The sequence below is a fragment of the Zingiber officinale genome, chromosome 11A (assembly GCF_018446385.1).
Source record: "Zingiber officinale cultivar Zhangliang chromosome 11A, Zo_v1.1, whole genome shotgun sequence".
In the NCBI taxonomy this organism is placed as follows: Eukaryota; Viridiplantae; Streptophyta; class Magnoliopsida; order Zingiberales; family Zingiberaceae; genus Zingiber; species Zingiber officinale.
The window spans coordinates 97,482,639-97,554,727 of record NC_056006.1 but is presented as its reverse complement, the minus strand read 5'-3'; the positions used below and the strand labels follow the sequence as shown (position 1 = coordinate 97,554,727).

The following is a 72,089-nucleotide window of genomic DNA, read 5'->3' as shown; positions in this document are numbered from 1 at the left end:
TACAATATATTGCCTATATTACGGAATGACTTCTTGATCTCCAGTAATACGGCACCTAAACCAGGAAAAAGTGGTGGATTGGAGAGTATAGTTAAAAATGGTTCCATATTAATAATTATAAGTTATTGATCCTTATGATCAGCAGTGAAAATATTAAAATATGGTTCCACTAGAACGCATGACCATTAATTTAAAAAACAAATAAAGCTACTCTTTTAATAAGCTAACCATATTGCGATCACATAGCTACTAAAAGATCCACGTAGTTGGGCTGTAGCTGAAATCTTTCTTGAATAACCAAAATTGGAGGACACGTTGGATAGTGTAGTGCACTTGAACGAAAACTGAGAGGAAAACAAAGGAGTAAAAGAAAAAAAAACAACAACAAAAACTTTAAACGAGTGTGTTTTAACTGGACAGGATAGTGTTCATAGATTCGTGAGTATATATAATATATTATTCATTGAGAGAATAAAATCTTGTACCGCACACTGAAAAGACCTAGCAAAGCAAGAAAATCTGGCGTCAAATGGAGATAAATTTGCAGAGCTAGGTAAGCTAAACCACTAACAAAGTAGTTGAATAGAAATAGACATGCGGAAGTTTTAAGTCTTTAGGAGACGCCATTAAAGAAAAACGATCCCAACCAATATAAAGAATCATAGTTGGATCAAACAAAAGGAGATAAGAAATTACAGGACCAGAAAGTGTACTTCCATCCCGATAAAATATTAAGAGAAGTAATGTGTGCCTCGAACAGATTATAGGAATAGAATAATAAGCTGAAGATCCGAGAGGCAGTCCTTAATATCCCCCATTTATTCTCTCGGGACACAACAAATAAACAAAAAAAAAAATCCAAACTTTGGCTGGATTCATGGCTCACCGTCGCTTGCTTCCCCGGGTACGGAGCTCAAACCCCCGAGCAGGACCAAGACAGCGAGCCCGCCCCACCGCACAGCCATTGCCGGAAGGCGCTAGGAGGCGGGGATCCAAGATCCGATCTTTCGTGCCGAACGGAGTCGTCCACAGTGGAAAGGAGGCAATGGGAGCGAGGGAGGGAGAGGAACAACGCCGTCTTCTTCCTTCCGCTGCCGCAGCTGCAATCCTACTTACTGCCGCAGCTGCTGCAGTACCAAGGAGGATTGGGCGAACGAAAAGGAGGGAGATTTCATAGATGAGAGAGGGAGAGAGAGAGAGAGCAAGAGCGAGACGGGGATCACATCACGATGAGGTTGTTCGATGGGTCACATCACACTCTGCAGCCCCTCTGCATACAGTTCATCGCTCATTCACCCTCTTTTACTTCTCCTCTGCGCTGCCTGTCTGGGAGAGAGAGAAAGAGAGAGGAGCTAGAGGTTGGTGCAGGCAGGTTATGGCATCGGCATTAGCAGCCGGGGTGGCAGAAATTCGTACTTTTTCTTCCTCCATTTTTTTTCGGAGTTTTTCCATTGACCTTTTTAAATAAATTGGTAACTAGTAACCAATTAACCATTACTGATTACTCCATAACAGAGGAGCGACGAGTGATCCCTCCCCTCTCTCCCGCTGTGTGTGTGGTAGCGCAGCAGTAGAGTACAGTGCAGTGGAGTTGAGCGTTCCTGTGTGGTGCCTTTTAGCCTCAACTAAGCTTCATGCAGACCGACAGGGGTGTCATGTGAGGTGTGTAATGGGATTGGGTCGCTGACAGGATATGGAAAATCACATGGCATCGAAAGCTCTTTGTTTCCTTCCCCTCTCCTCCACTCCACTCATGGGCTTTTGGCTTGTTGGTACTATTTCGATTGTTTGGTTGAATTTTTTTTTAAGAGAAAGTACCGTAATATTGGAGTAAAAAAATAATAAAAAGATAAAATAATCATGGCCCTATAATTTTAAAAAAAATAAATTCTAAATACATTGCTATTTAACCTAGAGATAGATATTTAGTAATATTTTATCAGTTAAGGATTTGTTATCATATAAATAAGAGTTTGAATCTTAGATAAGTTAGAAGAAAAAAGTTTTATAATTTTGTGATTTATCTTTTCATGTAGGATTAAGAAGATGATCATGTGGTTCTTGGGATTATAATGTCACAGTAATACATTCAAATTATCATCTAAGTATTCATGATTTAATCCCTAACTATGATATATTTATAGGAATTTTTCTTTTAAATATGGGGTACAATCAAAATATGTTGGACTTCTAAGTTGATCATCGCATACATTTAGGGGGCGTTTGGTTCTTTCCTAGGAATAGGAATCGGAATGGGAATCATTGTATTGTGGAATGGGAATGGGTATGAGCATGGATATCACTCTTAAAAGCAATGTTTGGTTAGTTGTATATCTTCTATCGGAATAAATCAAAGTTTCCTTTTTTACCCTTAAAGGAAAATAAGAGAAAAAATTAGATGTGAGAGAAGATGAATGTGAGAGAAAAATATGATGAAAGATAATGATGAGAGATAAAGTATTATGAGAGAGAAAGTGTGATAAGAAAGAATGAAGATAGAGAAAGTGTGATGAGAGAAAATGAAAAGAGAGTGTGTGATTGGAGAGTGTGTGATTGGAGAGAGCATGATGAGAGAAAATATGATGTGAGAGAAAGTATGATAGGAGAGGATGAAGAGAGAGAAAATATAGTGAGAAAAAAATGAGGAGAGAGAGTGTCATGAGAGAGATTTGAGGAGAGAGAAAATATGGTGAGAGAAAAAGAGAACAGTGAATATGATGGGAGAGATTGAGGAGAGAGAAAGTGTGTTGAGGAAAAAAGAAGTAAGTGTGATAAGAGAGATTGAGGAGAGAGAAAGTATGATGAGAGAGAAAGTGTGTTGAGGAAAAAAGGAGGAAGTGTGATAAGAGAGATTGAGGAGAGAGAAAGTATGATGAGAGAGAAAGTGTGTTGAGAAAAAAAGGAGGAAGTGTGATAAGAGAGATTGAGGAGAGAGAAAGTGTGATGAGAAAAAAGAGGGTGTGATGGGAGAGATTGAGAAGAGAGAAAGTGTGATGAGAAAAAAAAGAAGGAAGAGAGTGAGATGGAAGAGATTGAGGAGAGAGAAAGTATGATGAGAGGGAAAGTGTAATAAGAAAAAAGAGGAAAGAGAGTGTGATAGGAGAGATTAAGGAGAGAGAAAGTGTGTGATAAAATGATGAGAGAGGAACTATAATGAGAGAGAATAAGGAGGGATAAGTGATATGAAAGAAAAAATAAATAAATATATTTTGATATTTGATATTAATGGAGAAAATTTTAGTTTTAAGTCAAGGGTATTTTTGGAATAAGGAAATATTTTGATTGATGAAAATAGGATAATGGCTCATTGAAGGGGAGGTACATGGGAATGAGTTATTACCCAATTTCAAGGATTCATTCCCTTATTTGTATTCCTATTCCTATAATCCAAACATTAACAATGGGAATCAATGATTCCCATTCCCATTCCCCACTCCTATTACCCTAAACCAAACGCCCCCTTACTGATTTATCCTGATGCCAATGGAAAATTTTCTTGAGATGAGTCGGTCACTTCAAAAATAATCAATGAGATTCACTGAGATTATCATAAAGCTAACTATGTAGAACCGCTCTGTGTCACCAAAAACATAATAATATTGGTCTTGGTGTTGATTTATGATTATAAATGGTCAATTGGTTCATTAAGTTGGTAATTAGAGTGATCCATCTCGAATTTAGGTCAAGTTCGGCTCATTCTAATCTAATATTATGTTGGATGATGTAGTGTTAGGCTCAGCCTAATTAGTAAGTGTATGATTAATCACAAGTCAAGCGCAGGCTATGGGTCTAATTCACAAATAAATAAATATTAAAAGTTTGAAAGTATAATTATATATTTTTTATTCTTATTGAATTAATAAATAAATTTAAATTTACTATTACTTGGAAATTGCATTATAAAAATTAAAAATTGTTGAAGTTTTAACAATGTTATAAAAAAACAACAAAAATGTAAATATTTTAGGTAGAAAATAAGAATGTCATAGGAAATTTTTTTAAAAAAAGTTATCCACTATAATACTAATACTTCGATTTACTTAGTTTGTTTCCATCTCCTTTAAGGGACTAATTCAATAGTTCACTTTTAACTCAATTTTCACTATGAATACCCTCATTATCGAAAACTTTTTGAATACGAAGAAACCTTATACAACACATTCTTGTAAGATCACAATAAGAAACAAGAAAACAAACACAAATACAATCAAAAACAATTTACAATTAAAATCATACTTGCTTGATCTCTTGTTGCTAGTGTTGGTACAATTTCTCATGGGTCAAAGTTGACCAGGTTAACTAAGCTTGAGTTGACTCAAGCTTGAGTCTTGATATTTGAGTTTTGGTATTTGACAATATTTAAATATTATAGATGCAATTGTTTATCTAGGAGATTAACGGTCAAAGGTTGACCATAAGAGTCAAGTAGGTCCAGGTTGATCAGATACTTGACTAGGATGTCCTAACTGGAGGTTAGGTAAAGATAAGACCAACAGGAAGGTTGACAGAAAAAAAAATCTAAGTGAATTAGTGCCCAGACACTTAATGTGGAAAAGTCCTAGTGAGTGAAATCAGGTGAAAAGTCCTAGTAAGTGAAACTAAACAGTGGTGAAAAGTCCTCATGAGTTAAGTCGGATAGAAAAGTCCTAATGAGTGAAATTAAGTAGCGAAAATTCATAGTAAGTGAAACTAGATAATGAGAAAGTCTTAGTGAGTGAAGTCAAACAGTAGAACTTTAGATGGGTCAATGTTAACTAAACATCTATCTGGTGTTCGGAAGTCCGAGTGGGTCATGAAGGACCGGCCACTTGACACAAGTAGAAATCCAGATAGGTCAAAGGATTAATTGTACATTTGATGAGTGGATGTCCAAGTGGGTCATGGAGGACTAGACACTTAGCACGAGATGACAAGTCCAAATGAGTCAAGGGTGACCGGACACTTTGTGTGAGGAGATAAAGTCTAAGTGGGTAAAAGGATCGACCAGACACTTGTTAACGAAATCCTAGCAGATCAAGTTTAATAGGATGTTGAGCAAGTGAAGGGAACCTTAAACTTGATTAAGTAAGTCGAGATTGGTCAATCAGTTAGGAAATCGATTGAGCTAGAGTCTTAATTGATTGATTAGGGAAGTGTCGGTTATGTCAATCGATCAGTTGATCAATTAGAGGCTTTTCTCACAAGTGCACAGAATATGGCTGGATCAATTAGTTGATCGATTGAGGCTGGTTTCTTGCGATGATGTGGAAGAGAGACTAAATTGATTAGGAAGAAGCCAAATTGATTCTGAAGTTTTCCGTAACAGCATAGAGGCGTTCTGAATTGATCATTTGATCGATTAAACCTCTCCAATTGATTGATTAATCGATTGAGATATGACCATTATGCATGTTTGAATGGGAATCCGATATGGTAATCAATTGGAATCATGCCCAATCGATTGAGAACCCTAAAGCGCACGGATAAAGGGTGTTTTTGCCATAGCTTGAAGGGAACTTTTCTTAGTGATCTTCTCCGCTATTGTCGCCAGTTGAAGCTTCTTAGATACCAGTGTTGTTGCACTTCCAAGGTTCAAGAGGTGTTTACAAGATTCAAGAGATCAAACAAGAATAGGTTTTCCTTTTGTATTATTGTATTTACTTCTTATTTGAATTGTATTATTGTTAAAAGTTTATATGAGGTTTCTCTACCTCCGGAGTGTTTCTGAGGAGTTATTTTATAGTGGATGTATAAAAGAGAGCCGAATCCTTAGATTAGTCACCTAGTTGAGGTGGATACTAAGTAAATCAAAGCGTTTGCATTTACTTCAAGTTTCCAATGTAAATCATCATTGACGAAGCGAACGGAGCTAATCACCCCCTCTAGCTCATGGAGTGTCCCAACCACTAGAAAATATCCCTTATGACTCAAAAATGTAGCAACACATCGCTTTATAATCTCCAAGAATCGTTGTTGCGAAATCTTCACAAAATCCCATTCTCAAGGGTTGCTTTCAGGCTGGAAAATGTCTCTCAATCGATTAACCTTATTCTTAATCGATTGGTAAGTAAGATTCGACCATTCAAATATGCAGAATGACTCTTTTTCGCGTAATCAATTGATTGGTGAGGTAATCATACTAATCGATTAAGTCAATCGATTCTAAAGCCTTTTGTTCTCCCAATAAAACACTTAATTAATTGACTATGCTGAATCGATTAGGTTGTTCCCTTATGGGAACCTTGCCAATCGACGGTACTCGATAAATTATGTCAATTAATTCAACAACTTTCTATTTTCTTGTGAAACTGTTCTCAGTTGATTGCCTCGGTCGATTATTTTGGGTTAATTTATTATCTCAATCGATTGACCAACCCTAAAGTAATCCATGACTTGTTGGGGTTTCCTGTTATCTAACATTTGATCAATCTTTACTTGCCATGTCTTTACCAATTATCCGATATCCTTTTGACCCACTTATACTTTTTATCTCATGCTAAGTGTCTGGTCTTCCATGACCTAATTGGATTTATCGTCCCGTGTCATGTGGTCGATTCTACTTGACCCAATTAGATTTTTCTATTGTCAACTAACAGTTAGGACTTTTCCTTATCTAACCTTCGGTTAGAACTTTCCTCTATCTAACCTTTAGTTAGAATTTTCCGCTGCATAACTGATCCGGCTGTAAGAATGGGGGGCCCACCCTCTGAAGGGTCCCAGCCTAAGGACGGATGGAAGGCTGGTCAAGCGGGCAATGGTCCGAGCGGAGCTAGAAATAACCCATCCATGGGCTTGGGTTTCCGACGCCAAGGTAGAAGGATCGAAGGGCCGAGCGGGAATCCGCTCGGCTGGGACCAAAGAGCCGAGTGGGTTGTCCGTTCGGCCAAGATAAGGGCGAGGGTACAAAGGTGGCCGAGCGGCCTATGCGCTCGGCTCGGGATATGGGATATCAGCATAAGCATATCTGATGATTAGGCCGTACACAAGATCGCACGATGGAGGATCTTGCCGTCACATCATGGAAAGGTTGATACAGTAGCAGTATGGCCTCATGGACGTCTTCCTGACAGATCCATATCTGGGCATGACCCTTCTGACAGACCCATACCTGGGCATGGTCAAAAGTAGGTGGTTGCTTTGATTGGTGCGCCCAGGCTTCTTTGCGAGGTCTATATAAGGTCTCCATTTATTCACCGGAGGTACACGAGTCTTCTACTTAAAAGCCACTTCTTTGCTATTTCCTCGCCTGACTTGAGCGTCGGAGGGCCGTCGCCGGGACACCCCTCTCGGCTCGGTTTTGTTGCAGGTTCGCCGGAGCACCTGAGGATCTAGTAGGGAGCGCCACGCCCCCAGCGTTCGTTGACCCCTGGTTCGGACAGGATCAATTTGGCGCCGTCTGTGGGAACGCTCCTGCATCTGAACAGAGACAATGGACGAGGCTGGAAGAATACACAATGTGGCACTCTCACAAGAAGAGTTGGACGCTCTGGTCGAGATGAGGGCCGCCAAACTTGTGGAGCAAAAACAAAAAGCATCAGTCGAACGGCCGGAGCAACAAGCAACATCTGCGTCTGGTGGCCGAGCGGAAGCACCTCAAGCCACCGTCGCGTTCCATCGGGCCTTATTTCGCACCCCTGAAGCCGCACCAGCTCGAAGAGATAGAGGCTCTTCTTCAGACGAAATGCCAAGGCGGGATGACAGAAAAGGGAAAGCTCCCCGGGCGGACTCATCTCCCGAGCGGATCAATCGCCAATTCTCGGAGGCTATTCTACGAGACCCTTTACCCAAGCACTACGTGCCTCCGACGATCGGCGAGTACAATGGAACAACGGACCCGGATGATCATCTGGGTAAGTTTGATAACACAGCTACACTCCATCAATATACAGATGGAGTAAAGTGCCGCGTCTTCCTTACAACTCTCTCGGGATTGGCTCAACGGTGGTTTCGGAGGCTGCCGGACGGGTCCATCACTAGCTTCAAGGACTTCCGAGCGGCCTTCCTCCACCACTTCGCTAGCAGTCGGCGTTATCAGAAGACAAGTGTCAGCTTGTTTGCCATCAAGCAAGAGTCGAGAGAATCGCTTCGAGCCTACATCCAGCGATTCAACCAAGTGGCGATGGATATCCCAACGGCCACATCGGAGACGATGATGAATGCCTTCACTCAGGGCCTTGTGGATGGGGACTTCTTCCGGTCGCTCATCCGAAAGCCGCCCCGAGATTATGATCATATGCTACATCGGGCCAACGAATACATAAACGTGGAAGAAGCACAAGCCGCCCGGAAAAAGGAAACTCCTACCGAGCGGAAACAGCACGCCGCTCAGCAGCCACCTAAAGGACCGAGAGCCGAAGCGATCCGATCCCCCCACGCCAGGTCGCACGTACAAGAAGTGGCTGCCGCTCGGCCCAAGCCAAAGAAGAGGTGGACCCCTATGTTCTGCTCCTTCCACCAGACGAATACGCACAACACGAAGGATTGTCGAAGTCTTCCCTTCGTGGCCAATCCCGTTCCCAGGAATGCCGAACGACGGTCTCCTCCCATCGACAGGAGACAAAGGACCCATGAAGCTGACCGGACCCGCACCGAAAGGCGACATCAACAGACACCCGATCGGCACCGATCTCCGAGACAGGAGAATCGATGGGCGTCCAGAGAACGGTCACGACCGTCCGCTCGGGAAGAGGAAAACAGGAGCAATACTTCCGGGGGCGAGATCAACGTTATTGCTGGCGGGCCGACCGGAGGAGACTCCAATCGAGCCAGAAAGGCGGGCGTCCGGCAGCTGCAGATCCACGCAGTCGGCTGTAGCCAAGAGCGGGCAAGTGGACCGGAAATCACTTTCGGGCCCGGAGACTTAGAAGGAGTAGAAGTGCCCCACGACGACGCTCTGCTCATTAAAGCGGTAATAGCAAATTACACTATTCACCGAATATTTGTTGACACAGGGAGCTCGGTCAACATCATATTCAAGAAGGCGTTCGATCAGCTGCAAATTGATCGAGCCGAGCTGCTACCCATGACGACCCCGCTCTACGGGTTTACGGGCAACGAAGTGCAGCCGGTCGGACAAATACGGCTGGCTATCTCATTGGGAGAAGAGCCGCTCAGGAGGACGTGAACAGCAAACTTCGTGGTGGTGGACTCTCCCTCATCATACAACGTCATTTTGGGACGACCGGCGCTCAGCGAGTTCCGGGCGGTCGTCTCCACCTTCCATCAGAAGATGAAGTTCCCCGTCGAAAACAAAGTGGGAGAAGTACGGGGAGATCAGTTAGCAGCTCGGCGATGCTATATCGAGATGGTCCGAGCATAAACCAACTCTGCTCGGAAGGCACCCTGAATCGAGGTAAATGCCATCACTGAGAAGCCGCCCTCTTTAATTTATGAAGAAAAAGAGGAAGTACAGATTCACCCGACCCGATCGGAGGCTACAACTTTTATCACCTCTGATCTGGAGGAGGAGCAGAAGAAGGAACTGATCCAATGTCTCCAACGAAATCATGATGTCTTCGTCTGGTCGACACATGAGTTGCCCGGAATTTCGTCAAGCCTGGCGCAGCATGAATTGCATGTCCGACCGGACGCTCGGCCAGTGAAGCAGAGAAAAAGGGATTTCAGTGCCGAGCAGAATGCCATCATCCGGACGGAAGTAGAGAAACTTCTGGAGGCCGGCCACATACGAGAAGTGCAGTTCCCGAGCTGGCTGGCCAACGTGGTATTGGTCTCCAAGCCAGGCGGCAAGTGGAGAGTCTGCATCGACTTTCGGGACTTAAACAAAGCATGCCCCAAGGATTTTTATCCCCTACCCCGGATAGATCAGCTAGTGGACTCTACGGCCGGCTGCGAATTAATTTACATGCTTGACGCCTATCAAGGATATTATCAAGTGCCGCTCGCCCGGGAAGATCAAGAAAAAGTAAGCTTCGTAACGGCCGACGGCACATATTGCTATAATGTGATGCCGTTCGGGTTGAAGAATGTCGGGGCCACCTATCAACGCTTGATGAACAAGGTGTTCAAGGAGCAGATCGGGCGTAATCTGGAAGTCTATATGGATGACATTCTTATCAAATCCGTCCGAGCGGCCGATCTCTTCAAGGACATGGAAGAAACCTTCCGAACGCTTCGCAAATATGGAGTCAAGCTAAATCCCCAAAAGTGGCTCTTCGGAGCAAAAGGAGGGCGTTTCTTGGGGTACATAGTGACCGAGCGGGGAATCGAAGCCAATCCCAACAAGGTGAAAGCTCTGCAAGACATGCTGCCTCCAAGAAATACAAGGGAAGTGCAGCGATTGACCGGTCGGATAACTGCTTTGTCCAGATTCATCTCCAAAACCGCCGACCGGAGCCTTCCATTCTTCAAGATCCTGCGCAGGGCTACTAAGTTCCAGTGGGATGAAGACTGTGACCGAGCTTTCGGAGAATTGAAGACATATCTTAATTCTCTGCCAGTGCTAGCCAAGCCGATCGGGGGTGAGTCACTTTATATTTATTTGTCGTCAACTGAGCATGCTGTAGGCTCAGCACTTGTGAGGGCAAGCGGCGAAGAGCAGCCGGTGTATTTTCTAAGCCACATTTTAAAAGATGCTGAATCTCGCTACACCGGGCTCGAAAAGTTGGCCTTTGCTTTAGTTCTAGCCGCTCGGCGCCTTCGACCGTATTTCTTGGCTCACACCATCATTGTCCGGACGAACAGTCCACTCAGAAGAGTACTGTTGAATCCAGAAGCGTCCGGACGGCTCATCAAGTGGACGACCGAATTAAGTAAATTTGACATCCAATATCAACCCCGCTCGGCGATCAAAGCCCAATCCTTGGCTGATTTTGTGACCGAAGTGCAAAGGCCAGAGCCGGAAGCTATGTGGAGAATATATGTGGATGGGTCCTCCACTCAGCTCGGAAGTGGGATTGGAATATTGTTGCTCTCACCTCAAGAAGAAAAGATGCACCTATCCGTCCGGCTAGATTACAAAGCTACCAACAACGAAGCAGAGTATCAGGCCCTCATAGCCGGATTGCAGGCGGCCCGGCATGTGGGTGCCGGTCGGGTGACTCTCTATTCGGATTCACAGTTGGCCGCTCAACAACTTTCTAGCACCTTTGAAATCAACAGTGTTCGGCTTAAACTCTACGTTGAGGCTTTTGAAAAACTCAAAGCTACTTTCTGAGAGGTTCTTATACAGAAGATCCCCCGAACGGAGAATCAGGCAGCAGACGAGTTAGCCAAACTCGCGAGTTCAATAACACCAGTTGCCATTCAGCAACCAATTGAAAAAGTACTGCTGGTGGCGCACGTCGATCGGATGCAAGGCCTCACGTTTCCGAGCGACTGGAGGACACCTATTATAGAATTTCTCCGTTCGGGCACCACACCCTCCGATGAATATGCAGCCCGACTCCTCAGGAGAAGAGTCGGTCGGTTTACACTCATTGGAGATCAGCTTTACAAGAAAGCTTTCTCGCGCCCGTTGCTGAAATGTGTAAGCTCGGAAGACTCAGCTTACATCCTCCAGGAAGTACATCAAGGATCATGCGGGGGTCATCCGGGCGGGCGCTCATTGGTCAAGAAGATCCTCTTGGCCGGATACTTTTGGCCAACTTTACAAATAGATGCCGCTCGGACAGTATCTACCTGCCTTTCATGCCAGAAGTATCACAACTTCTCTCACCGACCGGCCGAAGAAATGAAGGCTTCGAGCGTTTCATGCCCGTTCGACCAATGGGGAATGGATATTGTCGGTCCATTTCCGATGGCGTCCGGACAGAGGAATTTTTTACTAGTGGCGGTCGACTATTTCTCCAAATGGGTGGAGGCCGAGCTGCTGGCAAAGATCACTGAACAGATGGTTAAAAAATTCATCTGGCAACACATCATTTGTCGTTTCGGCATCCCTCGTCGACTAGTGTCCGACAACGGGCGGCAGTTCACAGGGAAGATGTTAGAGGATTGGTGCAAGAGCTACGGCATTGAGCAACATTTCACATCCGTGGCCTATCCTCAGAGCAACGGTCAAGCTGAAGTGGTCAACCGGGAAATTCTCCGTATTCTGCGCGCTCGGCTCGACCACTTGGGAGGAAATTGGCCGGATGAAGTGCTGAGCGTTTTATGGGCCATCCGAACAACTCCTAAGGAAGGAACGGGCGTTACACCTTTTCATCTGGTGTACGACGGTGAAGCGGTCATTCCGGTTGAGGTCGGCGTTGAGTCCATCCGGGTCCAGTGTTATGATGAAGGCAACGCCGAGCGGAGGAATATGGAGCTGGATTTGGTCGACGAAGAGCGTGCCAAGGCATCCGTTCGGCTGATGGCGTACCGTCAACGGATGAAGCAAAACTACAACCGGCGCGTCATCCCCCGATCGTTCCAGGTCGGCGACCTTGTCTGGAAGAAAGTCAAGCCGGTCGGCGACGTCGGCAAGCTTGAAGCTCTGTGGGCAGGTCCCTTCAAAATCATCGAAAAGCTCCGCTCGGGCGCGTATTATTTGGAGGATGAGTACGGTCGGCAGTTAGATAGGCCATGGAGCGCGAACCACCTCCAGCCTTACCGGGCGGGATGAAAGGTGTACCACTGTAAATCATCCTGTGTACTTTTTTCGACTAATATTGGAAATGCAGAAATGAAGAATCAAGAGAACAAATATTAGGCATTAGCAAGAAACGAAGGTCCCGCGCTGTTTAGCCGGAGGTAAATGGGTCGCCAAGCGCTCGAGGATCGAAGACCCAGTACCTTCCGGACGGAGATAAATTATCCGAGCCAAAATGCTCGAAGCAGACCCTAAGCCGTTCGGCCAGGAGTACGTTCTCCAAGCTGGGTAAAAGGGGCATATGGATTATCCGAGCCAAGCACCCGAATAGTGAAGGCCTCCCAGCCGATCAGATTAGCAAGCGAATGACCCGTGCTGTTCGGCCGGGCATAAATATTGTTCAAGCGCGGGATATGAAGGCCAAGGCCGCTCGACCTGGTAAGGAGTTAGCCTCGAAGGCCGTCTAGCCCAGACGTTAAACCGTAGAGCCGCGCCGACCGGCTATAAAAACCGAGCGGATAACCGACGAGCACCGTCGTTAAAGATCGAGAGCCGCGCCGATCGGCTATAAACATCTGCGCCGACGAGCACCGTCGTTAAGATCGAGAGCCGCGCCGACGAGCACCGTCGTTAAAGATCGAGAGCCGCGCCGATCGGCTATAAACATTCGCGCCGACGAGCACCGTCGTTAAAGATCGAGAGCCGCGCCGATCGGTTATAAACATCCGCGCCGACGAGCACCGTCGTTAAAGATCGAGAGCCGCGTCGATCGGCTATAAACATCCGCGCCGACGAGCCCCGTCGTTAAAGATCGAGAGCCGCGCTGATCGGCTATAAACATCCGCGCCGACGAGCCCCGTCGTTAAAGATCGAGAGCCGCGCCGACGAGCCCCGTCGTTAAAGATCGAGAGCCGCGCCGATCGGCTATAAACATCCGCGCCGACGAGTCCCGTCGTTAAAGATCGAGAGCCGCGCCGATCGGCTATAAACATCAGCGCCGACGAGCCCCGTCGTTAAAGATCGAGAGCCGCGCCGATCGGCTATAAACATCCGCGCCGACGAGCACCGTCGTTAAAGATCGAGAGCCGCGCTGATCGGCTATAAACATCCACGCCGACGAGCACCGTCGTTAAAGATCGAGAGCCGCGCCGACGAGCTCATGATCGTTCACAAGTACCAGATTGATTAATGCCGGTCGGCTAACGGTTTGCCAATACTTCGCGTGCACTGAATGCAAACAGTATGGTTAAGCGCTAAGTGATTTTGAGGAAACGAGTCAATTGATTAACCCGATCGGTCGTTTAGTAGGAAACCCGGGGAGCCCAACAGATTATATGAATAAGCAGCAACGCATTAAAAAGGGGCAATGAAAGGCAAATAAAAAATACAAGGAACATAAGGGGGCCGAACGGCACGTACAATAAAGTTTTTTGCATCCGCCGAGCGGATGAAATACAAAAAGCACTTGAAAGAACTCGCCTCACTCCGAGTCTTCAAAGTTAAAAAAGGCGTCCGGGATGTCATCAATCATGGCCGCCAGGTCGGAGGCGGGAATATGCATTCCCTCGGGAAGGTGGCCACCCTTCTTCAGGTACGCCATGGTGACCTTGACCGCTTCGGCGAAAGTAGAAGAGACATTGTCGCCGAATTTTGCGCCGAACCGCTCCGAGTGGAGATATTCTTGGTGCGCTGCTGCTAAGCGACTCGGCTCTCCCTCCTTATACCTTTTAAGCACCGCCCGGGAGGCAATTAGGGAATCTTGGACTGCCCTCAAGTCCATCTCAGCTTTTGTGCGTTCAGCCGAATGGATCTCCCGCTCGGCATTCAGCTCGGCCTCAGCTTTTTAGATTGCTGATCTAGGGCCCGGACTTCAACTTTCATTTTATCCAGATCAGCAATCGCCCGTCTCTTCCGGCCACTGGCTCGCTTCACGTCCCCGTCCCGCTTCTTCACCAAGTCTTCGAGTCGGGCCACCTCTGCAGCCAGATCAGCAGCCTTCTTCTGTTCGGCCTCGAGGGTTTGTTTCTCCCGCTCGGCCGATGGACCCCCTGATACTTGGAGTTTTTCCAGGAGATCCTCCAGCTCGGCCAGCCGGTGGCTGGTGGCGATTTGCTCAGCCCAACGCTGTAAGGAAATAATAAAATCAGGAATCAAACAATAGCATGACACATGAAGAAAGATGAATTTACCTGTGTGGCCTGCTGCATGTTGTTATCGCCGAGCTGCTTGGGTGTCATGAGGGCCACCTGAATCTGGGCGTCCTCGAAGAGCTTGGCGAGCGGACCAGTCAGGGTTATTTCGTGAACGGGGCTCGAAGGCCGATCGGCGGACAGTAAATATTCCTCCGATGGGAATCGGAGGGTAGTCTTGATGGAAGGGTGGCCGGCCGGCGCTTCTTCAGTCGCGGCCGCCTGATGTGAGGACTCCCCTATGGTGGACGTCTCGCCCAACCGACGTAAGCGGCGACGAGTCCGGGGAGAAGAGCCGGAAGGCTGTGCGGTAGGCGAGGCCGCTGGAGTCCCGATCTGTGATGGCGTGCGAGCAGGCGAAGTTACGCCGATCGGCGCCTGTGGTGCTCCCTCTTGGGTCGGCGGAAGGCTGGATTCTCTTCGACGTTTCCGCCGAACCTCCAATGGTGGATCTCCGACCTGGGGGACGCCCAGCTCGGCGGGGGCTGAGGAAACAGGATCCGCCTCAACCTCCGTTGAAGCGGATGGGGCAGCTTCTGTTTCAGGGGCGGACTGCGCCCCCCCTTCTCCTGCATCCGCCGGGCGGCTGGGGATGAGACCCCGCTCGGCGAGCTCTCTCTTGGTGGCCGCTTCAATTTCCACGGCCTTCAACTTCAGATGAGCGGTAGCCTTGGAGCGCCACATGACTTCAGCTGCAGTAAAAGAAATTAAAATCAATTAGACAAAAAAGACTAAGAGAGTAAAGAATCCTTACTCATGCGGAAGGGGAGATTTGCCCGAACGGGAGACAATCCGAAAATATACAACACCCCCTTGAGAAGCAACTGGTCAATCTTGTATCGCTGACCGGACAACCAGTTCGCCGCATGAAGATATGCTGGGTTGCTTCTGAATTTGCCGAGATCCGGCTGGGTCGGCACGGCGGTTTGCCATTTGGTTCGAAATGCTGGCCGCTCGGGGAGTCGGATGTAGAAGAAAAATTCTTTCCAGTGCTTGTTGGAGGTCGGCATATTGTCAAAAAATTTAAAGCCTATTCTACTTTGGAAAATAAAAGTCCCCAGCTCGGATTGTTTAGGGTAGAAAAAGAAGTGGAATATTTTGGGGTCAAGAGGGATACTGTGCAGCTTAAAGAGGACGACCACCCCGCTCAGCAGTCTAAAGGAATTCGGCACAAGTTGGCCGAGCGGGATGCGGAAATAATTACAAACCTCCAAAATGAATGGATGGGTAGGAAATCTAAGGCCGCCCTGGAATTGGTCTAAAAAGAAACAAACGGTGCCGATCGGCGGGTCATGGGGCCGGTCAGACGGGTCGGCTACAACTATTTCATAGTTATCGGGAATCCCATACGTCCGAACAAGGCGCCGAGCGCCCTCCTCATCAAATCGGCTCTCCATAGTCAGGTACCAAGGGTCATGAACTCCAACAGCGGGTTCAGAGGAGCTTGTCATCTCGAAGGAGCAAAAAGACAGCGAGAAATCGAAGGAATGGGAACAAAGGAGGCAGAACAAGTTGGGAAGGCCTTGTAAGGGAAGGGAGAAGCTTACTGAGGGAAGGTAGACAGAAAGGATCACCAAAGAGCCGAAGACCACCAAGAGGCGAGAGCTGGGACGGCCAGAATGATGCAGCAGCAGCGGGCACCTTCGACGGAGAATACGCGATGAAACAGAGAATGCGGCATAAAAGGCGAAGACGAGGGCTTTATACGAACGAGGCTGGTCGGCCTCGTCCGTCGGATGCAGGTCACGGAAGACAAGGTCATCATCTAACCGTCCATTTCAAAGCAATCGGCGTCCCATCGTACGGATCATCACCGCCACGCAAGAGGAGCCACGTGGCGCTCTGTCACCAAGCGCAATTAATGCGCCCATACCGCGCACGCTTCGCCTTAATGAAGAGGATTTGCGTGATTTTCGAGAAGATTTAGACAAGCAAGCATCCACGTTGAGCGACAAGACAACCATAACTAAGAGCCGAGCGGCTGAATTTGGCAGAAGGGCCGAACGACCCCAGGGATATTATAAGCGACTCGAAGGCGACGACCAGTCAGTCGGACTCACTGCCTCCTTCGACTAGACTTGAAGGGAAGGCAAGTGATCCGGCTGTAAGAATGGGGGGCCCACCCTCTGAAGGGTCCCAGCCTAAGGACGGATGGAAGGCTGGTCAAGCGGGCAATGGTCCGAGCGGAGCTAGAAATAACCCATCCATGGACTTGGGTTTCCGACGCCAAGGTAGGAGGATCGAAGGGCCGAGCGGGAATCCGCTCGGCTGGGACCAAAGAGCCGAGTGGGTTGTCCGTTCGGCCAAGATAAGGGCGAGGGTACAAAGGTGGCCGAGCGGCCTATGCGCTCGGCTCGGGATATGGGATATCAGCAGAAGCATGTCTGATGATTAGGCCGTACACAAGATCGCACGATGGAGGATCTTGCCGTCACATCATGGAAAGGTTGATACAGTAGTAGTATGGCCTCATGGACGTCTTTCTGACAGATCCATATCTGGGCATGGACCTTCTGACAGACCCATACCTGGGCATGGTCAAAAGCAGGTGGTTGCTTTGATTGGTGCGCCCAGGCTTCTTTGCGAGGTCTATATAAGGTCTCCATTTCTTCACCGGAGGTACACGAGTCTTCTACTTAAAAGCTACTTCTTTGCTATTTCCTCGCCTGACTTGAGCGTCGGAGGGTCGTCGCCGGGACACCCCTCCCCGCTCGGTTTTGTTGCAGGTTCGCCGGAGCACCTGAGGATCTAGTAGGGAGCGCCACGTCCCCAGCGTTCGTTGACCCCTGGTTCGGACAGGATCAATAACCTTTAGTTAGGACTTTCTCTTGTCTAACCTCCCATTAGAATTTTCAATTACCTAACCTCCAGTTAAGACTTTATGTTACCTAATTTTCAATTAGGACATTCCTTTATCTAACCTCCCATTAGGACTCTTCGTTATTTAACTTCTTGTTAGGACTTTCTATTTTTTAAATTTTAATCTCCCGTTAAAATTTTTCATTATCTAACCTCCGATTAAAATTTTTTATTGTCTAACATCAAGTTAGACTTTTCTCCACCTAACCTCAATTAAAATTTTCAAATTAAATATATGACTTTAATTAACTTCTCTTTCACATGTGTCAAATCCGAAATTTAAATTCAAGTCAATCCTCAATCCGAACTTACTACCTTGATTGCATTGACATATATTACTCATTTTCAATTACATATTACTTTACTTATATTATTTTAATGATTATCTTATGTAATTACGTTGACAATGTCCAACTATTCTCCAGTCGGTCAAAGTTTCTACTTGTTTTAATAGTATTAAATAATTTCTCATAGAGTAAGAAAAAAATAAAAATAGATAGAATAATAAAATCTTTGTGGAAATTTATTAAGCGCAAAAAATAGTCCTTTTAATTTTTTGTTTACAAGGACTTACTGCATATAGAAATACAATTCCAACACACTTGAGTTGAGTTGATACTACTTTTCTAGCTCGAGGTAGGTAGGTCCCGTGCTGATAATTATACAAATTATACAATTTTCTAATTCGTTATTTTTAAAAGACAAAAATGCGGAGGAAAACCGATTGTGATTTCATCATCATCATCATCATGTGCGATCAAAATCGATCAGTACAAGGGAAAAAAAATCCTCGGTCAAATAAATATTATTATTTAATATGACAAAAAGAATAGGGATCATATATTTCTTTAATCCCTGACGTACAGAGCTTAAAGATCAATATTATTATTTAAAAAATGTCACAGACCTGTAGACCATTGAACGACGGTCAATGATTGTGTGTGCAACCGTTGAATGCATCTTGCCGTATAATGCCCTCCAAGCTCTCCGAGCCCCAACACTCGTTTCTCCGAGATGTCGAGCCCAAGCCAACTCAGCTGCGTTGAGTCAACGAGTCGTGAATTGTCAAATTTGTACGTTCTGCCCAACAAAATCAAGCCACTTGGGAGCATCAGTTTTTTAACACCACTCCCTCTGGTTTTTTCTTTCGACAATGAATTTAACAAAATTTAAAATGATATAAATTAGATCTGATATATTTATTTAATTTTTTAGATTATATTTATCTTTTCAAATATTAATCATTATATTGAGAATACTAATTTTTAAATATAAATATATTTAAAAAATATGATTTGTGTTGAAAGATTATTATTTTAGATTAATTAATGTTATAATAAAGAGAATTAGATGAAGATATAGAATATGATTTTATATCATTTTGATTTCTTTAAGTCTAGTTTCGCTAGTTTTATCCAAAATCGACTAATAAATCTAAAGAATTCATAATGACGTAAAATTATATTTTTAAGTATTCATTTAATTTTTCTGATTATATCGATATTCTCAAATATCAATTTGACTTACTATATAGAATATAGAGAGCGATACAATTTTTAACATAAATATGTAAAAAAAATAAATTTGTATTAAAAAGATTACTATTTTAATATGATATGTCAAATTTATATTTAAGGGTATGAATATAATCAGAAGAGTTAGATGAACACATATGATATGATTCTATATCATTTTGAGCTCACTAAATTCATCAATCGATTTTGATCGAAATTAACTGATGTTCCTAAAGATCTTAAAAGGATAAAAAATTAGATCATATATATATTTGTTTGGTTCTTTTAACCATATATATCTGTACTCCCAAATATTAATTTGACATATGCAATTAAGAATAATATTTTTGTGAACTCAAATTAAATTTTTTAATTAATTATTATAATATAACAATCAATTGAAGACTTTTCTATGCTATCAATCGGCTATGATAAATATAAAAGAGTAAATTGAGAATGTAATCAGCTATTGGATAATTTTAAAACTTAAATACGTGGTTTTGAATATTCAGAAGCTTCGTCTACTTGGTTGATTCCATAGTTTACAGTATACTTTTCGCCAAATAAAATCATGTGACAAAAGATGATTCGTTCTTCCTCAGCGCTTCCATCAACCCGTCCTTAGATCAACACGGAGGAGGTAAATCACGGGTGACTATTAGTCATTAGTGCAAATGACCAAGACATGAGGGATATTATACTCGGTCACGCCGAGTTTTAACCCAAAGACCTCATGTGACAATACTTTATGTTTTAACCATCGCATCACCCGAAAAGACTTTCGCCAAACAAAATCAGACCACTTGGGAACTGGTCTGCATGAAAGTACTAATTAAAACTCACTCAGTGTGTCCGCGGGTTGGCATGATAAAAACCTGCACTAGGACTAGACAGGGACCTCAAACTGGATTGACATAACATTTATCTTTTTGAATTAACTAACATGTTCGAAGCCACTACATTTGTCTTGTATTTTTGTGATCTAATCATGCATTAAACCCTAAAACAATGACCAGACGGTGTCAATAGAGTATTACTAGCACCTAGTCTCGCAATGGCTCAATGGTCGAATAAGGCCCGTGTAGCTAGACTAGAGCTAGAGATAAAAGTCACATTTTACTCGATTATTCTAAATTCGTCCATAAATCTTATTTATCGGCCACCACCCTATTATTTTAAGTCGAGATATTTTAGTTGGACGCCTTGCAACTCACTGGATTTTTCGTCGCGTGTTCACCTAAATGCGATCCCAATTTCCGACTAAAACATTCAACCGTATAATTGTATATTAAAAGAGGAAATGGTAATGGAAATGAAATGAAATGAAAAGGGAGACACCCACCGCGGAAAGTTGGGCAAGCTGCAAGGGAAGACCGTCGTAGTGTTTCGGAGGAAAAGGAAAGAGCAAGGAGCAGGAAAGGAAAGATCGTCTCTCTCTCTCTCTCCAAAGTCCAATCCGTCCTGGCTCCTGCCGAGTGAAGTGATCAGCAGCTAATTAGCGACTCATATTTCACTCGTCACCTCTTCCGGTAAGTGATCCGCTTTTACTCCTCCCCGAAACCCTCGTTCGGGAGGAGCGATCGGGGAAATTGAGGAGGAGGAGGCGGAGGAGGAGGAGGCGGAGAGAGGGGATCCATTGCCATGAGGGTGCCCTGCTGCTCCCTGTGCCATTCGCGCTACGACGAGGAGGAGCGCGCCCCTCTGCTCCTCCACTGCGGCCATGGCTTCTGCAAGGCCTGCCTCTCCAAGATGTTCGCCGCCTCCGCCGGCACCTCCCTTTGCTGCCCGCGCTGCCGCCTCCCGACCCACGTCGGCAACAGCGTCCATGCGCTCCGCAAGAACTTCCCTATCCTCTCCCTCCTTGCCTCCTCGACCTCCTCCCCTTCCTTCGACTACGACTTCACCGACGATGACGAAGAGGGGAATGGTCAGGGGGAGGAAGATTATGACCTCGACGAAGACGATTACATTTCCCACGGGGGCGGCCGCCGCGGGAGGGCTGGATTGCCCTCTCACGCCGGTTGCTGCGCCGCTGCCAGCACTAGCGCGGCCTCCACTACGGCTATTGACCTTGGCCTCCACCACGAACTCAAGCTGCTAAGGAGGCTCGGAGAAGGGCGGCGAGTAGGGCAGGAGGTGTGGTCTGCTGTGCTGTCTAAGGGTTCCCCTTCCTCTAGTCAAAATGGCGGGAGTTGTCGACACCTGGTGGCGGTGAAGCGCATTGCGCTCACGGAGGACACCGACGGGGTGTGGTTGAAGAGTCGGCTGGAGAACCTGCGCCAAGCTTCCATGTGGTGCAGGAACATTTGTACCTTTCACGGGGTGAGACAGACGGATGGATACTTGTGCCTCGTTATGGACAGGTTCACTAGCTCCATCCAGTCAGAAATGCAGCAGAACAAAGGCCGTCTTACATTGGAGCAGATACTCAGGTTCTTGTCTTCTTAATATACCATGCTTCGAATGAATCAGTAAGATTGATTAATTAGTTTGTAAGTAATGGGTACCATTTACTAGGACATTTGCTCTAGATAAGAAATGCATGGTTATTGAATGTGTAAAAAGACATGGTTTGTGTAGCTAGGAGCCTAGGATATTTGCCTGTTTGTCCTGTTTTTAGTCTTCCATTCGTGAATTGCTCTCTAGCCTAGGCAACAAGACAACAAGTGTACTTTGGTAGAAAATGACCAATCTTTTGTCTACAAATCAGCCCAGCGCATCTATGCTCAAAGAGTTAAAATTTTCTTCACATAACAAAATTTCCCCAAGTTGTTCAAAATGTCTTGTCGATCAGTCTATAAACTTTCCGAATTAGTAGGGACAAAGGCGGTGCAATGATTTTAAAATTTTACATTTATTACAAATTTTAAAACACTAAGTAGGAGGAAATATTATGTATGGCGAATGATTAATTGAGAGAACTTTTCATGATTCAAAGCAATAAAGTTCAATCGATTGCATACAAGAGCTTTGAAGACTAAGTGGTTTAAACACAGTAGAATTAAATGTATGAAATATAGCTTTAATAATAAGAAAACTCTCTTTAACTAAACTAAAAAAGGTATTTTTAAGAACTGAATATTTCTAGCAAATAACAATATATCGTTTAATAGAAGGAAAAGATATATTTAGCCTACCACAGATAGTTAGGACTCATGGCTTCTTGTTGTTATTTCACCATGCTAAATTTCACATTGCCTGTAGCTCCACGCATGTCTTGCAAAAAGGATATAACATCCATGTAGTCAAATGTAGTCATTTCTTGATCAAGTTAAGACTTGGGCCAGTAATTCTACTTTGTAGGCCATCAAAATCTGAAGGTGTATCATGGTCACCACCATCCTTGGTCACAACCAAGGTGTCAGTAAAGTCTTGAGTTCCTTTAAGTTAGTATGGAGTTGACATACAATGTTATAGATTTCTCTGAGTGAAGGAAGTTAAAACAGTCTTATCCCTGGTCCATTGGGAGTTAACCCATTTAACCCACTAATCTATCCAAAGTCAAACACAATTTGATTAGGAAGTAATTTGGGATGATACAACAACAACCGAGCCTTATCCCACTAGGTGGGGTCAGCTAATTTGGGATGATGAGATTAAAAATTGTTGCGGGTGCTAAAGGTGCATTTTTCAGTGTTTCAGTTACATCTTTCCTTGTCGCCCTACTCGTTAGGAACATCCACCATATAATATATAACATCTTGGGCTGAGTTTGCAAAGTAGTTTTCATGATTTGCCTGAATTCAATTAAGAAAGGGCAGGGATTCAATCCCTTATTTGAAGCATACTTTGGCTTTCTTCAATTTTTTATAATAATGCAATAACTTTGTTGTAATGTCTTGATTTTGTTACCCATCCTGCAATAATAAGATAAGGAAAGAAATATGATGATTAGGTCCAGTGAAAAAAGATAAGATACATCTAGGAACCATTTGATTGTGCCATAATATGCCAAAGTATCACAAGCAATTTACTAAATTGATTTTTTTTTTTGAAATTTATTAACTTAAGCTTCATATGCTCATGCAGTACATTGCATCCACTTATGATCACATAGAGATTATGTTAACTAAATCAGCCTTCGGCTTGTTAAAGTCCTTGCTAATTCCAAGTTGCGACGATTCAATTAGACCAATTTCTACCTAGTAAACAAACAAGAGTATATTCTGTGGACTGCTGAGGTCAATGTGATATTAGCTGATGTTCTTAATATAATCAATGCCATTTTTCTAAAAGCATATGGGCCATATACCATCTATATTATGCAATGGTTCGACTGCATACATATTTATATACTTTATTTTTTTTTGGGTTAGAATCTGCATATTCTTTTTAAACCTTCACGTGATATTTTCTTAAGATAAATCTAATCCAAGGGATGATTAACTGATAACATATATTTATTTAATCCATCTATTTATTCTGAACAAGTGTCATCATAATTTTGAACATACTAGTTGAAGAACCAATGTTAATATGGTTAATCCCTACTTCAACTCTTAATCATGAAAACAAAAGTTCCTCTATAGAAATGTTAGTAGGATATAGATCAAAGTAGGGCCAACTTCCTACTAAGAACACTCAAAAAGAAAGGTGTCAGGGGAAAAAAGTTCTCCCAAGGTGGGAAGAAAGAAGCTCACTCAGCTTCTTCACAAATTGTTTAAGTTTGATTTGGACAAAAGCAATAATGATGACAACTTTGACCAGTGATTCTAGTCAAAATAAGACCTACCCAGTTTTTTCTTGGACACTATTGTGTTAATCATTTGTTTAATGTTTGTAAACAAACAGCTTTATAAATTAAAATTTCCCTTCCTCTTTCCTTCCTTGGAAAGAAAGACAAACCAGGGAAAACTTTTCCTTATCTGTTTTTCCCACCTAAATTTCTTTGGGTACCTATTTACTTTCTCTAACTGCTTTCCTTCCATATAGGTAATTGGCCCCTGAAGCCATCAATCTAAGATAGGGTAGAACCTTTGTTTAGGTTGGTCATCCACCAGTTTGATTAGTCACCATTTAACTTCAGGAACTCTAATTTTCCATTTAGACCCAAGAGGGTTTTTGACCTTTTAAATGTTCTCTACATGCTAACAGATAAGAGTAGAAATGTGGGGAATGCAATTCCACCCATCTTACCTTGTGGATGTCCTTGCTAGATCATTGGTTCTCTGATTCAAAGAAGGGTAAAAGAGGTTCCCTAGAGCAAGATCATTAATAATGTAAAAGACAGGAACAGTTGATCTAATTAAAAAAAGAGATGAAAATCATGCTGAGGACACTTGTAATATTCTAATTGCAACAGACTGATTCAGGAAAGAGACTGCAATGCTCTGGAATGATGCAAATGATGAACACCTGTTTAGGTGTTCAGAACTACTTTTTGGGGATCCATTCGTGCCTTTCTAGCTATTAATGGGATTTGCAGGAGGCAAGATTAATATATGACAACGATAAATCCTTAGAACCACTTGAAATTCAAACTCTGTTTAACAGCCTCTCTAATATATACTAGAGGGCAGTATCCTTATGATTTTCTGGCCACCATTTTATCCTTTTGCTAAAACTTATAGCAAGTGAAGGTGTACCTTTTCTGTTTCCATTTTCACATTGATCTGGGCAACATTTGATCTTTCTCTTAAGCTTCTCCTAAGCCATCCATGGAAATTGCTTACAAGGTCCTCTTCATTTGATAAATACACTGGGACTAGTGCTCCATATCCTCATGACCTGAATCATCTCTATTGAACCCCCTCGAAGCACGCATTCACGAATGGCATGAAATGTACCCAGCTGAATCAAACACTACAAGCTGCATTTAACCTTTAGGGTGACCTGTAGTACCTATCTAAGGGATCTTGGAAGCCTTTTAACTGTAGGAGAGTCATTGGTGGGACCACACTAGAATGCATGTATTGAGAGAAGCGAGTAGTATGGGCATAGTTTTACTTCTCTGAGAAAATTAGCAAGATATATTACACAATAGGTATATAACCTTGCTAGCAACTACTTATTATGTTGCATTCTGCCTCTTGGAAAAGGTAGCAATGACTAAAAAAAACATATGCGCGCTATTAGCTTGATGCATCCGTCAAGTGCAATTCCAACTTCTTCCTGTGGCACCTATGTAATATTTGTTTGCTTAGTTGGAATGATCATTAACTTGATGTCTCTTGTACCCTATAGATAAGCTTTGTTTGTGAATCTCTCTTCTGTGGCAACTTCTTTAGTATGTTAAGCTTGATATGCTGTATGGTATTTGTCGCAGGTATGGGGCGGATATTGCTCGTGGTGTGGCAGAGCTCCATGCTGCTGGTATTGTTTGCATGAGTTTGAAACCATCAAACCTTCTTTTGGATTCAAATTACCGTGCGGTGGTCTCAGATTATGGGCTTCCAGCTATTCTAAAAAGACCTATGTGCCGAAAAGCCCAATCAGTTGCAGAGGGATGCCCTTCAAGTTTGCATTCATGCATGGATTGCACAATGCTAAGCCCTCATTACACAGCTCCTGAGGCATGGGAGCCAGTCAAGAAATCACTAAATTTATTTTGGGATGATGCAATTGGTATATCTTCTGAGTCTGATGCTTGGAGTTTTGGCTGTACTCTTGTGGAAATGTGTACTGGATCTGCCCCGTAGGTCATCTAAACACTTCACTTACTTGAATGTTTTGTTATAGTACATTTATAAGTTTCTATGCAGATGGTCTGGACAAAGTACCGAAGAGATTTATCGGTCTGTTGTCAAGGCACGGAAATTACCCCCTCAATATGCAAGCATAGTCGGTGTTGGAATTCCTAGAGATCTATGGAAGATGATTGGTGATTGTCTGCAATTCAAACCTTCAAAGAGGCCAACTTTTCATTCAATGCTAGCAATCTTTCTTCGACATCTACAAGAAATTCCTCGGAGTCCTCCTGCTAGTCCAGAAAAGTAAACTGTTGTGTGCTTATGATGTTAGTTAAATGAGCTCATACACATAACTTATTTTGTTGTTTTGATGCCAAAATCCTTCTTGAAAATTAGTAGCAAGCAAGGAGAAGGTTTTATTAGAATATCAGTAGGCAGTATAGGACATGTAATATGTTTGCCAATTGACCTTTTTAATCTGTCTTCTCCCTTTTATTCATATCCAAATCAAGAAATTATGGTTTTTGTACTCATGGTTCTTAAGCTGGAAGCATCAGGATTGATTTTTTTACTTGCAAAGAATTGAATACCTAATGCTAGTTTCCCTTTTTCTGTCTGCCTAATCGAGAATCTATTTAGCTCCAAAACTAATAATTGCTTATCTGTTCAAGTCTTTGCTGTATGGTTGTTATGTGTTGTTTTATATATTACAAAAGATTTTCACAAGGGATTTGCTACCACTGAATGTAGTCCGGAGAATTCTTTTATGTGTTTCTTTTGTGCTATGTTACCTGTCTCGATGGTTTCACTGTCCTCCTTAAGGGTTTGTTACCCTTGTTATCTTTATTATGCACGAATTCTTTATTATACATTAAAATTTTCTTTTTTATTTGCCTGCCACAGTGAGTTTCCAAGAGCTACTACAACCAATAATACCTCAGACCCTTCTCCTGTATCTGTGTTAGAGGATTTTCAGTGTAACCCAAATATTTTACATCAACTTATATCTGAAGGAAATTTTTGTGGGGTGAGGTATGTCGGAGGAAATGAGAATGCATTACCACATGCCAATTCTTCTAAGTCAATAGGTTCATCATGGATTACTTCTTTCTTGTGTTTGGCAGTGATCTGCTTGCAAAGGCAGCTTCAAACAGTAAGAGCTCAATTGGTTCTCTTCTAGAAGCACAAAATGCAGAGGGACATACTGCTCTGCATTTAGCTTGTAGGCGAGGTTCAGTGGAGCTTGTGAAGACTATTTTGTCTTTCAAAGAAGCTGATGTGGATATTTTAGACAGAGACGGTGATCCTCCAATTGTGTTTGCTGTGGTTGCTGGTTCTCCAGAGTGTGTTCGTGCTTTGATTAGTAGATCTGCTAACGTTAGTTCCAGGCTGAGAGATGGCCTTGGCCCTTCTTTAACACATATATGTGCTTTGCATGGCCAACCAGAGTGCATGAAAGTAGGCATCCATGTTATTATTTTTTTTCAGAACATTGCCTTTTGGTTGTGTTCATTTTCCTAAACTCGTCCATTTGAATTTTCACAGGAATTACTGTTGGCTGGAGCTGATCCAAATGCAGTCGATGATGAGGGCGAATCAGTTTTGCATATAGCCATTTCAAAACGATACTCTGATTGTGCTATTGTTATTCTGGAAAATGGAGGATGTAGATCAATGAGAATACTGAATTCACAGAGAAAAACGTAAGACTATGTAACTGCATTTATTAGTAAACATGTGAATTCAAGGCTGATTTTTTTGTCCATATCTCTGAACATGCTCAACAATTACCTTATTTTTGTACTGAGTCCTTTCTGTTCAGGTTTGTTTGCATCAAGCCATCTGTAGGTTTACTTATTTATCTAGTTAAAATGTATTCTGTTAGCTACATGAACCTAAATTTTACTACCCTTATTATAAAGGATGGTATTTTGCTACATAATAAAGTATGAATGTTACCTAAAATATGTCGCTAAGGCCTTTACATGTTCTGCTTGGTCATGAAATTATGATAATTGTATTTTTTTAATTATAAAAATAATAGTTCAAGATGAAAATATGATAAGGACTTGGTCTATATGACCATATTACTTCTAGTCATTTCACTTGCAGTTATTTACCTACTGTTTCGGATTATTTATGTGATTGATCATGAAAGTAATACCTATGACAACAATTTATTATTGTTAGTGCTGATTATAGTTACACAAACTTGATTATATGTGATGTTAAGCAGTCCCTTGCCTCTAGTATGGAGCTGGAGTTTAAAGTTGGTACATTTAAGCGAATATATCACTGCTTGATACCTACTCTCCTGTTTGGCCTCCTCATTGCATATTCAATGCAGTCCCATGTCTAAAATGCATAATCGACTACATGTGGAGCACACTTTAGTACATTGCATAATTGTCCAGTAAGTTCAAATTGCCTTTTCTAGTTGCATGAATATCTACATTCTCCTCCTTGGATACTATGCGACCAACTAATATACCATCTTTGTCAAACTATATTTGTTCTAACTATTTGGGGCCAGCTATATAACTCTTACCCTCCATTGACGTGCCAAACTATATTTGTTCTAACTGTTTGGGGCCGTCTATATCTCTTACCCTCCATTGAGCTATGCAAGTCTATAACATTCCCATACAGAAGCTACAGACAAACTACCATTTGGTTAACCCCTTTTCTTTAGGATGTGCTTGGTTTTAGAAGGCAATCATGGGTAGTTTCAATTTAATTGCATTATTGTAGTTGGAATGATTACCTAAAATCTAGTTCCCATCCCTTGCTAAAGAATCAATTTCACATTCCACATTGATTGGTAAGTTCTTCAGAAAAATGACAAGTTTACATACGATGTAGATCTAGCATAGACGAAAAAACTACAAAATGCCACCGCTTAAAGAATTTGAATAAATTATAATTATTAGCTAATTTCATTTTAAACAATTGATTAGAATTTTTCTTGACGTACTTAGATTATTCTAAACAAATAATTAAATTGTGTGTACAAAACTATGTGGTCCTAACTCCACTTGTCACAAATCAAATAATACTCGAAATTTGTCTAGCAAAATTCTTTGATATTGCTGCAGAACTATTAGATGTAACATATATTCGGAAAAACATGGAGTGTGGTTACACAGAACTTTTAAGCACATTTTCCCATGTTTTATGAGCTATCATGCATGCTGCATTGGTTCCATGAAGCCTTACTTCCATAATAAGATAGTTGAAAGTTTTTGTATTGCACTGCACCACAAAAGAAGATTTGGAATAAGGCACAAGAAGAATAAAATGAAATAGTGAGATTACTAATTCATTAAAGTTTTTTGGCATCATTAACTTTTACTTATTGCATGAGTTGCTCCTTAGATATTTTGATTCTGTTATGATTAACATAAAATGACTTTTTCTTTGAAATTTATTTATCCTTATCATTATCATGATTTTTTTTTAAAAAACTTTTTGATAACCATTTTGATGAAAGGCCCTTGCATTTATGCATTGAGACATGGAATGTTGAAGTGGTGAAGAAGTGGGTTGAGTTGGCATCACAGGAGGATATTGATGAAGCCATAGACATTCCAAGTTCAAATGGAACAGCATTGTGCATGGCTTCTTCTCTCAAGAAAACTCGTGAAATTGGTAGTTTTCCCTTTATGCAAATGTAACACTATGTTTTTCTTACCTTTCTACTGCTATTTAATCTATTTACGATAGAAACATAAACATTTCCATCAGCTCTCAACAATACACAGAAGCTTCAAGGTATAAATGAAGGGATCACACTGATAATGCTATGATCATGAGATAAATTTAACCTTAACATTGAAGCAACCACCCATGCAGGTATCAACTGCGTCAACCCGTGGAGGCAAATTTAACCTTAGCATGCTCTGTAATTTTATCTTAGTTGTTATTATGTGATGGTTGATCACAGTCAACTTTTTCAAAATGACATGGTTGACTTGCTAGATTTTTTGTACCAACCATATATTTAAAATTCTGTTTAGTGCTAGCCAACATGGGTGATTTGCAGCGTTTCACTCATGTTCCAAAATGAATGACAGTTGGCATGAGAAAAAGAGATAGTGAACTAGTTGACACGGCTGAACATTATCTGTTTTGCTCGTGTGATTTATGTATTGCCCCATGTATTGCCTGTACCAAATCACACAATTCTTGTTTTTTGGTGTGGACGGAGTTAACTAAAACCTACTCGAGAGTCATCTAAATCTAAATGAAACCTCATTTAGATTAATTATCAATAGTTATTCATCGTACATACAATGCAGTTTAATTATTGGTTTAGATGTGACAGATACTATATACTATGAAGTATTATTATATAATATATATAACTACATATGTAATATATTAAGTAATTAATAAGCCCATGAAAGCTCATTTTAACCATAATTGATATCCATCATAACAACTTCCCTAACACTATATTTTTGAAGCATCATATGATCACTAATCAAATCATAGCTTCAGCACCTATTTGTACCTATGTCTGATCTAATTCCATTTATGCTAGTCTAGCTTCTAATTGTTAATCAAGTAGATTGCTTAAATACCAAATTTTCTAAGAGAAATATTTAATCTTGGTGCTGGAAAATTACGGTGTTAATCTCTTTATACCCTACAAGAATCAATGCTTCTGTCTGCATGATACCCATTCTGGTAGTAGTACTTAGTAGAGGCTCCTACTAATGAGCCATTAGTAGTGATACTTTTACTATTACTAATAAGGTATGGCATAAGTTCATTATTTTGTTATATTTTTTTAGTTGTTTCTATGAAAATTTAAAATGTTATTATCTAGTTTTTGGTAGTGAACAAATAAAATTGGCAGTGTTCAAAGGGTGGGCTAGTCTAAAACCATGATGGCATGGTCCAAACCAAGCATGTCCATGCCAGTGTTGGCACCACCTTGACATTAAAACCAAAACTGATAATGGAATAAACCTTATTTGGCAGTCCCACATCCTTTGGAACATTCTCTTTGCTTTCCACCTTGTGAGCAGATCTGCCTCTCATGCCATGTGGAGGCCAACAACTACTTCAATCCAAAATTCCTAGGCATTTGGGTGATGGGTCCCCTTGGTGCTTAAACATGTCAATTCTGAAGGCTGTAAAGGACCATTGGTGCTTGACCAGATAATATATTATTGTTAGATCCAAAATCTAATGATGTGCTTGTTTCCTGGAGGTATTGACCAGATAATGTATTATTATTAAATGCAAGATCTTGTAAATGAAACAATATGATGTTTGATCATGTTATTGTTAGAGAACCTTTTGATTTGGAAATGATCTTTAACTTCAATACATTTAAGATAATGCCATGGACTTTGTGTTATTTTGTAGGTGTTGATGAGCTTTTCATTTAGTTACAATTTGTATTATTCTTCTTTTATCATAATTTCTTGTTAGTTTGAAGTGTTTTATAGTATTGAAATTGATTGGCTTGAAACTCATTGATAGAGGGCCGGGAATTGGTTAGGGTGTTGTTAGCTGCTGGTGCAGATCCCACAGCCCAAGATGAACTGCACTACCGCACGGCATTGCATACTGCAGCAATGATCAATGATGCAGATTTAGTTAAGGTAGCATCGAAGTATCTATTTTTTTTCTCTCAACTGCACCCGTGTTTTTTCCCATTTATTAGATTTCTCTTCACATGGAAATTCTTTTTGATATTTATGACTAGATCATTCTGGAAGCTGGGGTTGATGTGAACATAAGGAATGCTCAAAATACAATACCTCTCCATGTTGCATTGAATAGAGGTTCAAATTCATGTGTTGGTTTGCTTTTATCTGCTGGAGCAAACTGTAATTTGCAGGTAATATGATAACTTGTTTTTGTATTTTGAGATGAAAAGTTCTTCTAAGCGAGTTTAAGTGGGGAGTTAATATCTGTGTGATTATCCTAATCTACTACTCAATCTACTTCAGAACTGTTAACCGCTTTCAGTACATGGAGGTTTCTTATGGCCTTGTTTGGATACAGGGCTGTCTATTGTCCTCTAGATAACATGCAAGAAAAAATTGTTTAGCATCCAAATTTAATAATTTTGAGACTTGAGAACTACAAATGTTTAATAAAAAAATTGCATTTTTTCTACTTTAATCTTTGATAGGAATTCTAGTTGAAGATCTTGCCATTGAACTTTTTCAATTGCAGTAGCAACACAACAAAGAAATGTGGTGTCATTTTCCATTAAATTGAGGACAGGAAATTGTAAATACCTGGCTAGCTAAGCTTGCTAGTGTTTGAGAGGAAAGGGCAATTTAATTCATTAGAAAAGTCAATAGCTAAGCCAAACATAATACTCTTTCATAGTAATGATCAAATGAGCATTGGGGAGGTAGTAAAATGAGTCTCATCGAAAGGTTTGATGAAGACATCAGTAAGCAATCAATTCTTTGGATGAGAATAATAGTGTCTTGGTTTTCTTGGATGTTACATGTCTGTTGAAGGCATAATCAGCTTCGATATGTTTTTTTTTTTTTTTTGCATTTTTTCTCTTAATACCTCCTTAAACTATAGAAATACAGGAATGCAAAGTTTTCAACTGTAAAAGGGAAAATGTGAAAAATTATTGATGAAGGAGAGATTATGGCTACTATAACTACAAAAGAAGAAAAGAGGCAAAAGAGAGAAAGGAGAAAATGCTGAGCAAAGAAAGAGTAAATCCAAACATTTCATTGATTAAATGGGAGAGAAAATGTCAGAATAGAATTTATCCAGTAACCATCCTAAAAAGCAGCCTTGGAGGTCACAGATAAGGGATGACATGTCGCATATGTGATATGCAGGTTCGAATAGGTAGCCCTGATGCCTAGGTAAGCAAAATAGGTGCTTAGGCAGGCTAAATAAGCTATTTATGTGGTGAAAAGGGGGAAACTAACTAGGTTCATATGATGATCGAGAACTTAATGAGAACTTTTAAAATGATTTTCTCGTTAAAGAAAAGTAGTTCTTGTGATTGTGGAAGTCTAGACTATAAGCTTTGAGGTGTTTACTAAAATTTGTTTTGCAAATGGCAAACACTTTAGTTAATCATATGCATGTTATTGACAAATATGGCCTATTGTATTGTATGTTTGCTGTATGATTGACATGCATTTTTTTTCTATGTCAAATTATGAATTGGATGGATTGGCTGGTGTACTTTCTTTTTGAGTAAATGATAATCATCATATGTGTAGTGGGTTGACAACATGTCACTTGGAAACACTTTTTTTAAAACCTTGCATCTACTCAATAAAAAGGGAGAAATGTAGAAAAAAAATGCTATGAGAGAGCAATAAAGCTTCAATATCTAATCAACCAACAAAGAGAGAAAATGCTGGAAGGAAGAGGGATAGGATGTTTTGACATTAACTATGATAAGAGCATTCAGGGGGATATGTTGGAAAACAATAGATAAATAGTTGGATACATAGGGAGTTATAGTTCAAACTTAAGAAGGCATGGGCAACAAAGAGATCCATGCTGCTGAATGCAAAGAAGCAAATGTAGATTAGCAAGCTAAACAGACAAAAAGGTGGAAGTTTGAGATCTCTTAAAAAAAGCTTCAACTACAAAGTTGGGGCTTGATGCTGAACCTGGTCAGCTCAAATTTTACTAGATCACTCTGTTTAGACTGATACAGATATTTGATTCATGACTATATCATTTGGATGTGCTACGTTCTTTTAACTGATCCTATGGATGAATTGTAGGAAGATAAGAGTGCACTTGCTCATGGGCTTTGCTTAGGCGCACCTTTATCCTTGTGCGATTGTGTTTTGCTGAGCCTGTGCCTGCACGTGGGTAAAGTGAGTCCTCACTTTGGAGAGAGGTGGATCAATGTTCTTTGCCATACAGAAGGATGATGCTTGGAAGAGGTGATCATAACAATATTGAGCTGGGCACATATAGCTAAATATTCATGTGCTACCGAAGGAAAGCACAAGGAGATGATGAATCCTTGTGAAATTGAGAGGGTTGCAATGACTATGCTGCTCTTGACAAGTTAATGGAAAAGAGATTGGTTTAGTAGACAAGGTGTACGATTGTGACTACATGGCGAGGGGAGGGTTGTGAGTATTATTAGTGCTATACTAGATCAGCGACTACAGGGAGACAGTTTGGAAAGTGAAATGAAAACAAAGCAATAGTATAGAGCTTTAGGAAGTGAGCATACTGGTTGTGGCTTAGTATGGTCTGTGGTGATGCAATAGCAAGTGAGACCGTAAAATGCAGTGGTTGTGCATAAATGAAAGATTGGGAGGAGAGGGAAAAAGAGCGGTAGGAGAAATGTGCTAAAGGCTGGAGGAGGGGAGGCTATGGTCAGTTGTATCATGCCCATTGTCCTCCTCCTTGATTGAGGAATACAAAACTTTGAGAGGATAAACATCAAGAACTATAATGGCGATTTGAGAGGAAGAACTATAATATCATGTCGAGAGCAAAATTGTAATTGCATAATTAAAAACATTGAACAGCTATACCATCTACAAAAGCTTCCGAGATAATAGCTAATGAAGCTCAATAACCAATACTTATTATTTAACACTGGTTAAGTTGCAACCGTGAAAACAGAAAGTGTACAATCAAGGTAGCTTATAGTGTCTCCTGAAACTCGATAGACTGTGGTTGGTAGAGAAAGCAGTTTGCTTATATCCTTTTGAACTTCATTCATGTTATCTAACTTACTTCATTCATGTTATCTTGTCATTTGTTATTATTTATGAAATGTATCTGAGGTAGATCAATATTTATTCCTCAAATAATTGGACATCTTGCTAATTTAAAATTTTGCTATGTCAGGATGATGATGGTGACAATGCCTTCCACATAGCAGCTGATGCAGCAAAAATGATCCGTGAAAATCTCAATTGGATTGTTGTTATGTTGCTGTACCCATCTCCTGCTGTTGATGTGCGAAACCACAGGCAAGTACTTGTTTAGGAATTTGTTGTATTATCTTGCTGTTTCATGGTTAAATTAATGACTTGATGTTATGATCTCAGTAAGAAAAAAGTTGAAGCTTGTTTTTCACTTGTGTTTTTTTACAGGCTACTCTATTTAGGAGATTGATTGTTTACTGTTCCTATCAATATTTTTTGTTATTGTCATGAATCATTCTTCTGAAAGAGTGATAGTTCAACCATCTTGATCTTCTGCAATTGCCTTCTTTTCCCTATATAGCGAACCAAAATAAATGATGCTGTTGTTGATGCCAATGATATAGGGGTTGGACGTTGCGTGATTTTCTTGAGGGCCTGCCTCGAGAATGGATCTCGGAGGAGCTGATGGAAGCACTCATTGACAAAGGAGTTTTTCTTTCTCCAACCATGTATGCTTGAATTTTTTTTCTTTAATGTTGCAAAGTACTCTATGTATTTCTGGACGAATAGTCTGAATATCTATCATGAACATAACTGTACTTTTTAATGTAAAAATATCTAATTTTATTTAAGAAGATTTTACACTATGTTAACAGATATGAAGTTGGAGACTGGGTGAGATTCAAAAGAAGTGTTGAAAACCCAACTTACGGTTGGCAAGGTGCCAATCACAAAAGTATTGGATTTGTCCAAACAGTGCCGAACAATGAAAATTTAATTGTGTCCTTCTGCACTGCGGAGGGCCGAGAGGCACGTGTTTTGGCAAATGAGGTTGTTAAAGTGATTCCTTTAGACAGAGGACAGCATGTCAAGATGAAGTCTGACGTTAAAGAACCAAGGTCCTACAACATCTTATGCACTATTTATGAATTTACTTGCTGCCTAGCCATATAATTTTGCATTGGGTTTCTGTCCTATCTGATCATTTACTTCTTAAATATGACTTCAATTTGCTATCAACTTGATGTTTTGGTGCACCTTCTTAACACTCAGGCATGATTCATAAAGTTTAGTATAAATTCTTTTTTTTCTTGTTTTCTTTTATATACCTTTTGAATGTTATTCTTCAAATTTAAAATATTTTTTAGTATTTTGCTCTTCTTCTAATTGTTGTTATTGATGATTCCCTCCCTTTTCCGAGCCTAAATCAGTAGATGTCTGCTGTTCCTCTGCAGGTTTGGATGGCGTGGTCAATCACAAGACAGTATTGGTACTGTCCTCTGTGTTGATGATGATGGTATCTTACGGGTTGGTTTTCCTGGAGCATCTAGGGGATGGAGAGCTGATCCTGCTGAAATGGAAAGAGTTGAAGAATTTAAGGTGGGTGACTGGGTCCGTGTTCGCCCTGTATTAACAGCCGCTATTCATGGCATGGAAGCTGTAACTCCTGGAAGCATTGGGATTGTGCATTCCATCAGGCCTGACAGTAGCCTGTTGCTAGGTCTTTGTTACTTAAACACTCCTTGGCACTGTGAACCTGAGGAAGTTGAACCTGTGGAGCCATTCAGGGTAAGTTAGGTAGATGGTTACTAAAAATTTGCCACCAATTTATCACTCTCAACAATTTGCTCTCTCCTTTTCTGAAATATTTTTTGTTGGTACTTACTAATCTATTTGTAGATTGGTGATCAAGTATGTGTAAAGAGGTCTGTTGCAGAGCCTAGGTATTCTTGGGGTGGAGAGACACACCATAGCGTAGGAAAGATAATTGAGATAGAGAGTGACGGTCTACTTATAATTGAAATTCCAAACCGTTCAACAGCATGGCAAGCTGATCCTTCTGATATGGAGATGGTTGAAAATTTTATGGTATGCTTCGTCTCTGAAAACTTATTTCTATACAGGTCAACATGCAGATCTCTCGGGCAAAATTCCAAGTCTTTGAGACATTTGTCACGCAGGTCGGTGACTGGGTGAGAGTCAAAGCTTCAGTACCGTCTCCCAAATATGGATGGGAAGATGTGACACAGAACAGTATCGGGATTGTCCATAGTCTAGAAGATGATGGTGATATGGGTGTTGCATTCTGCTCTAGGAGTAAGCCTTTTTTATGCTCAGTGGCAGATATGGAGAAAGTACAGCCCTTTGAGCTAGGAGATAAAATTCATGTGATGCCAACCATATCTCAACCACGATTAGGATGGTCAAATGAAACTGCTGCAACTGTTGGGACAATATCAAGAATAGATATGGATGGAACTTTGAACGTGAGAAAGATAGTGTTATTATGTTTGATATATTATTATTCTTCCAAAGTTTTTACTGAATTTTTGGTTTATGCAGGTCAAAGTTGCTGGTAGGATTAACTTGTGGAAAGTAGCTCCAGGTGATGCTGAGAGACTTACAGGCTTTGAAGTTGGAGATTGGGTGCGTGTGAAACCACCAACTTTTGGGGCTAGTAGACCCACATACGACCGGAATAGCATCGGAAAAGAAAGTATTGCTGTTGTTCATAGTATACAAGACTCTGGATACTTGGAGGTGGCTGGGTGTTTTAGGAAGGGAAAATTGATCACTCATTTCATGGACATTGAGAAGGTCCCATGCCTTAGAGTAGGGAACTATGTTCGATTTCGGGCTGGAATTGTTGAGCCCAGATGGGGCTGGAGAGGTGCTAGCCCTGATTCTAGAGGCATAATATCTGGCGTGCATGCAGATGGAGAAGTAAGAGTGGCTCTTTTTGGCATGTCAGGACAGTGGAGAGGAGACCCTGCTGACCTTGAGAAGGAGGAAATGTTTGAAGTTGGCAATTGGGTTAGGCTGAAGGATGAATCTGGTTGCTGGAAATCTCTGAAACCTGGAAGCATAGGTGTGGTTCATGGAATAGGATATGAAAATAATATGTTCGATGGAACTATTCATGTTGCATTTTGCGGTGAGCAAGAAAAGTGGGTTGGACCTGCTACTCATCTAGTAGGAACAGCTAGGCTCAATGTCGGGCAACGAGTGAGGATTAAGAAATGTGTGGAGCAACCCAGATTTGGTTGGTCCACACACAGTCACACAAGTATCGGGACTATTTCATCTATTGATGCGGATGGAAAATTAAGGATATATACGCCTGCGGGATCCAAGGCGTGGATGATTGACCCTGCCGAGGTGGACATACTGGAGGAAGAGAAAGTACAAGTTGGAGATTGGGTGAAAGTGAGGGAAGACATTGTTACGCCGACATATCAATGGGGAGATGTTACCCATGCGAGCATAGGAGTGGTGCACAGGGCAGAGAATGGGGAGTTGAGGATTGCTTTCTGTTTTAGAGAGAAACTATGGGTATGCAAAGAGGAGGAGGTGGAGAAGGTGACAGCATTCAAGATGGGGGACAAGATAAAAATAAAACCAGGCTTAGTCATGCCAAGGTGGGGGTGGGGAATGGAAACATCCTCAAGTAAGGGTGAGATCATGGGTGTAGATGCCAACGGAAAGTTGAGGATCAAGTTCAAATGGAGAGATGGGAGATTGTGGAGAGGGGATCCAGCAGATGTTGTTCTTGATGACTTGTGAACCATATCCGGTGCCATTGATGACTACTGCCTCTAGGTTTTTTTCAGCAATTTTATCTTATTCTTTTGTCATTCTACTTTTTTCTTCAGTTTACTACTGGAACAGTCAGTCAGCCATGATAGGCCCATCTCAACCTGGTCTAAGATACATGAACTGAAGAACATGGACGAAATGCCTTCAATCATCCTGATCCAGGAGATAAGATTGCCCCTCTTTAATTATGAAAAACTTGATGTCTCAAGTTTAGTTTGTATCACCATAAATTATGCTACTGTCTGATGTAACTCTAATACTAGTGTACAGATTTACCTTGGGAAAAAAATCTTAGTCTTTTTTTCATAAATAATAATATGTAGACTTTAAAAAAAATAGAAAGAAAAAATATTACAACATTAAGAATATTTAAGGTATTTAACAATATGCCTGATTTTTTTTTAAAAATATCCAATAAACAATTCCCAACTTTATATTTCCAAGGAAATTGCATTTTCCTCTTCCTCATAAGCCAAAAAAAAAAAAAAAAATTACCAAGGAATATCGTAGTAAAAGTTGATTATATTTATTTTATATATTTTTTTTATAATTTATTTTAAAATTATATCAGGGGAGATTAATTGTAAGATCAATTTATAATTCATCCTTCAGTAGTTATGAGATGAGTGGAGTTTTTTATAGGGCTTATGTGATATGTCTTAAGGTATTGTATAAATGATAATTTCAGTTAGTCGTATTGATTATTTCTAGAGGTGATCGGTTCGGTCTTATAGAATTTTTTCATCGATTATCAGAATAAATCGAGAAATGCACGTGATAATCAATTCAGAAGTTTAACATCTTTTGATTACGTTTGAGGAAAATTTTTTATAAATATATCGTAATTAGGATTCGAATAATGAATATTTAAATTATAATTTAAATGTTCTATTGTGATACCACCGAGGACGTCTTAGACATTATATAGATCAAACGCACCATGAATTACAGAAGATGAATTAGTGTCATTTAATTTTAATTTTTTAAGTTTTCCCCCAAAGGAAAAGTAATAGCAAGACAGCATCTATATAATATTTAAATTAAATGACAATAATTCATCTTCGACAATTCCACGCGTTAGTCGAAATTCGGCAAGTGCACAGTAGACTTTGACTTGGAAATTAGAAGTCCACCACAAAGAATGTCACCGTCAGAAATTAAATTAAATGACAACATATCTTTTTAGTTTAAAATCAATGCATTTTAGTTTAATATCTGAAATAATATAAATATTTATTTATTTATTTCTCTGACGATGACATATAGTTTGCTAAATTAAACAAACATAAATTTTTTATTTCTCTGTTTAATTCTGCAAGTAATATTTTTTTTTTAAAAAAACATCTGTATAGTATTAAACTTTCCCTGTATTGCATAAGCAATATTTTGTTGGCTCATTTGATTGAATGGCCTCACTCAATTCATCCTTGACATAAACTAATTTAATAATCGAATCTCTAATATTGGCTAGTAAATGGCCAAAACTAAAAATAGTAAATCTTGATAGTTAAATCATGGGCTAGTGAATCATCAAGATTGAATAAAAAAACTAAATCTTAACTCGTAATTCAGGTGTTAAAGTTTTATTAGGATACTAATTTTGATCCTCTTTTCCTAAAGTCATTACCATTGCAGTAGTGGCGAGGGCTTCCTCTGTTCTCACTAGTCTTCCCTCGTCATTGTCCACCGTAGCGTCTCCGACTCTTCCGCATTGTAGAATTTTTTTTTTTTCTGAAAACTGCATTTATTGCCTCCCCATTTATAATTCAATGTGATTAGAGCTGTCACAAGGGGTCAATTCGTAACGGGATGAGTCGGCCTATGACGGATCAATCATTTAACAGGACGGGATGAGCTAACCCGTCAATATGACGGATTAAAAAATTTTCAATCCAACTCAATTCAAGACGGATTCCGAATTTGACGGACCAATTCGTGGTCCCATTAATTTTTTTTTAAAAAAATTAATAAATATTTCATATCTTCAACATTTTACTTCGAAAAGATTTAATCAATTAAATATATCCATAAATATATATTTTAAATATAAATGGACGTAAATAAAATTTTATATTGGATGAAAAGTATTATTTTTATTTTAAAATTATAACAAAGAAAGATAATAAAATAACATAAAACTTAGTTTATATGTATTTCTCAACCCGCGAGTCAACCTAAGTCCATCACGGGTCACAAGCCTAAGCGGGTTGACCTACGATGGGTTTGGGTTGATAAAGTTCTAACTCAACATTCTTAAATTATTTGACGGGATGGACCAACCCGACGGATCTAATCCAAATTAACGGTTCTAAATATGATCAGACGACCTAATTCTCTACCGAATAAATTTAGCATATTACATTTGAAATTAGAAAGGGATCTTAGTACAATGATAAAATTATTATCATGCGACTAAAAGATCAATGTTCAAATTTTAAAAATAATCTTTTATAAAACATAAGATAAAATTATATACAATAAACCTTTTCCTAAAAATTTGATGGACTGTCCGTTCTTATATTCCGTTCTTATATTACATTTGAAAATCGTAAGATTTAAATTATGATTCTTTTTTCTTCTATTTTTGATTCACTGCCTGCTCCACTTTCGCAAGACTAACGAGCATGAGGCGATTCACCGGCGAAGCAGAAACAGCTCCTGAAAAGCTGCCACATCCGGGGAGACAATTCTTCCTGCAACACCCTCTTTATCTGGACGCCATCGCTGCCTTCTTCGTTGGTTTCGCCGTTGGGATCCTCCTCTTCCTCCTCTGGCGCTCCCTGCTCCTCCTCCGGAGATTCTTTTTCGCCGGCTGCACCCTCGTCAGTAGAGTCGCTGTCCTGGAGGGAGAGGAGCCGGCGGGAGACGCTCCGATGGTCTTCTGCCCAATGCTCCGTGGGCCGGAGTTCGACCTCTTCATCCATCAACTCCAGCAGGACGGCGTTCCCCGCCCCGCCCAGGTCATCGGCCGCGGTGGCTGCGGCGAGGTCTACGAAGCAGAGCTCCTTCTCGGCGACCGGCCGCTGCGCGTCGCCATCAAAAAGATCGACCTGCCCGCCGACGGCCAAGAGGAGCCCGAGGGGTTCCACTGCCGCATGCGGCAAGTGCAGTCGGAGATCCGGACGGTGGGGCGCATGCGCCACCCCAACCTCCTCCGCCTGCTAGCGCACATTCCGAGCCCGCCCCGCTGCCACTACCTCGTCTACGAGTACATGCCGCACGGTTCTCTGCACGACCTCCTCCGGCGGCGCGGGGCGGCGCTCGATTGGCCGATCCGCCAGAGGATCGCGCTGGGCATCGCCGACGGCCTAGAGTACCTCCACGCGGTGCACCGGCCGCGGGTCATCCACCGCGATCTCAAGCCCGCCAACATCCTACTCGACCGTCACTTCATCCCGCGCATCGCCGACTTCGGGCTCGCCAAAATGACGAGCGGCGGCAACGGCGGCGGCGGGAGCGGATGGACCTCGCGGTCCAACAACCTGGTGGGCACGATGGGATACATCGCGCCGGAGTACTACCGGACGCTGGTCTGTACGGACAAGTGCGACGTGTACAGCTTCGGCGTGATTCTGGCGGTGCTGGTGACGGGGAGGTTCCCGAGCGACAAGTTCTTGGAGGAGATTGAGGAAATGAGCCTAGTGAGTTGGGTCCGGCGGGTGGTGGCGAGCTCCGATGAGGAGTTTGCGGCGGCGATCGACGAAAACTTGCAAGGGAAAGGGTTCGAGGAGCAGATGCTTCTGGTGCTGAAGGTCGCGTGTTTCTGCACCTACGATGACCCCAACCAGAGGCCCGACACTAGGGACGTTCGCCGCATGCTGTCGCAGACAGTCCAATCCACTCACGATAACAACACTTCATGCGCTAGTCACTAGACCGTCTCGAGGGATCAATCCAATCCACTGACAATAATATTAATGATAACAATGAAATTACCCCCATGGACTGGATCAGCTGGTTAAATGCCTGCAGCTTTCCAATGAAGTCGTGAGGTCGAAAGTCGCCAGTTGCACTCGAGGATAAAATCCTTATTTGCCGCGCCAAAAATTCCTTCGATCCCCAATCACCTATCCTGTCCAGCATTAACCGTGATTTACTTCCTCTGAAATTTTATTGGGTCAGGGCTAGGATGGCGATTCCACCTTTTTGCCAATGATAACAATGAAATTGTTTATTTAAACTAGTAACTGGACCTTAAAACTTTTAATTCTGATCAGCTTTGAGAAACAACCAACCAATCCTTCACGACTAAATCAAGAACAGCTAGATTATCTTTCAAACTACTTAATCAAAGTCCCTCCTAAGATATGATTATAAAAATGTGAAAGAAAATCTATTCTAACATTGGTTTAAATTTATAGAAAATTTTACTCCCTGTTGCTCGTCTGTATCTGTGTCTGTATCTGTAGCCCTTCCTTTGGGTCCTCAGCTTCTGTCTGGCTTCCATCAAGAATGCCAAAAATCTCATGTTGGGTAAGGCGACAGTTCTTGCAAAGTGCGAACAGCTTTCTCAGTCGCATGGACTATCATCTTTTTCACCTGTTCATCAGAGAATTCACAGAAAGAACAATGTTGTTATTCGAAATCGATAATATGAACCGGCCATGCAGTGCTTGAATGCGTTCATTTGATTGCGGAATGAAAAGGCGACAGGTAAACCTAGCAAAATGCCATCGATATATGCAGTTTAAATAAGACTTCGTTGCATGTTCTTTGTCAAAAATATCAGACAGAAAATAGAGGGAAAAAATCGTGCATCATGATATTGGATGGGCATTAGCCAATGGGCAAAGCCTCATTACATTTCTTAAGATTTCAAATGATTCAGATGGAAAGTGAAAATTTTCCTATCCACGACCCTTGTGGCTCAACAATAACCTACCACGGAAAACATATCTAAAACTAAATGCTAAGCTGCTGGCTGAATTTATCCTTTAACTTCTTTGTCTATCAAGTATCAGGTCGGGTTATAGGGTGATGGTAAGAGGTGGGACGGACTCCCTATGACATATTATACTTTGGGAGTTTAAAAAATTTGTGACTTGACTACTATTCATCTACACTTCCCAATTTATCTTGTTAGCCGATGAAAAACTTTCGTGGAGCTAAGGACACCTCCAAGATTACTCGGATTATAAGAATGGGATATGGTCAACTTTAACCTAGTTGAACTTATTTTGTCAACTCCTATTAGAGACATTGCTTATATGGCAGTGGTGAACTTCTCCATTTGCTAAGAATTCAATCAACGTTTACCTAACTTCTCCTTGTAAGATTTTTGTACCTGTACACTTGGCAAACCTCATTAGTACAGACAATATTAACCTAATTTAAATCCTTTCCTAAAGACCCACTAAGCCAAACATGACGACTTGCAACATGATTGCATAGACAAAAATAACTATTTTTTATATAAAAAAATTATTTGAAAATAGAATAAAGTTTGTGATCAAAATATCATTGGAATTGAAATATTAAGGTCATTTTTGACACCAAACATAAGATCTGACACTCGAGTGCTTAAATGTGTAATAAAAATTCTTACTTTCTATCATGAGCTAACGACACCATTTAAGTGCCTAAATGTGCAGTTAAAGCAATTTAATTGGAAAAGTATGAGCAAAGGACTAAGTGACATCAATGTTTCACAATTAAACTAAATGTGCAACCGGGTTTTGGTTTTGTTAATTGAGATGGAAAGAATAATACACTTTATTGAAAGATGAGGTATATTTATATACAAGATTAGAAATCTATATTAGAAACTATCTATAATTAGGAAGCTAATTAAGCTAATTAACAATAACATAATTGACAGATATATAACATATATAACACTCTCCCTCAAGTTGAAACACATATACTAATCATATTCAACTTGTTACAAAGATAATCAACCTGAATCCCATTTAAAACTTTTATGAAAATATACCATAGTTTTCTCTAGTCTTCACATATTCTGTAGAAATCAAATTTTGTTGAATTTTCTCATGAATAAAATGACAATCAATTTTAATGTGCTTAGTTCACTTATAAAACACAGAATTTGATGCAATATGATCACACCACAGTTTCGTTGGTACTTAAATTTCAAGTACTATTTCAGTCGAGAGTTGATATATTCACATTATCTCACACACAAACTGTGTCATAGCCCTATATTCAGACATTGCACAGGGTTATGACACAACATTTTATTTTTTACTCTTCCATGAGACTAAATTTTCTCCCACAAAGATACAATAACATGAAGTAAATTTTCTATCCATTTTGGACTCTGCCCAATCTACATCTGAAAAACATTCAATATGAGTGTGTCAATGATTTGCATATATGATATCTCGTCCGGGTGCTCCATTCAAGTAACACAAAATTTGCTCTACCACTATCCAATGATAAACTATTGGAGATGACATAAACTGACTGGCAACACTAACCGGACATGCAATATATAGACGAGTAACGGTAAGGTAATTCAACTTCTTAACCAACCTTCGATATCTCTCAGGATATTCAACTAGCTCCACATCTCTTGTGAAGTGCATGTTCTGAGTCATTGAGCATTACAAGGCTTTGCCTCCAATTTTTCGATCTCGATTCTTAGGTAGAGGACATATTTTCTTTGAGATAAAAATATACTTTTTTTTACTCCTCGTAACATCTACATCCAAGAAATACTTTGGCGCCCATCTTTCGTGTGAAACTAAGTATGAATGAAAGATTTAAGAGATGAGATTCCTGTAGCATCACTTCCAATGATAACAATGTCATCCACATACACAACTAATAGGATGATACCAGCTCTTGACTGCTTGTAGAATACAAAATAGTAAAACTTGCTTTTAGTCATACCAAAATTTTCAACAACCTGACTAAATTTTCCAAACAAAGCATGAGGACTTTGTTTCAAACCATACAAGGACTTTTGAAGACGACAAAGTCGCCCTGACTCCTCCTGAGCGACAAAACCGAGAGGTTGCTCCATATACACTTCTTCCTGAAGATTTCCATGAAGGAAAACATTTTTAATATCAAAGTTGATGTAAAGGACAATGATGAGTAGCAGCCATAACATATGTCAATTTTGCAACAAGAGAAAAAGTGTCACAATAGTCCACACTATAGGTCTGAGCAAAGCCCTTTGCGACAAGACGGGCTGCTTTCAATCTGGCAACTAACCAATCTGGGTTGACTTTAACTACAAACACCCACTTGCATCCAATAGCCTGTTTCCCTGAAGGAAAATCGACCAAGTCCCAAATACCATTGTCATCTAAAGAATTCACATTACATCATACCAACTACGATGAGATATGGCTTCACGGACAATTTTAGGAATAGAAAGAGTTAAGTGTAGCAATAAAAGAATAAGAGGAAGACGACAAGCCGTTATAAGAAACAAACGAAGTAGGATAGGTACACTGGCATTTAACTTTGCTTAACTGGATTTGCTGACGAAGGAGGTGTAGGACCTGAATCAAGAGGTTGACACCTAAAGTAGACTTGAATAATAGGATGCTTGATAGGATTCAGTTTCGATACAGGAGCGGAGGATTTGACAAAATATTATCAATAAATTGTCATTCTTTACTAGACTCAATGTGTCAAGAATGTAGAGGTTTCTAGACTCATGTCTTTTACCAATAATCTTCTTCGTCAAAGGATCCTGAAATAAGCAATGATTTGAAAAAATGAGATGTAATGGTTAAGATTACGAGTTAGCTGGTTGATAGAGAGCAAATTAAAGGATAAATTAGATAAATATAAGATAGAGGATAGAGGAAGCAAAGGGTTAAGGTTGATAGTGTCAGACCCACAAACACAAGATAGAGACCCATATTAGCTAAAGTAATGGTGGGATTATTAGCTGAAAAGTATAAAAGAGACTAGAATTATTGTCATATAATCCGTGACACCAAAATCAATAATCCATTTGGAGGATGAGGAAAGAAGACATGCGTTGTGTTTACCTGAATCAACAATAGCAATGATAGAAGATGATAAAGACTTAAGTGATTCCTAATATTGTGAGAACTAGGCAAATTCATATGCAGAGATAAGAACAGATTTATCAAAGGCTTCATTAGTGGACGCAAAATGGGTCAAGTGTTTTTGTTGATTTTTGTACTGAAGTTCAAATTTCGTATGGCCTAGCTTACGATAGTAGTTGCACACAATACCACTAGAATTTGACGTTCAAGTTTTAAAGTTCTGAGAGCCACTTTCTTTGTTTCCACTATATGACTAGTTGACCTCCACAGCATAAAATTAGAATTGCGACGTACCAAAGCACTACTAAGTAGAACGGATGTAATAATTTATGTACGAAGAATGCGATTAAATACATCTTGTAAAGAGAAGACCTCAGAATTAGAGAGAACTTGTGATTTAATAGAGCAAGGAAGCTTATGATAGTCATTTGCTCTCATTGACGTCGTTGAACCTTCAAGCTAAAGGGTAGAAACATATTAAGCTCCTCATGCCTTCTTGAATGCCATAAAGTAATTTATCAGGGACTGATTTTGTTTTTCCACATAGTAAAAGGCTTTGCATACATCATACATGTGGGAGAGATTTCCTTTTCTAAAGTACAAAAATTCTAGATAATCCATCAGTTCTTTCACAAATTCACAGTGATTGACCAAACCAATTACCTCACTATCAATAGAACTTCAAATCTGAAGAACAAGCGAACATCCTCTGTAAGCCATATCTGCTTTGAATCATCTTTAGGAGGATTATAAGTCAAATGACCATCTTTATTAATACTTCGTAGATAGAGGCGAATAGGCTTACTCCAATCCAAGTAGTTTGAACTATTTAGCTTATGGTCCGTGATTTTAGACATGCATCACATCTGTCACAATAGACGACTTATTTTCAGCTATAAGACCTTGAAACCCAAGAAAAATAGCGGAAGACCAAATAGAGAATACAAAACAAAATAGACAACAAAGTCCAAAGGAAGTCAAAGAAGAGAAGAATTAAAGGATGTTTTAGAAGGCTGCAGCGAAGAAGGCTGCTGGAATCCGAAGGAAGTTTCAGAAGGCTGCAGCGAAGAAGACTGCTGGAATCTGAAGGAGATGAAGACCAGAAAGGGTGAAGAGAAGATCTACTAAGATGCAGCGACTGATGGGCGGCGAGTTGATGAAGGTTATGGCGGAGATGGAACCCTAATTTCGAATTTCTAACGCTCTGATACCACGTTAATTGAGATGGAAAGAATAATACACTTTATTGAAAGATGAGGTATATTTATATACAAGACTAGGAATCTACCTTAAGAAACTATCTACAATTAGGAAGCTAATTAAGCTAATTAACAACTAACATAATTGATAGATATATACAGATATATACTGCTATATATACACTTAACAGATATGTACAGCTAACAGGTTTGATAAGTTCAGTTGCCACAATGCAAAAAAGACAATATAGTTTTTGAAATAGGGCAGGTTATTGATATACAAAGTAACAACTAGATATGGGATTAGGGATGATAAATTTTCTTGCCCCTAAATAAATGGGACCAAGAAGGGGATGAAACTAGTTACGCAACATGAAGCAAGTATGAGATTAAATTTTTATTTCCTGCCATGCTTGTACCACATGAAATATAGTTTGTAATGTGTAAATTTTGTGATATTCATATATTTAGTTTACATTTGTTGCCTTGCCCCCAATCTGACTCACATATGAAGTACGGCATGGGAGAGATGGGAAAGAAGAATTCCTCCCATAACTCACACTGTTATATATGGGACAAGTACAAAAAACTAGAAACCACCCACCCCATTGTCATCCCTATATGGGGCTACTCCAAGTAAAATCCATATGTTGGGCCTCATAGTAAGCAAGTGTAATATTTAAACGACCTTAATGTTGGATAAAAAGATGGAAAAGAAGAATTAAAGAAAAATTATACATCCAAAGTAAAGAGAAAAGATAAATTGGAATTTAATGAAGGCGGCTAACTTCATAAATCAAATCAAACCAAACATTTTACAATAACATAGATCCTGCAAACAAGACTTAAATAACCCTACTATAACTACTCCAATCCAAGAAAAAAGGGAAAGACACCAAGAATGTTGAGTGAGTGACTATCAATCCTAGAAAATATGAATTAACATCAACAATGTTGGTGTTTATCAAATTTTAGGAAATAGAAATTAAAATCAATGACAATAGAAAATCAAGATTAGCATCAAAATCGGCCAGCAATTAGCTCAGTCATTACCAACTCAGCCTTCAATTATTTGATGAGGGTTTATCCAATGCTTTAGTTTCAACAAGGGCATCAAGCTTCAATAGTTTGGTGTGCGATCAAATTGGTCTTCCTACTTGATGCTGATTTGGGGCGTAATAAATATGTCATATTATAATTCAATATCTCTTTAGTCAAATTGATCTTTGAGGATATGGAAGCACTTTTGATCCTTGTTTCTTCCAAGCTGACTAGTTTTATTGGTCAAATTGATTGCAGAACATTAACAACAAAAACCAACATAGAGCCATTGGCTGGGATATATATATGATTCATCAATTGTAAAGCTAGATTGCTTGACACACACTTGAAGCTACAACTACATGCTCCGCTTCACACATTAAAAGCACAAGTATTTGTTCTCAAGCATGAACAAACAGTTTCAAATCAAAATGATACACAAAATATTAAAATTTTTCTGATCTGTGCCTAATCACCACAAAGTAAGCCTACAATGACAGGATTATATGCTGAAGAATAACTAGAGATCATGGGTCATTTAATATGTATCACATGCATCTTTTGGTAACTTGCATGCACGGTTGTCAAGGAAAACCCAAAAACTTGCAAATCAATCATACTCCGTACATGACAGATGATGTCAGGCCTTATGCATGTAAGATATCTCAGACTTTCAACAATTTGATTGAAATAGGCATGATCAAAATATGGCTGATCAGCTTCTAAAAAAAAAAGGACAGCCCGGTGCACGAAGCTTCCGTCATGCGGGGTTCCGGGGAAGGATCCATTGTATGCAACCTTATCCTGTTTTTTTGCAAGAGGTTGTTTCCCGGATTCGAATCCGTAACCTTTTGGTCACATGGCTGATCAGCCTCAATGGATAAATTTTATTGCAACTTAAGAAATACATGCATTCCACTTTTGACTTAAGAAATTTTATTATGACAAAAAAGAGAGTACAATATTACATAAGACTATTTCCCATCATGCACCTTAGACCTCTCAAATACTTCAATCAGCCTAAGATTATTACATGTATGCCCCCTAGGTGACCAAGGAACTTTCATGTATGAATTGACCATGTGCATACAGGCTTGCAACCCTAATATAACTAGTTTTTTTTGTCTTAACAGCTGTAAACATTGCTGACTTCAATTAGACCTTTGTTTAGTTCATGGGAAATCACCAACATGAAAAGTGTCTTCCTCTAACCTCAAAGGGGTTTGATTTTGGTGTCTAGGTAGCAAACCTAAACTTGCATTAGAATTTTGGTTCTAAATTACAGTCCATCTAACATAACATAGATTTGAATTGAACCATGACAAAAAATAATCTTCTAGATGTCAAGATATGTTATTAAGGCAAAGGCGAAGAATGTAAAGGATTGGAATTGCCATGTATTTTTCTTTTTTTCCATGCCAACTGATGTTTGATTGAAAATGTATAAAAATAAATAGAAACAAAAAATTATCTAGATAAACAAGTCTGTAAAATAATATGCTTATCCTTCAGGCTAAATAGAAGTGATTCCGTCCTAAGAAATAGTCCATTACCTATGAGCACACGACAGTTTAAGATCAGTATCACACTGCTACAGCTGTCAGTTGACCAATGAGAGACTGCCAAATGATTTGGCTGGGTAGGAGCGTTGTTAGAGGGATAGAAGTCTTTACCAAGTGGTCACACAGATGGTGATTTTCCAGTGTCACAACCTTTAGTCTTGAGATAATGTACATCATAACCAGATTTGATAGTGATCAAGCAAGTCTGATCAAATAAAATCAAGTTGGGCTTACTTTCGGAAATATCAAATAGAGAATACACTAAGGACCAATCAAAAGATGCTAAAATCAACTTAAAAGTGAAGAGGAGTTGTTATCTGTAAGGTAAATGATTCAAAAATCCACTTGTACACATCATCAGAATAAGATGCTATTAACAAAAAGAGCAAACCTCTAGTTTGTCTTCTTTGGCTCTGTGATTTTTCGGAAGCAATCTGAAGTCCTCAGTTAAATGGATGCACTGATCAATATTTTCTGGTGAAACAAAGTCTATTGCAATCTTGGTACAGGACTGCAAAGAGAAATTTTTGGATTAGTGAAATATTTACTAGACAAAAACATAAATCCCAGATATCTAAATAGCCAAACCTTTGTACCTTCAAATTTCTCACTTGGTGAGGACATCCAGCAGGAATAAAAACAGCTTCACCAAGTTGTTGTGTGAAAGTCCATGGTTCAATTCCTATATCATTTCAATTATTAGGATACAATTATTGAAGAAAATGTAGAAATCTAGAATGTCATATCACTTAAAACTACTAACCAAATTCCTCCTTGAGCTTCCTTTTGTGTTTTCTAGTCAGGTAAAATGTTTCATCATGGATGGGATTAAATACCTGATCACAATAAGAGAAGGATAAGTTCTTATCTCATTGTTGGAGGCACTAACTATTAAAGATACCACTTGGGACAATAACCAACCTGTTCAACTGGAGAACAATAAACATGTCGGAATTCTTTTGAATGATTCTTGAGGTAAGCTTGTAAAGCAGGAACATCTTCTCTCCTAAAGATATCCCATAAAGCTCCTGCATTTTCTATTGAACCCTTTAAATCATCTGTCAGCTCTGGAACTATACAGTCTATCTCTTCTCTCCAATCTTGATTCATTTCAGCCTCATCAACATTAACATCTTGAAGTTGCTCCATTAAATCTTGAGCTTTGTGCCTTCTCTTTAGAACTTTTATTGCAGCTTTTTGCTTCCGAGAAAGTATTACTTCACTAGTGTGCATTAATATATTTACCTAGCAAAGAAAAAATGTAACCTCCACTTACAAGATTATCTCATTATGAAACAACTGGTGTTGTGCACTATTAAGGGAGATAAGAAGAATAATTATATGCGGATAAGACAATTTAATCAATTGAAGCAGGCTAATTTTAAAAATTCCCAGAAATAAAAGGGTTCCGAATTAACAATGACACTAAAGAGCATGGTAATTATACTGATTTGCAGCTGGCACAGATAAAGAACATGAAAAGAAGCCCAAGTTCTGAAGGAAGATTTACATTCACTAATTCCCTTGAAGCAAGTTACTGGAAAAAAAAATAAAAATAAAAATAAAAACTAATAGCAGGCAGTAGTTCTATGATATTTTGCAATCAGGATAAAAAATAGAAACATTTTAAGAAATGAGGATCTTAAATCAGTAATGGTAGCAGTTTTAGAAAGAAGATTCAAGAAACAATTTATCAAAAAAAAAAGCTCTGGAAGCTATTTTTCAGTTGAAATCTTTAGCCTTTTCAGTCAATGTATCACATGCATGATTTATCCTCTTTTTAGAAAAAAGTCACAAGAACGATTCTAATTGGTTACATGTCTGACTATTGTCACTTTTAGCAGAAAAAATGCAGAGATTTTTTACATTAGATGGGAGACATTGAGCCAAAATGTCCATCAAACAAAAAAAACAGTAAAAGTTCTGCAGCTTCTAAAATTGTAAAATATTGAAGTATATAAAAGATAATAATAGGGAATAGACATATCAGCTAAGATACTCGCATTCAGAATTTCCTCTCTTCAACCTGTAGACATACATGGCATACGTACAAGTATAAAATGAGTCCAACTAACCGGACTTGTCTATTTTCAAAGCCGTATCAAGCAGAGAATGTTTGCAGCCTTTCCAGTAAGCCCCCATGAGAAATTCAAAACGATGATGAAGATCTAACCACCTTAGTTAGAAATCAGATAGCAACCTTAAATTGAAAAGCAAAAGCTTGCAAAGTCCTTTGATAGCCTATCACTATGAAGAAGCAAAAGGAAGTGACATTAGATCAAGACCCTTCTCTACTTTGGAATTGTTATTTGAGATAAAAAGAATCAGTATTCTTTATAGAAGTGTGAGGCATATTTATATACAAAAATGAAGCTATGTTAGGAAAGAATCTAAGGGAACTATAATTAGGCTAATATATTAACTAATATATACAGATAATATTCCCTCTCAAGTTGGATCATAGATATTAATTATGTCCAACTTGTTACAAAGATAATCAACCCGGACCTTATTTAAAACTTTTGTGAAGATGCCCCCTAGTTGTTCTCCGATCTTCACATATCTTGTAGAGATCAAGCCTTACTGAATTTTCTCACAAACATAATGACAATCAATTTCAATGTGCTTAGTTTGCTTATGAAACACAAGATTCGATACAATATGAAGAGCAACTTGGTTATTACACCACGGTTTTACTGGTAATGAAATGTTAAGTCCTACTTCAGTCATGAATTGATATATCCACATTATCTCACACACAGATTGTGTCATAACCCTATATTCCGACTCTGCACTAAATCGTGACACAACATTATGCTTCTTACTCTTACTAAATTTCCTTGACAAAGATATAATAATTTGAAGAATATCTTCTATCCATTTTGGAACATGCCTAATATGCATCTAAAAAACATTCAATATGAGTGTCCTTGATTTCCATATACGATACTCCCTCCGGGTACTTCCTTCAAGTAATACAAAATTTCCTCTAACACTGCCCAATAGAGATGACAAAAACTGATTGACAACACTAACCGAATATACAATATCTAGACGAGTCACGGTAAGATAATTCAACTACCAACCAACCTTCGATATCTCTTAGGATGTTCAAATAGCTTCCCTCTCCTGTGAGGTACATGTTCTGAGTCATTGGAACACTACAAGACTTTGCCCCTAATTTTCCTGTCTGTTAATAGGTCGAGAACATATTTTCTCGGAAATAGAAATATATATTTTTTACTCCTCGTAACTTCAACACCTTAATATCCCAAGTCTTTTGTGTGAAACTGAGTATGAATAAAAAATTTATGAGATGATATTCTCGTAGTTTCACTTCCAGTAATAACAATATCATCCACGTACAAAACTAACATAATGATACCAACTCCTAACTGCTTGTATAATACACAATGGTCAAACACACTTTTCATCATACCAAATTTTCCACAGCCCAACTAAATTTTCCAAACCAAGTACGAGGACTCTATTTCAAACCATACAAAGATTTTCGAAGACGACAAACTCACTCTGACTCCTTGTAACAAAACCTGGAGATTGCTCCATATGAAGATCACCATAAAGAAAAACATTCTTGATATCAAGTTGATGTAAAGGCTAATGATGAGTAGCGGCCATTGAAATAAACAATAGAATCAACTTTACAACAAGAGAATCTCAAAATAACTCACACTATAGGTTTGACCCATCCAGATTGACTTTAACTGTGAATACTCATTGGCATCCAATAGGCCATTTCTCTAAATGTAGATTGACCAAAGTCTCGAGTGTCATTCTCATCTAAAGCATTCATGTCCTCTGTTATTGCATTTTCCAACCAGAATGAAATATGACCTGACAGACAGTTTTAGGAATACAGATAGAGTCAAGTGAAGCAATAAAAGAACAAGTGGAAGACGACAAATCATTAAAAGAAAAAAAGAAGTAGGATAAACACACTGGTGTTTACCTTTACATAATGACAAAGTAGTAGGTGCAGGACATGGTAGCAAAAGGAGAATACGCTTGCCCCCAGTGCCTCCGCCAATCTGTCCTAGGGCCAATACGGAGGAGGTAAATCACGGGCGACTACTAGCCTTTGGAATAGTGACTAGCACATAAGGGAGGCAATTACCTCGACTTTGTCGAGATTCGAACCCTAGACCTCATGGTGGCAACACTTCATGCGCTAGCCACTAGACCGTCCCGAGGGGACAAAAGAATCAAGAGGTTGTCGCTTAGAGTAAACTTGAATAATTGAAGGCTTGATAAGAGCCGGTTCTGGGACAGGTGCGGAGAATGTGATAGAATTCATCAACAAATCATCATTCTCCCTTTGACTTGTCGGAATATGTGAGGACGGGAAATAAGGTGTGTTTTCCATAAAGGTAACATCACTTGAGATAAGATATTTATTAATACTGGGGCAATAACACCTAGAACCTTTCTAAAGTCCAGAATAACCAAGGAAGATACACTTTAAAGACTTGGGATCAAATTTAGTGACATGCAGACGAACATCCCGAATAAAACAAATGCTACCAAGTATCCTAAGGTTAACAGGAAAGAACGACTTATTGGGGAAAAGGGTTTTGTAAGGGATCTCATCATGAAGAACAAAGGATGACATGTGGTTGAGAAAATATGTTGTAGAAACTACACCAACCCAAAAAGGTTCGAGAACATCTATTTGAAATAAAAGCGTCTGTGCAGTTTCAAGATGTCTGTTTTTAGCCACACCATTTTGGCATGAAGAATTAAAACGAGAGGTTTCATAAAGCATGTCATTCTGACCCATATGACCCATATAAGATTGGAATAAATCGTACGCATATTCCTTAGCATTATTACTTCATAAAGTACGAATGGTGAACTGAGTTTTAATCTCAGCATAAAATGCCCTTGATAGAGAAAATAACTCAGAACGACTTTTCATTAAATATAACTAAATTACACGAGAATAATCTTCCATAAAAGTAACAAAATACCTAAAACCAGGTTTAGACAAACTAGGATAAGGAGCCCAAATATCAGCATAAACTAATTCAAAAAGAATAGTAGTACGCTTATTTACTCTAGGACTCAAACTAAGACGGTGATGTTTTGTAAACTAACACGACTCACAATCTAATAAAGACACCTTACCATATTATGGACAAAGTTTTTTTGAGCAAAGGAAGAGATGGATGTCCCAACCTACGATGAGCCTCAAAAGGAAAACTGACACTCGAGCGAGCAAAAGAATTTTGGAGCGGTGTCAAGAATGTAATGGCCTCCAAACCCATATCCTTTACCAATAATCTTCTACGTCAAAAGATCCTGAAATAAGCAATGATTAGAAAAAAATGAGATACAACATTTAAGATTATGAGTTAGTTGACTGATAGAGAACAAATTAAAGGATAAATTAGGTAAATGTAAGATAGAGCACAGAGGAAGCAAAGGAGTAGGATTGATAGTGCTAGACTCACAAATACAAGATAGAGACCCATCAGCTAAAGTAACGATAGGAGTGTTAGATTTAATTTAAAAAAGGGCAGCCAGGTGCAGGAAGATCCCGCCATGCAGGGTCCCGGGAAAAGATCCATTGTACGCAGCCTTACCCAAAAAAGTTAGATTGAAATTGAAAAATCTTTTGGAGGATGAGAAAGAAGACATGTATTTTATTTACCAGAATTAGTAATAGCAGTAACAGAGGGAGATGAAGACTTAAGTAATTCCTAATATTTTGAGAACTTAGTAAATTCATATGTAGAGATAAGGACCGATTTATCAGAGACATCATTAGTGGACGCAATATGGGCCAAGCGTTTTTGTTGATTTTTGTACTAAAGCTTTCTAAACTCAAACTTCGTATGAGCTGACTTACGATAGTAGTTGCACATAATACCATCCGAATTCGATGTTCGGGTTTTAAAGTCCTGTGAGCCATCTCTTTGATTCTACTGTGATTAGTTAATCTTCCAAGCACATAATTAGTATTGCGACTTACCAAAGCACTATTAAGCGGAACAAATACAGTACTTTCTGTAAGAAGAACACAACTAAATACATCTTATAAAGAAGAGACCTCAGAACCTGAGAAAACTTGTTACTTAGATAGCCATATGCTTTTGTTGATGTTGTTGAACTTTCACATCAAGGCTAAAGGGCAGCAACATATTAAACTCCTCATATGTCTTCTTGAACGCCGTAAAATAATTGATCAAAGGTTGATTTTGTTTTTCCACACGGTAAAATGCTTTGCAAACCTTATACCTGCGAGAGAGATTCCCTTTTCGAGGACAAAAATTCCAAGTAATCCATAAGTTATTTACAAATTTACAATAATTGACCAAACCAATTACTTCACTATCAATACCGAATATAAAGGAACAAGCGAGCATCCTCTCTAAGTCATGTCTACTTCGAATCATCTTGAGGAGGGTCATCAGTCAAATGACCATCTTTGTAAATACTTCGTAGATAAAGACGACCACCTTAGTCCAATCCAAATAGTTCGAACCATTTATCTTACAGTCCATGATTTTAGACATCACACAGACCACATCCGTCACTATAGAAGACTTATTTTCAGCCATAAGACCTTATCCCAAAGGAAGTCAAATAAGAGAAGAATACAACAAGTACAGACAAACTCACGAGCACAAGAAGGAAGACCGAACCAAATATCAGCATTGGTTGCTAGCACGTAGAGGCTCCAATAACTATCAAAAAACACGTCACGAGTGGGGCAAGAAATCATATCAAGGGAGAATGCACAATGTCCGGTAAATCGCGTCTAGGGAGAACGCTCCAAGAAACCAAGTCGAGGAAACCAATACAACAGTGGATGCTTGGCACATGAGACGACGCGACCTGCAATCACGCATAGGTGTTGTTTGCATTGAGGAATGCAGAGCAGATAAAGCAAGGCTAGAGGCAGTGGTGGAGATGTTGAGATCGACGAAGATGGCAAGAAAGGCGTCTAGGGTTAGATCACCGTAGCGTGCCTTGTCGCGATTGAGGGCATCAAGGATGAACCTGAAGAAGGCTAGGTCACAGGGGCCAGGATTCAACTGCACTAGGGTCAGAGACACGTAATGACTTTTGCGGCGAAAAGCCGCGCTGTTGCATGTACGTGACAAGGAGTGTCGTTGTATGTGACAGGAAGAAGAGGCGGATATGGAACCCTAATTTTTAATCCCTAATTTCGAAATGACTCTGATACCATGTTATTTGAGATAAAAAGAATATGCATTCTTTATTGAAGAGTTAGACATATTTATGTATAAACTAGGAATCTTAGGAAAGAATTTATCTTAGGAAACTATAATTATGTTAATTGACAACTAGCTAATTAACGGATATATTAACTAATATATATAGATAATAGGAATGTTGTATGAAATACAACTTCTCCGTGAGGCTACCATCATAGAGAAGCGAAGAACAGAGGCATTATAGAGAAGCAAGAAGAGTGCTTCAAAGTTGGAAGAGGACAGATCGGAAGGAATACAAAGAGGTGAAAGAAAGGAAAAGACAGAACTGTGTTGTGTGTATAAGAATGAGGAAAAAGTAACTTCTACATATCAAGTCTCCATGTTTTTTAACTGAGAATAATATAATTAATAGAAGAGCAATCAATGTATTAAATAATTATACGATTCCGTAAAAGGAAGTAACTAATGATCAATCTTGGTGACTTGTTGCCAAATTACTTAATTCTAATTCTATCACCTTATCATATTAACATTAGCATCGGACAAGAAATCAACTTTTAATATCATATACATATAATCTCCATTGAGATTTATAAAAGAATATATCATTGATAATATGCAAATTAATTCATTTTACTACATTGACTAATGTTTTTATATCTCCCTCTACCCTTAAGTTTACAGTCTAATAGATAAATATCTTGTAATTGATATATTGAAATTCTATTAAATTATTTTTCTGATTAAAAATTAATAATGATTGCAAGTACAAAAAAGTACCCAAAATTATTCATTTTAAGCTTTGTCGCGCCCTGTAACAGTGTCTTTGAACTTGTTTTTGCTAAGTCACCATCTTCCTACTTTGAAAGATCAAATGTGAAACATCTAATTCCATATCCATGTTGGACACTCATACCCAAGCCCAAGTAACATAGCATTTTAAAATTCAATCTTAGCCACACATATGAAGGTCCGAAAGAGTGTGTCCATGTTCAGCAACTTTAAAGATAATTATAAATGAAATATAACATATCAAAGAAAGAAAATGGTGCATTAAGGTCATTAATGTTTATCCAATTATTATCCCTTTCTCGAATCTAGAGGATGGATATGGAATCCAAATTTGAGAGAGATTTGCTTTATCTCAATCTTAGCAATCATGGTCCTGAGATTTGTGTTAATCCATCATTTGTATGCAAAAAAGCATTTTAACACTATGAATACAAACGTAGAAGCAAAAATTGTTAGCTTACTGCATCAGAGACATCACAGTGAATCTTGGTTACAGAATCTCCCCTCTCAAGCTCTTCTTCAATTCCATATGCAATGTATGATTTTGGTCCCACATCCAACTTTAATACATCTTTGGGAAGTGCAGCAGCAACGTTCAATGGACCATTATGTGGATTTGTATATTCTTGAAGAGGTAACACATTAATATACTCAATTCCATGGCTTGGTAACAAATCCTCCAAATTGCTGGAAGTTGGCCAATCCTTCAATTTGAGCATCTCAGGCCACATATTACTATACACCCTTCCCTTTGTGTATCCTTTGAAAAATAGCTGAGGATCTATTTCTACCTGAAAAACAAACAATAATCATGTCAATTGAATATGATGCCTATAGACTACAGAAATGATTTGGCTAATGCATAATAAGAAGTAGAATATATCAATGTGTTCCTTATGATTTAAGAGCTAACCTCGCAGCAAGCTAAACAATCAGTAGCCCGTACACGTGATAAATCAGTTGGAATATTACTCTTAAACATTGTACTCCACATATGTGATGGCTCCCAGATCAAACGTGATTCCTCAAGCACTCCCCTAATAATGACTGGTTCTCCGTTGAGCCAATGCCTCCGGAAGTGCTTTTGATCACCATTCTTAATATCACTTGCCAATGGACTATATAAGTAATTATCCATATCATTCCTTCTGAAAGAAGCTCTCCTTGAATTTTTTGTTGTGGAACATGCACACTCACTCTCGACTTTTTCAATAGAATTATATGTCTGGGTTGGACCAAAGATTTTGATTGATTCCTCTGCTTGCAGTTCCAAATCAACCAAGAAATTCTTAGGAAACAGGTGTTTCAATTCAAGATGAGAAGCACCACATCCACCAACCAATGTATGAGGACACGGAATGATTCCACTTGCATTCACTTTCCAGCTAGTAAAATGATCAGAATCATTAAGCAAGCTATCCTCTTTTTTATTAGTGAAATTTTGTGGCTGCCCACCATGCATGTAATCTTGACCTCTGTTAAGAAAATTGAATGTCATTTGCTCACCCGATGCTTGAAGGTTATTATCACGGATATCGCGACAACATCCAAGACACAAGTCATATGAACAACTTGAACAACTTCTGTGAAGGTCGAAGATGGAAGTTCTACAATTGTCGCTTATCAAATTGAAAAGAAAAGCAAAGAGAGAGAAAAAGAAACAAAGGTCAATTCCACAAACAATTGAATTCATAGGGAAAATAAGGAAGAAATAAGGCCAAATCAAACTAAATGGCGGAAGTCACGTACCAGAAAATCCGTTCATCCCTTCCACAAATTGCATAATCTGGTTGCAGGTCACACATTTGAATTCCTGTTGAAAATAGTAATGAGCATATATTTCAAAATTATGGATGTGCAGCTCTGAGATTTGGCACCTCTGATCTTGGCCTCTATCTTCATCTCCATAAACTGTTCTTGGTTCAATTGTTTTAGACCAGGCAGTAGATAGTGCAACATGTAACCAGCATATTTAATCTTGTCAGATTTGCCCACATCATTGGTTAAAACCTGTTCATCATTTCCAAACAAAACACAAGCTCCTTACAGACTACTCAAAATAATGAACCGAAGTAAACTATAGGTAATACAAAATCAACTCGAGAAAAGAAGTCCAGACCAAAGACGAGCTACTCTCCCTCAAGCAAATAAGACAATTGCATCTTTCACGGCAGAAAGGACAGGCCTTTGCTACCATATCATCGGGCATATGCGGATACCTAAAACCCCAAAAATGAAACCTTCATTGTAATGCCATGATCTAAGAGCGAAGGAGCAGAGCAAAATAGTAGCAGCAGAGATATGTGTACCAGAGCCGGATGCAAGAGGCGCAGTAGCTTCTGCTCCTGCAACTGGAGCACAGAATGGTGGAAACGCGTGCCTTCCTGCATTGGTGGCACATTCTCCTTCCGAACTTCATTCATATTCGAAAAAAGGGAGTTAGAATAAATGGCAGATAGACGAGGAACGAAATAGATATGTTAGAGGGAAAAAAAAAAAATGACCTTCCTAGGGCTCACCGTCAAGGTCGTTCTTTTCCTCTTCATCACCTCCACCGACACCATCATTGTTCGCACTCACGGGAAGTAGAAGCAGCAGCGGTAGCAATTGAGGGGGATGCACCTTGCGGCGGCTAATTATTCCTCGGGGAACGATTCAGGGTTGTTAGGCGTCGCACATCATCGGCATCAACTCTTGCGTTTGTTGATAAATTATTCCAGATCCGGATGGACGACGAATCTTTTCTTTCTTACAGCCCACGCGATCGGTTTATTTCGTTGCCTATACGGTTAAGCTACCAAAATTGGATGAATGAAATACGGTAATTAATTAACTTAAACTTTCTTAGTTATTAAAATGATTATTTTCCTTTTTTATAAAGAAAAAAAATACGGAACGAATTATTAAATTATTAAATTTTAATTTATTAATTAATTAGTTTAATATTATAAGATTGTTTAGAACTAAGTTTGATTGAAGTTTTCTACTTTTCTTGATAAAAATAATTTATAAAATTTATTCATAGATATTATTATTTATGAATATTATTTATTTATAAACATAACAGATTAAACATATGCCTATTTAATTTAATAAATTATTTAAATTTATTTATATTGAATGAATGTAAATAATTTTTATTAAATCGATTACTAAATTTATTGTATTTACATGCTGATAAAATATTAATTGACTTATCAAAATCTTCCGCAATTAACTGAAGTCAACAAAAGAACATTTGAATTTCCAAAACAGACAAATGGTGCATTATAGTTTATAATTTACCTTTGTAACAAAAGAATTCCATGATCCAAATCAATTAATCATTTTAAGAGTATTTCAGTCAATTTTTATAAAATTATCAAATTGATTTGGAAATTTTTACCTATAAATATCCCAATTCAAGTATTTCTAGTGTTGTTGTAATGGCTGTAATGGTGAAAAATAAGAGGTAAAAAAAGAACGTTGAAACTTGGGTAAAGAATAAGGAAAATTTCACTATAAAAATTTCCTGATTTACCGATGGAATTCATCGATGGAATACTATTCCGTTGCTAGTTATTATACTTACCGACGAAATTGAATTTCCGTCGAAAAAATTTAGGTTTACCGATGGAATAAAAATTCCGTCGTAAAACCCGTTATTCTAGCCAAAAAAACCACGAAACCCTGGGGGTTACCGACGGAATTTGATTTCCGTCGATAACCCCCGACGGAATATGAAATTCGTCGGGGATTACCGATGGAAATCAAATTCCATCGGTAATCGTGCAAAATACTAGGGCACGTGCGATCCCTTTCTTTTCTCCCGCGCACGCGTTTGCTCTCTCCGACGACGGCAGCGGCTAATTATTCCTCGATTGGGGAACGATTCGGGTTGTTAGCGGTTTTCCACTCTTGCGTCGCACATCATCATCATCAGCTCTTGCGCTTGCTTTCTAGTCCTTGGACAATCATCACCCGAGAGAGAGAGGTAGGAATAAAGCGATTCCTAGGGTTGTTGCCATACAAGAGGGTTCAATGCCGCAATTTAACCTCGATCATGAACCAATTTAGCAACACACTCTCAATCCGTCAGCGGCGGTGCGCAATTCCTAATTGATAAATCATTCATTTCTTACAGATCCCCGACTACGAGTCTTTACTTTCTTGTAGCCCATGGGATCCGTTTATTTCTTCCCTTTACGGTTAAGCTATCAAAATTGGATGAATGAAATATGGTAACTAATTAACTTAAACTTTCTTGATCTATTAAAATGATTTTTTCCTTTTTTTTATAAAGAAAAAAAAAACGAATTAAAATTTTAATTTATTAATTAATTAATTTAATATTATAAGATTGTTTAGAACTAAGTTTGATTGATAAAAATAATTTATAAAATTTATTCATAGATATTATTATTTATGAATATTATTTATTTATAACCATAACAGATTAAACATATGTCTATTTAATTTAATAAATTATTTAAATTTATTTATATTGAATGAATGTAAATAATTTTTATTAAATCGATTACTAAATTTATTTTATTTACATGCTGATAAAATCTTAAATTGTAAAAATCTTTCGCAATTAGCTGAAGTCAACAAAGAGCATTTGAATTTCCAAAACAGACAAATGGCGCATTATAGTTTATAATTTACCTTTGTAACAAAAGAATTTATCCAAATCAATTAATTTTTTTAAGAGTATTTAGTCAATTTTTATAAAATTATCAAATTAATTTGAAAATTTTTACCTATAAATATCCCAATTCAAGTCTCAATTGATGTAATTGCTTGTTCTAGGGTTGCGGTTGTAATGGTGAAAAACAAGGGGAAAAAAAATAATGTTGAAACTTGAGTAAAGAATAATGGAAATTTCACTTAAAAAATTTTCTGATTTACCGATGGAATTTACCGATAGAATATTATTCCGTTACTAGTTATTATATTCACCGACGGAATTGAATTTCCATCGAAAAAATTTAGGTTTACTAACGGAATAAAAATTTCATCGATAAAACCCGTTATTCTAACCAAAAAAACCACGAAAACCCGGAGGTTACCGACGGAATTTGATTTCCGTCGGTAACCCTCGACAGAATATGAAATCAGTCGGAGGGCACGCGTGATCCCTTTCTTTTCTCTTGCGCGCGCGTTTACTCTCTCCGGCGGCGGCGGCGGCTGCTGCGGCTAATTATTCCTCGATTGGGGAATGATTTGGGGTTGTTAGCGGTTTTCCACTCTGGCGTCGCACATCATCATCAGCTCTTGTGTTTGCTTTCCGATCCCTGGACAATCAACACACGAGAGAGAGAGACAAGAATAAAGCGATTCCTAGGGTTGTTGCCATAAAAGAGGGTTCAATATTGTAATTTAACCTCGATCATGAACCAATTTAGCAACGCAATCTCAATCCGTCAGCGGCGGTGCACCATTTGTTTGCGATCCCGAATTGATAAATCATTCCTTTCTTGCAGATCCGACGAATCTTTCCTTTCTTGCAGCCCACGAGATCCGTTTATTCCGTTGCCTTTACAGTTAAGCTACCAAAATTGGTTGGTAACTAATTAACTTAAACTTTCTTGATTTATTAAAATGTTTTTTTCATTTTTTTCATAAAGAAAAAAAATACGGAAGGAATTATTAAAAATTTAAATTTAAATTTATTAATTAATTAATTTAATATTATAAGATTGTTTAGAATTGAAGTTTTATTGATAAAAATAATTTATAAAATTTATTCATACATATTATTATTTATGAATATTATTTATTTATAACCAAAACAGATTAAACATATGCCTATTTAATTTATAAATTATTTAAATTTATTTATATTGAATGAATGTAAATAATTTTTATTAAATCGATTACTAAATTTATTTTATTTACATGCTGATAAAATCTTAATTTGACTTGTAAAAATCTTCCGCAATTAACTGAAGTCAACAAAGAGCATTTGAATTTTTAAAAATATCATGATCCAAATCAATTAATTTTTGTAAGAGTATTTAAGTCAATTTTTATAGAATTATCAAATTGATTTGAAAATTTTTACCTATAAATATCTCAATTCAAATTAATAAATTTACTTAATATCCCAATTAAGTTCCAATACTCTTAGATATAATATATCAAAATAATACACGAACTAACTTAACTTAATTGATATAACCAATTGGGAAGTTAAGTTAGTTCGTGTATCGAATATATTAAGTAAATTTATTTGTATCTTGAATAGTTGTCTATAAAATAGACGAAATATTCGATACTACCTCTTGTCTGGATTGTCATAGGATCACACAAATCAGAATGAACCAATTCCAATATATCTTTGACTCCATTCCCCTTAGACTTAAAAGCTTCTTGGTTATTTTTCCTTTCAAGTAAGACTTGTAGGTTGGAAAGATTTCCACTACTAATGAACACAAAAGTTCATCAGCTACCAATGAATCCTACTTAAGTTAATATAACCTAGCTTTAGATGCCAAAGATATAATTGGTTCATTTTCGAAGGTTGCTTTCTCTTAAAATTAGAAGATGTGTGACTAATTTCCATTTGTTGCATCGTGGGAGTTATTGGATTATAAATTGTCAACCATCATACCAGAATAGATAACTTTCCTATTTTTCTTAATAACAACTTTGTTATCAAAATAGACACAATATCTATAATAGTTTAGAAACTGAAATAAGGTTCTTTCTAAACTTGGTATGTAAAGACAATTACTTAAAATCCATATTTTATTCTTATCAAAGGATAAACATCTCCCACTGCAACAGCTACCACTTTTACAGTAGTGCCCATGTGGACGGTGATTTACCTTTCATTTAGTTGTTGGGTTTCCTGGAACCCTGCAATGAATTGCAGACATGATTAATGGCATCTTGTATCTACACACCAGGTACCGGTAGATAACTCCACTAAACATGTATCAACTAATGAATAAAATACACCTATATTGTTCTTAGTTCTAAGAGAACAGTCTACCTTAATGTCCAAATTCTATTTCCAATCAATTATAATTGGGACCACTAAGTCTATCCTAAAGTATATCAGCTAGGGTTTGACCATCTTCCTAAGAATCACAAAAAATATTTGGTTAAGACCAACTCCTTAAAAATCCCCATGAATTTTGTATGTCACGTTAGTGTGGACGTATACAAATTCAAAGAGGAAATTTTATCATTTAATTTTATTATCTCGTCAACCTTACTTTATGACGAATAAAATTAATAGTTGGTCTATCTTTAATCAAATATTTGGTCAAGACTCTAAATTTAAAATAATATTGATTCCTCTAACAATACTATTTTAAATTTACCAACACCTCAAAACACCGTGAATTTTGCATGCCACGTTAGTGTGGACGTATACAAAATCAACATTTGTAAGAGGAGGGTTTTACCCATTAACTATCTTATCAACGTAACTTTATGACAAATAAAATTATCTCAAACACCGTTAATTTTGTATGCCACGTTAGTGTGAACGTATACAAAATCAATCATTTGTAAGAGGGGTTTTTAACCCTTTAATTTTATTATCTTGTCAACCTAGTTTTATGACAAATTAATAGTTGGTTTCATTTGGTCACACAAATAATATCAGTGACTCCGATGGGGAGGATACTATTAGATGTGTCTAAGTGTATACCATTACTTGACACTAAGTCCATTAATAAGATTATGCCCTTTCCGTTGGGGAAGATCACACGCTCTTAATTAACTTCCTATAGTCATCCAAAAATGGAAGTCTGTTCTAGTGATCCGCAAACAAGCTCATCCGTTATGGAGGAAGGCACTCAGAGCCAACGCGCAAGCTTGTTTGCATCACTTACAAACCAGTAATGGAGACCATGAGATTTACTTAAAAAACCCTCTCTCACTTAGTTATTTATTAATGAGGAATTTTAACTATGCTAGCCCACTAAACTTGTAAACTAACATGCACACACAGCACAATATAAAAGCAATAAATAGAAAATCTAATTTTCAACTATTATGGCTTTTATCTCTAGTTGTCCTCCGTGTGTTGTCATCCCAAGCTGCTGCCATATTTGGCCACCGCCACCGGGTCTAGCTGTCGCATCCATCTTGCTCCTTGTTCCGCTGCGTCTCTGGTCCTTAGAAGGTTCCACGCTTTGCAAGATTCGATCCGCGACATAAATAGAATTTTACAATTTTTGATCCTATATTCCATAAAAGGAATGTACATGTATCTAGATCAAAAAATAAAATCCTAATAAAAACTAAATACAGCTCCTGCTGTATTTTAATACAATCATGCACACATTAAATGCCCTTGACATGTCCAAGGGTCCAATCACACACATAATAACTAAAAGCCATAATAGTTGGATCCTGCATCCACAAAGTTAGCACATCCTACTATTATCCTGCCTAAATTATGTATGACATGTGCATAATTAAACTAAATACCAAATACAGAGGCAAAACCCTAGCTCGATACCAATTGTTGGTTGCTACTCGGAAAACCTAGAGGTTCCACTGCACAAAAATTTTACAAAGGTCGAACCTTTTCCTAGCTACCATGTGTTCTTTAAATTAAATTTTGGATCGCTGCGTGAACTTAACACGCTTGATCCAAAACTTAATCTATTTGTTCTTTTAGGTTTTGACTTGGATCTCTGCGGAACTTAACACGTTCGACCCAAGTCTCCTTAAGTTATTAATTCCATTAAATATTAATTTCCATAAAGGTTCCCAGATCGTGGCGAGGCACATGGCCTTCTTGGATATGGGAGCAACCACCACCGACTAGACAAAACCTTTAATAGAAAGCTAATATTTAATTTCCTAAAATAACTTTAGGTTAACCAAAGAGAACAATCAAATCACAAGGAAAAGAAAGAAACAAAGAACACAACTTGAAAAACATATTCGAAATACTAGAACGTAAGCCTCTTGTATTTGGTATTATTTCCATAAATAACTAGCATGATGCGGAAATAGAAATTACTAGTTATACCTTGTAGAAAAACCTCTTGATCTTCTACCGTATTCCTCTTCTAACCTCGGACGTTGTGTGGGCAACGATCTTCCAAGATGAGAAACCACCAACCACCTTCTTCTCCTCCAAGCAAGGTTCGGCCACAAAGAAAAGCTTTACCAAGGAGAAAACCAAAATACTAACCAAGCTCCAAGAGATGCTAGCTTTCTCCTTCTTCTTCTTCTTCTCCAAGTAGTATCCGCCACCACAAGAACTCCAAGGGAGAGGGAGAGGTTCGGCCACCACAAGAGGAAGAGAAGGAGATGATGGCCGGCCACACCAAGGAACAAAAGAGGGAGAGGAATAATAGATGTTGTGTCTTGTGAAGGCACCCTCACCCCTTCTTTTATATTCCTTGACCTAGGTAAATTAGGAAATTTAATTACAATAAATTTTCGTTAATTTCCTTGACATGATTTAATTGAGAAAAATAAAATAATATTTCCCCAATTAAACAATGATGGCCGGCCAAATCAATAGGAAGCAAATTGGACAAGTTTCAATCAACAATTAAAACTTTCCTTATTTGTTTCCGGAAATTTTAAAAAAATAAAATTTCTCTTTAAAATCTCTTCATGGTTAATAAAAGGAAATATCTATAATTTTAATTTTATTAACATGTGAATAATTTTAAAGAGAAAATAAAACATCTCTCCAATCTACAAATAAGGAAAGAGATCTAATCTCTTTCTTTAATCTTTTGTAAATCTTTTACAAGAGAGATATTTTAATTTTAATTCTCTTTTAAATTAAATATTCCACATAATAATAAACATTAAAATTAAATTTTCTTTTTAATTAATTATGGCCGGCCCTACTAGCTTGGGTTCAAGCTAGGGCCGGCCACCTTAAACCCAAGCTTAGGCCGGCCCTAGCTTGGTTCCCAAGCTAGCTTGGCCGGGCCCTTTTAGGTGGGTATAGAAGGTGGGTATATGTGGGTATAGTACTCTATAAATAAGAGGCTACGATAGGGACCGAGAGGAGGAATTGGTTTTGGTCTCCCGATAAAATTAAGCATCCCATGTTCGAACACACAACTTAATTTTATCAATGATAATTCATTCCACTAGAGAACTATCATTGAACTACCGCACCAATCCCAAATTACATTTTTGGGCTCCTTCTTATTATGAGTGTGTTAGTCTCCCTGTGTTTAAGATATCGAATGTCCACTAATTAAGTGAGTTACTGACAACTCATTTAATTAATTTCTTAGTCCAAGAGTAGTACCACTCAACCTTATTATCATGTCGGACTATGTCCACCTGCAGGGTTTAACATGACAATCCTTATGAGCTCCTCTTGAGGACATTATCAACCTAGTATCACTAGGACACAGTTTCCTTCTATAATCAACAACACACACTATAAGTGATATCATTTCCCAACTTATCGGGCTTATTGATTCATCGAACTAAATCTCACCCATTGATAAATTAAAGAAATAAATATCAAATATATGTGCTTGTTATTATATTAGGATTAAGAGCACACACTTCCATAATAACTGAGGTCTTTGTTCCTTTATAAAGTCAGTATAAAAAGAACGACCTCAAATGGTCCTACCCAATACACTCTAAGTGTACTAGTGTAATTATATAGTTAAGATAAACTAACACCTAATTACACTACGACCTTCCAATGGTTTGTTCCTTTCCATCTTAGTCGTGAGCTACTGTTTATAATTTATAAGGAACCGATAACATGATCTTCTGTGTGTGACACCACACACCATGTTATCTACAATATAAATTAATTGAGCAACTACATTTATCATAAATGTAGACATTTGACCAATGTGATTCTTATTTCTAGATAAATGTTTATACCAAAAGCTAGGCTTTTAGTATACACTCTAACATATATATCACTTCTATAATCCCTGTAATCATGAGATGATAGAGAATGTCGGGTGTTAAAAGTTGTTGAGTAATGGAGTATATACATCCTGGAAGGCGTATAGCCAGTTCGAGGAATCCTCTGCTACCCGTGTGCACCCTTTTTGTAATTGATACCATTAATGAAGACAGTTCAAGGAATATGCTGTCATAATATGTCTCCGAGGGGAGGCATAATCACCTCCAACTAAATTTCCTTGGACCTGAATCATCTTAGAAAAATATTCTCTGACAGACAGTTATTTTTATTGGACAAGTTGTTAAGATTATCTGGCAATATTGTTCCCTGCGCATATCTCGATCAAGCGTTGAGCTGCCCGAGTGAATAATAAATAGAACCTTAAGGTTTATAAGGCTGACTTACGCTCCACAATGCTCTGATATACGTATGTGGTAATGCTAAAGATTGGCGTGGAATACTGTTTGGCTCTTAGGGTCACTCAAATATATGTTGAGAGTCTAGAGATTTGTGTAGAATACTGTCCGATTCTTAGAGTCGCTCGAATATATGTTGAGAGTTTGGAGATCTGAGTAAAATACCTTCAGTTTTTAGGGTCGCTCGAATATATACTGAGAATCTGGAGATCTGAGTAGAATACCGTTTGATTATTAGGGTCATTTGCATATATGCTGAAAGTCTAGAGGTCTGAGTAGAATAATGTCTGGTTCTTAAGATCGCTAATCTTCTAGAAAATGGGGGACTAAGTCCCTCGGGACTAGACCAACCTTTCGATTGGCGTCCTCACAACTGGGGACTGGTTCCTAATCACTAAAGTAATATCTTAGGCTGTTCAAATCCAATTGGGCTATTGACTGTACTTAAGACCGGGATGCTTATTCCTTAAGCAGGAACGCTCGTCCTTGAATTGGAGGGTCGTAGTATTGGATGAGAGGTTGGGCTCTATCCAAGGGTGACCCTTTGACCGTCACCTTTCCTTGACTTAGACTCCCACCTCATCTTGACTTTGCCTTTCACATTAGCCTGAGGTTCTCACTTAACACCCCATATCAACGCCTTCAACCATTTTGGAGGCGCTCTCGCACCTCCCTTGGAGGTATCCTCGTGTCTCCTTTAGAGGCGTCCTGGGTCATCTGAACGTTGGTCATGACTGTTGTGAAAGGATAAAATCTTATCCATTGAGGGCACCCTAGATCCTCTTGGAGACGCCTTTGAGCGTGAATACCAACAACTACATCATTCCAAAAGGTTATAAAAATTCCCCTAGTATTAGAATGTTACTAACAACTCTTGTGTTCAATTCCTATTCTTTTTCTGAGCATTCAAAGTATGTAAGTGACTTCTCCGCATTCAATGAATGAGTCATTCTAATAAAGTTTTTCATTGTCTTGCATTAACAAACCAATTAGGTTGTAACCAAGTAAACTCTAACCTTCTTAGTTATTGTTTTTAAATTGTTCCTTTATGTTATTTGATTAATTAATATTAACCTTGTTTAGTTTAAAAGAAAAAGATTTTTACTAACTTCTTTTCATAACTATTCATCCCCTCTAATTAGTTGCACCTGGTCCAACACATCCCTTTCCTATCTTTGCATTTATAAAGACTTTTAAGTTCAAGACTTCAGTAAATTTATCGGGTTGACGGGCTTGCACTTCTGCCAGTTAGAAGGCGAAGAAACCATGTTTCTTGTTCAGAGTTTAAGGAACCTTCTCTGATCAACTAGCCAAAAGTGTTCAAAGTTTGTCTGTATTTGGGAACTTGAATTTGAGCAATTTCATCGTGATGCCTTGTGAAGTTGGGATGAACATGTGGCTGCTTCCCTCCCTGATCCACAGCAGGTTTCTTCTAGTCTTGACTTGATATATTTGGCTAAGGACTCGAGTAGCCTTGGGAAAGGTCCTGGCGTTGCAGCCTGTGTTGTGCATGAATATCTGCCATCACTTCTTGGGCTCCTCTGTGCTAGTCTTCAACCGGGAAATCGTTTCTCAGCATCATTTTACCAACTGTTCTCTCTGTTTTTTTTCACTACTTTTCAATGTTTCTGAAAGGTACGTAGTGGGATTGTAAGCTTGTCTAAATTCGTGATACATCTAGTCAGCTAAAGATATCGTATTCTTGAAAGCAGACACTGTTGTTTTCCAGAGAATCTTCCTTTGGTTTTCTCTCATTTATGTTCGACTTGGAAGTCCAATTGATGCAGATTTGAAGTCTGCACTGGGGAAGGCTCGTAGGGATGGAAAAGTAGCACCTACACATGCCACTGACTTTTACTCAACCGCCCTAATTCAATCAACTAAAGTAACCTATTCAATTTGATTCGTTCACGACTTGCCCTGACCTGATTCGACCAGTTTGCCCAGCCTGATCAAACTAGGTCTGTTGACTTGCTGAACCAGATATATAGGCCACCTGACTTGATTCAGTTAACTGAGTGGATGGACCTGACCTCCTTTGAAGGATGAAGAATTGACTGGTAGTATAATATTGTCTTTATATGAGTCACCTTGGAAGAGGTCAAGTTGATCGTAATGTATGTATCATTGTTGGATCCATCTAACAGACTGAGTTTTTTTTTTTTTAAATAAATAAATAAATAATGAATATAATTATTTCCCTTAATTATATATTCCTTTGATTTAGCATCTCTAAGAAAGAAACAAAATATATTATAAATTAGCAAAAAAAACAAAAGCCTTTCAACTTTTGTTCAATCAACTTTTCAAAACAGTGACCGTGACTTTTATGTGATTTGACCTTGACTTAATACCTAAATATTAAGAATGTAAATAAATCAAATAGTTCGTGAACTATTCGAGTTCAATTTGATAAAAAAATCTATTTGAGTTCATTCGTTTAGTTATTAAGCCGAGCTCGAGTTTGATTTCGAGCTCTATAATTTTATCGAGTCAAGCTCGAGCTTAAGGATATTCGACTCGTGAACTCATGAATATGTTTGTTTATAGACTCGCAAGCTCGGGCTCGTGGTTCGTTTAGAGAGCTCGACTTGTTTAAAGGCCTTAAGAATATATTCGTTTATAAGCTCGTAAACTCGAGCTTGAGCTCAGCTCGTTTAAAGAGTTCGAGAATATGTTCGTTTATAGACTCGCGAACTCGGACTCGACCTCGGCTCGTTTAAAGGGCTCAAGCTCGGCTTGTTTAAAGGGCTCACGAATATATTCGTTTATAAGCTCGGGAATTCAGGCTCAAGCTCGGCTCGTTTAAAGGGCTCGAGAGTCGAGAACATGTTCATTTATAAGCTCGTAAACTCGGGCTTAAACTCGGCTCGATTAAAGAGT

The 72,089-nt window shown here is 38.9% G+C and overlaps 4 protein-coding genes across 10 annotated transcripts in view; 2 read left to right on the top strand and 2 right to left on the bottom strand.

Annotated features, from left to right (window-relative positions):
* LOC122032085 (LRR receptor-like serine/threonine-protein kinase ER1) overlaps window positions 1-1,546 on the bottom strand; it is a 7,824-nt gene extending 6,278 nt beyond the window's left edge. The window contains exons 1-2 of the mRNA XM_042591336.1: window positions 887-1,546; window positions 1-55 (exon numbers count right to left, since the gene is read on the bottom strand). The exon at window positions 1-55 is cut by the window's left edge and continues 84 nt beyond it. Coding sequence (XP_042447270.1) covers window positions 1-55; window positions 887-965 — 134 coding nt within the window. The 5' untranslated portion in view covers window positions 966-1,546. The remainder of the gene's footprint in view (window positions 56-886) is intronic.
* Window positions 1,547-20,389: 18,843 nt separating this feature from the next.
* On the top strand, window positions 20,390-38,455 carry LOC122031166 (E3 ubiquitin-protein ligase KEG-like). The gene is made up of 16 exons (XM_042590288.1): window positions 20,390-21,502; window positions 25,336-25,704; window positions 25,772-26,002; window positions 26,603-26,731; window positions 26,824-27,157; window positions 27,245-27,402; window positions 29,190-29,347; window positions 31,193-31,314; window positions 31,419-31,553; window positions 34,529-34,653; window positions 34,953-35,057; window positions 35,205-35,447; window positions 35,784-36,117; window positions 36,229-36,417; window positions 36,510-36,815; window positions 36,892-38,455. Exons 1-16 carry the CDS (start codon window positions 20,712-20,714, stop codon window positions 38,110-38,112), a joined length of 4,950 nt encoding a protein of 1,649 aa, XP_042446222.1. The 5' UTR covers window positions 20,390-20,711; the 3' UTR covers window positions 38,113-38,455.
* Window positions 38,456-40,769: 2,314 nt separating this feature from the next.
* LOC122031666 (leucine-rich repeat receptor-like serine/threonine/tyrosine-protein kinase SOBIR1) lies at window positions 40,770-42,020 on the top strand. Its single transcript, XM_042590755.1, has one exon. It carries the CDS (start codon window positions 40,770-40,772, stop codon window positions 42,018-42,020), a length of 1,251 nt encoding a protein of 416 aa, XP_042446689.1.
* Window positions 42,021-42,221: 201 nt separating this feature from the next.
* Window positions 42,222-60,681, bottom strand: LOC122031769 (lysine-specific demethylase JMJ25-like). Of its 7 annotated transcripts, none has more exons than XR_006125860.1 (13): window positions 60,437-60,681; window positions 60,242-60,345; window positions 60,052-60,151; window positions 59,810-59,942; window positions 59,682-59,745; window positions 58,846-59,551; window positions 58,394-58,723; window positions 50,860-51,183; window positions 50,702-50,774; window positions 50,527-50,620; window positions 50,330-50,449; window positions 49,930-50,143; window positions 42,222-42,684 (listed from the first exon to the last, which is right to left on the bottom strand). XR_006125860.1 is itself a non-coding variant. In XM_042590901.1 (12 exons), the coding sequence occupies exons 1-12, from the start codon at window positions 60,497-60,499 to the stop codon at window positions 42,610-42,612; spliced, it is 2,178 nt and encodes a 725-aa protein (XP_042446835.1). In that variant the 5' UTR covers window positions 60,500-60,680; the 3' UTR covers window positions 42,222-42,609. The 7 variants fall into 7 exon arrangements, 1 of the variants encoding a protein (XP_042446835.1); XR_006125861.1 differs by lacking the exon at window positions 49,930-50,143 and adding an exon at window positions 46,800-47,002; XR_006125856.1 differs by having other exon boundaries at window positions 50,535-50,620.
* Window positions 60,682-72,089: the final 11,408 nt, after the last annotated feature.

Coding starts and splice junctions, on each gene's coding strand:
- LOC122031666 (XM_042590755.1), top strand. CDS start 40,770: ATGAGGCGATTCACCGGCGAAGCAGAAACAGCTCCTGAAAAGCTGCCA.
- LOC122031166 (XM_042590288.1), top strand. CDS start 20,712: ATGAGGGTGCCCTGCTGCTCCCTGTGCCATTCGCGCTACGACGAGGAG. Junction 27,403..29,189: donor CTGAATTCACAGAGAAAAAC/GTAAGACTATGT, acceptor TTTTGATGAAAG/GCCCTTGCATTTATGCATTG. Junction 35,058..35,204: donor GTTTTTCTTTCTCCAACCAT/GTATGCTTGAAT, acceptor CTATGTTAACAG/ATATGAAGTTGGAGACTGGG.
- LOC122031769 (XM_042590901.1), bottom strand. CDS start 60,499: ATGATGGTGTCGGTGGAGGTGATGAAGAGGAAAAGAACGACCTTGACG. Junction 60,346..60,436: donor TGACGGTGAGCCCTAGGAAG/GTCATTTTTTTT, acceptor ATATGAATGAAG/TTCGGAAGGAGAATGTGCCA. Junction 42,685..50,329: donor CCAAAGAAGACAAACTAGAG/GTTTGCTCTTTT, acceptor TCTGATGAACAG/GTGAAAAAGATGATAGTCCA.